Genomic DNA, 72,089 nt, shown 5'->3' on the forward strand with positions numbered 1-72,089 from the left:
GATATGTTCTGTGCTGGTCGGGTGGTCGATCAAGATCTCAAGCGTACCATGCAGGCATGTGGTGGCGCCATCCAAACATCCATACATAGCCTGACCGATGATGTCCTCGGAACGTGCGAGCAGTTTGAAGAGAATCAGGTTGGAGGAGAAAGGTAAGACTTTCATTTGAAGTTTGTAATGTAAGATAGATAATAATTTTCTTTGATGATGTTCAAATTTGTGAAACTACTGGCCACATTAAAGTCAGCTGAGGAGATTGATACCTGTATCTCTCTTGGTGTTTCTAATGTGGGATATGAAACAGATCAATCTTCTACCAAGGCTTGCAGTAGACTGTTCTAGTCTCTGCTATCTTGGACCAGATATTGGTCAAACAGTCTCTTGAGAGTTGACCTTCGACCCTTCTAATGGCTAAATGTCCATGGTCATAGTTTTAGAGACTGACATTTAATGTTTAAGGACATGCTGTTATTAAAAAATGATCAATTCTGCCATTGTAAACTGTTCAAATCACTTTTCATCATCACCATCACAAACTTTTACATCATCACCATTATCATCTTTTTAACATAATTGCCTCCGTCACCATCACCCTTGCGGCTATCATCGCCATTGACATCATCAACATCGTCTTTGTCATCACCAATGCTACCATTATAACGAATAACTCTGAATGCATTAAATTCTCCCTCTTTTTCTGCAGGTATAACTTCTTTACAGGTTGTCCCAAGGCCAAGACATGTACTCTCATCCTCCGCGGTGGTGCTGAACAGTTCATTGAGGAGACGGAGCGTTCCCTTCACGATGCTATCATGATCGTTAGGAGAGCTATTAAGAATGATTCTGTGGTTGCAGGTAAGGAGGTTGCAATCTCTTAATTACTATTCAAAGTCTGGCCAATGTATCATGATCGATGTGAGAATTATCAAGAACGATTCTGTAGTTGTCAGGAGATTGCCCATTTGGATTCACTCTTCAGAGGTATCCCATTTTCAGGTCACGTGGGTGGAGTAGATTATCAATCGCTGACCCAAGGATTGTGACGGAACTGGAAAAATGAATATTATACGTAACTGTTTTGATCAGCATACGGAGGTTGCAATCTCTTAATTACTATTTGAAGTCATGCCAATGTAGCATGATTGATATGAAATTTATCAAGAATGATTCTGGAATTGTCAGTGAGGCGATTGTCAATTGGGATTCACTCTTCAGAGGTATCCTATTTCCAGCTCACATGAGAAGAGTAGATTATCAATCGCTGATCCAAGGATTGTGACGGAACTGGAAATCACTAATACGTTACTGTCATGATCAGCACAGGGGCAATTTCTTGCAATATGTACATCCAGCACCTTACTCATGGGAGCTTTCCTAAATAGTTTCTCTTGCCCCAGGCACAGTCTGCCTTTACCCTGCAATTATCGCTTTACCTTATGAGGCAATTTTCATTACAAAATATTTATCATACAATTCTTTTCATGTTTTCTAATGGAAAAACATGTTGAATAACATTTAGCAAGATTTTCTAATATTTTTTAATTTATTCATATGTACAGTGTTCTTTATACAGGGCAGCCCTTTCAATAACAATTATTCTACAAAGGGGCCATGTCTTTACGGATAAAAACTTTGAAATGCGTGGTAAAATGCTGTAAATTTATCCGAATGTAATACAAGATATAGAGTACAAAACAATTTTTTTTAAGTAGACTTCTAATTCAATTTCCTTTGCAACACATACAGCTGTATTACTAGAATCTTGTCCATTCAGACCACTTAGTGTAGTAGGTTTCACGGTGCACCATGTATCTTTCTCGGGCAAATATTGGTCCTAAAAAAGACCAACCAAATTCGACATTTGCCCAAGAGAGATGGTATACATGGTGTACCGTAAACCTACTACACTATCCTTCTTTGCCATGGAAACCTTCAAAAGTTCAGACCACCTAAGGGCCCGTTGCATAAAACTTTTTTTTAACTGAGAAAACTGAGGTTGTTTTTACCAGAGTTTTTGCCCTGTGTTAAAGTCAAAGGCAGAATTCAGACTAAGCTATAGTTCTTAGTTTTTACCAGAGTATTCACAGGTAAGAAGTTTAATGCAACAGGTCCTAGAGTCGTCGAGACCACTTGTCTCCCTTGGATGGTCTTTATTATACAGGTTTTGCTGTAATAATGCAATAGTCGTTCATCTGGTTTCCATCAGTAATAGTATGCAGCGCTTAGAAACTATGTATAAAAGTGCTACGTAAATGTTGCATATTATTATTATTAGTAGTAGTAAAACACATTGATCAATTTTCTTCTGTAGGTGGAGGTGCCATTGAGATGGAGCTTAGTAAGTTCTTGAGGGATCATTCCCGAACCATAGCTGGCAAGCAGCAGATTCTCATAGGTGCATATGCTAAGGCATTGGAAATCATACCCAGGCAGCTTTGTGATAACGCTGGCTTTGATGCCACCAATGTACTCAACAAACTCAGACAGAAGCACGCACAAGGTAAAAGTTATTTAGTTTAGTTTGTTTTGTGAAGTCATGAACAAAAGACAATTTGTGAAGATTCAGAGCTGTAAGTGCACTGCATACAATGTGGATGTTGTTTGTTGAAAATCAGGCTTTAGACTCAAGTTATATCAAAAGCAAATGAACAGGATTTTCTCTATTAAAAGTTATGAATGTGCTGGTGTGAACTTGACTTTTAAGAATATGGTGATTAATCTCCTTCACTGTTGCACTAAAGGAATAATTCCCATTTTAATTGAAAAATTAAACACCTAAATTACACCACCCTATTCCACCCCCCCCCCCCCCGAGTTTTACCAGGAAATGACCTATTTACCATTCGCTACAACTTTGTTTGGGACTGCTACTCAAAAACTCACATTTGTTGCAGATTGTTACACAGAATTGTACAGAACTTAGTAGAGAGCTTTTCTTTTATGACCAAAATTGCTAATCAAATTTGACGAGCCAAATTACTCTCTGCTTTATACAGTAACAGAGGATGTTCCAGTATAGTATGTTATGTCGCATATTTCATGAAATCATGTTTTTGCCTGATTCCAAAAATGGAGAAATTAATCAGTGCTATATTTCTCCCTCCTAATCCTGTAGGTGGTACTTGGTTCGGAGTGGACATCTACAGTGAAGATGTAGCGGACAACTTTGAGGCTTGCGTGTGGGAGCCCTCTATAGTCAAGATAAACGCCCTGACGGCCGCCTCCGAGGCTGCCTGCTTGATCCTCTCCGTCGACGAGACCATCAAGAACCCCAAATCATCAGCACCTTCGGACGATAGACCGTACAAACCCATGGGCAGAGGCAGAGGACGGCCACGCTAACGTAACTTAACTTTCTAGATGATTATTCAGTTTTGTCGTCGTTAGTAAATGTGATCAATGTTGCGCTCCTCAAAAATAAACAGTGATAGATATGTGAACAATTCATTTCCAGCCAGATGTATGTGGGACCTTTCTGATATTTTTTTGTCTCTGCTTTCTCATTCATTGAAATTTTGTATTATGCTAGCCTGATCAGTTCGTGAACTGTGGAGAAAAAAAAAGGGGGTCAGAAATCTGAAATGTTTATTATTTTCAGGAATTGCACCTATGTCATTGTTCATGTATAAGTATGGAGCTGTTTGCTTTATACTCATATGCGAATGGTCAGAGGAGAAGATTGATTTTCCTCGTATACGAGCATGAGGCTATTTGGAATAAACATAAACATAAATTAATATGATGCAATATGAGTACTCTTCAGGGATTGGGTCATGTACACGGCCCTGTTCACATTACAAACAAATTGACGGCTTAGGTAAGGAAAATGATTAGAAACATGCTTTCAAGCAGTTTTGAAATGATTTTAAAGCTGTTTTTAGTTGAAATAACTTTGTGTTAACAGAATCGCTATCCATTCTCAGGATTCGATCACAATTTTCCATTTAGAAAGTGCACTTTCAACTCAGTTATGGAGCATTGCGGTCAGTCACTTTTTTCCTTGGCATTTAATTTGTGAACCTGATTTCATTCATATTTCAACATGTTTGCCTGTCGAATGCTAGTTTGTGAGCATTCATTATTCCACTCTTCAGTGTTGAGTAATGCAATTGGTATAAAATTAACAAAAGAGGGTTGCATTCAAAGAGAGCTTGGGCCCATTTAAAAAAAAAAGTTGAATTTAAACACCACTCAAAACAAATCAAGCACAAATCCTTAATATGCATCTTTCATTACTAGAGGAAGGAGAAGAAGAATTGGTTGAAAATCAAGTTGCGATTGATTTTTTGAGTTGCGTTTGATTTTTTGAGTTGCGTTTGATTGCAACTCTTTGTGCAACTGTCCCCAGGACCCACAACACTAAGCTCTATGCTTGATTGGAGGGCTCATTTCATTACATTGATCATTATGTGCAATCGATCATACAAACCAACCATACGATCAATCATTAAGTTTTGTGCTACATGCCCCTAGAGTGTGAAGAATTTATTCACTTTGATATTGATCTATTTTGCTTTTCATGGGCCAGTATTTGGAAAGTGGAATCTCTTTTATCTCTTATTTCATCTTTGCTCTTTCAAATGTAAAAAAAAATGGAAGAAAAGGCTCAATCATGATATATACAGTATATGGAATTTAGAAACTTGCACCTCTTGACCAACACACAAATCATAAATGCATGGTTTTTACCCAATTGCCAAACCAATTTCTGATTGCATTGACAAAACAAAATTTTCAGAGATCGCCTTGGTGATTGATTCAATGGTGAACAGGGGGAGGGGATTCATGTAGCATCTTGTTTATAGTTACCGTTACTGACCGCTGTTATAAGCTACTGAAATCCTTACATCTGATTTGCTGGAAGCAAGTTTGTCAGTAAAAATCACCGACAAGCTGCTCCGTTAAATGCTTTCCAGCAGGTTACAGATTGTTTAAACTAAAAAAAAGAATTAAACTTAATACATGTATGATCGACACATGTGGTCATTTGAAGAGATATGCAATGTATAGATGTTGGCACTAGTACACTTATTTTGTTTGAGTTTCCATGTTAATGCACATTCTCACAAGGTCACCGTGGAGATCACGAAAGATATTTATTTTTTGTAACGTAAATTATTCCTCTGTGAGGTTAAAATCTAAATGAACTTGAGAAAGCTGTTGTAAGTTTGACCAACTTGTGTTTCATAAACCATGAAGTTGCACATCAGGTCTTTAGGGAAATAGGGTAAAAGATGACACACATGTAACTTGATACAGAGTCTCCGAGAAGCCAGTGCGATTGCAAAAGTTATGGGGTCTTCATCGCCGGGCAGCAGACTTGGGCCTCCTGTTCAGATTGAAATGTGGTTTCCTGATTATCCAGAAACACACCAACGCCAAGAAGTTGATGTTTTTACAGTCTTATGGTGAAACATCACCAATATTAATCCTGACCTGGGGCCCGTAACACAAAGCTTAGCAATGATCGTAGAACATTTTTCTACGATTGATTCCATTGACTACAATGTAAAAGCAATCGTGAAATCAAGCGTGCGATAAATCGCTAACCTTTGTGTTATGGGACCCAGATGTGCTCTGAACTGTCAGTGTTGATTTGCTGAAATGGGATAAGGGTAGTATTAACCTAATCAAGGGCCGGTAAGATAAACAAAGTTTAGAGATTGATCATGTGACTGACTTTTACAATTGATTGTACACAGTAATTAGTGCAATCAATCGTGGACATCAGCTCCACAATTATTCTCTAAGCTTAAGGTTACAGAAAAAGATAGCCTAGGGCCAGTAACACAAATGTCAGCGATTAATACCTGAAATGGCCTATCAAGATCATCGTTGCGTATACATTTTGCTCCATAGACTGACCGGGAGCCAATCACAATTGTTCTTTCAAAAGAGTGATTAATCGTTAATCCTTGTGTTGGAGGAGACTCTAGACTTCAATTCCCAAGGGGGTCGTAAGAAGTCTGTTAAGGAACAACAAGTTCCATTGAAAAGGACTAGATTGTTTGCGAGTTTAGTTTAGCATTCATACTTGTGCTGAACTGTTTCCTCCAAGCAGTGATGCAGTAAGGGATCATACTCCCACATGAATATGAACTACAGTCCGACCTCCCCTTATCCGGATCTCTCTATTATCCGGACGCACACTTGCCGAGATTTTTTTTTTTTTAAATCTAGTACAGGTACGTGAGGAAATGAGATTTCAATCTAAACTCAATCCTATACATAAACTCACTTTGATTACATATATTTCCCAACATAGTCACCCTACACCAAACATATTTTTCATGAAAATATCTCGCCCAAATCACCAAAAGAACTTTAGGAATGATAATTTCCAGTAAATCAGGGTGCAGCGCAAACAATTCATCACGTTTCTCTTTTTGCTTCGCGGGAAAAACAACACATGTCTTGCTAGCTAACTTTAGGCCTCAATACGGACAGTGCCATCTATCATGTTTGAGCCTACAGTCAGTGGAACAATGGCTGACATTGCGAAGCTGCGATACCTGCCGCGATGATTTTTAAAACTTGGTTTCATCGAGTCATTCACTTTCTTTCGAGGTATGCTTGATGTATACCTCAGTCATTTTAGCAGGTAAATTATCCAAGAGTTTTGGCCATCGATCGATTTCATTTCAATGAAAAACACTGCCTATAATTTGCACTGACTCTGCAGTGAATAATACCGTACGCCCACTACAATAGTGCAGTGTAGCTACTGCCGGTGGCCTGCATGGGAGGCAGCCGGCAGCGCAGCTGCGTGTATTTAATATTGGGTCTCCCAGATCCGGATAAATCCCTTATCCGGATTGTTGCTGGTCCCAACGTGTCCGGATAAGAGAGGTCGGACTGTACATGGTTCCATCCAATATGCTAAAAAAGTGGTTTCAGTTGTACCATGGTAAAAAATTGTGGACTGCATACAGATTTCTTGTATTATCACGCATGAATTGAGTGCCCTTTACCCAAAATCTGCATTCATGATGAGATTTATCTTACTGTGCGCTATAAAAATAAGCGTAATTATGTTAACAAATTGAAACCTCTCTTGCGAATACAGGCCTCTGTGTCTCTCTGATAAAAGGCACAGTAATGATCAATGATATATTGAAGGGATTGGGTATGCACTATGCAAGTATATCATCCAAACTCATGTTGAATCATAACATGTTACTAGTAATGGCATTGGTAAGCGCACCCAAGAGTGATTTGCAATTGTTATTTGTCCACATTTCTCAGTATGAGCTATAAACCAAACAATTTAATGTGCTGATGACACAGCAAAATATCCACACCCCCTTCGCCCACTTGGGCCTTTCGGGAGCTCTTCTTGCTTGTTGTGCTTTGGGAATGGGTAATCTGTTCGAAGGAGATATGCTGTTAATACTTGATTAGTTTAGGATTAGCATCACTTGCCCTTTCAATAAAGTGATCGCTATCTACCCATGTTATCATGCTAAATGTTGGGGAGACTCGTCAATTCTCAGAAGTCAAATCTTTTTTCTCTCATCTAATTCAGCATGTTAAGTCAGACGATGTAAAGGATGAAGGAACATGTCTTTTGTCCTGCTTTGTACTTAAAACCCTCATGCAATGCCCTCAAAAGTGCTGATTAAGTGAAAAATCTAGGTGGGTGTCGTTCGGTGTCTCCTTGCTCAGGCTTCTTCCTTCCATTAATCACTGCACTACTCCATGTGGTTTGCGTTTGGCAAGAAGTGCACTTGACGGGCCCGATTAAGGCAGTTTTGACATGTGCCTCTTTCTGTTACTCCCGATTAGGCTGAGCCGCCTCAAGCCGACGATGAATTGGCACATTAGGCGTTGTGACTGTCCTGTTGTCAGTGGAGGCCCATTAGTCCTGGCACTTGCAGGAAATTGAATCAAAGTGCAACCGCCCAGTTGGATACTCGCGAAGATTAAACAGGCTGAGAATTAGCCCCTACCATGCGTCTCTGCTCAGTGCTGGCTTGTTAGGGGCTGAGCAATCAGCTGCATGGAGGGGGACTTCGAAAAGAACATGATCCACTGAGGGCTGAATTTAATTTAGGGACTGGTGCGGTGGGCACTTAGAGACCTAGAACCATTTAACAGGGAGTATTAGACCTAGAGGAATAGTGATTAATTTGGTAAAGTCTGCACCGTCACGTTGTCTAGGTTTATGACCAAGGACGTTTTTCCTCCCGTTTTCTGCATGTCTTTTTGTTTGTAATGTCATGTAAGATATAATCATTTCAGAGTTATGTTCTGTGCATTGTTTATTTATTTGAAGGTGTTGATCAGGCAGGGAGAGAGAGAGATTTGTCCAGGAAACCTAGATCATCGTTACCTTTCAAGGTCACTCTTCGGTCATGGGTGGATATTTGCTGTATCGGACTAAAAAAAAAATAGTCTATATTGCAGACTTCACTGGTTTTTAGATTGTCCTAAGACTTCCCCCAAATATATGAAATGCTTCCACGTTCAGCTTTAGATGAAAATAGTTTGAAATTGGAAAGGTTCTTTTTGGCTCCTAGCCCATAGTTTTTCTTCGAAAGGGAGTAACATACGTGACATAATATAAATCTTGTGACATAATATAAATCTTGTATAAACATTTCCCCCCCCCATAAAATGTATTTAATTGGTCACTGCAACAAATTGAGTCATTGTACAAGAGTTCAATAATTTGATTATGACAAATATATATATGTGTGTAATAAGTAATTTATGTCACTTAAGAAAAAAAAACTGTCGCTCTGTACTATGGAGTTCACAGAACATGTGCAAATTTTCCTTTTATATTTCATTTTTTTTGTATTTACATTAGAATGCCCAAATGTATGAATTGCGGTGACCTTTGTACAGTTGCGTGATTGTGTCTGTGACTGATGCATTTAATCAATTAAATGTGGCCATTACATTGTGTGTAATGCCGTGAAAGAATATAATTTCTTATTGCTTTTATTTTTACTGAGAATGTTTACTCCATGCTAGGAGGTTGCTCCAAAGGGTAAAGAGCTGAAGTAATTTCATCATCATAAGATCATCATCACTACCACCACCACCATCATCACAACCTCCACCACCACCATCGTCATCATCCTCAACCATCATTATCCTCACCACCACTGTCAAAATCATTTTCCTCTAATCACTCCATTCTTCATTTCCATCTTTTAGTACTCTTAAAGAGACGATCTTTAACATAATAGCTCACACACCTTCAAAATTAGTCTTGATATGTAATTCACCATTGAATTTATTCATCATTATAACACCAAGACATAAAGACACATACAAGTATGCAAAGTGAGAAGCGAGGTTTACATTTCTCTCCTTCCCTCCTTTCAAAAAAAATCATAATTATCAAAGACAGCCATTTTTACAAGCATGATCATAATTTTTTTTTTGTTAAGTAATTAATTCACAATACTTCTCATATAAAAGATTTGGGGAAAAAGGTGCAGAAAAGAAGCACTAAATTTTCTCTACTTAGCCAGCCCCGTAATTGACAAACCAAGGAGAGAGAGAGAGAGTGTGTTATATAAAAAAAAACACCTATATACATTACAGTTAAACAGAGTAATCTAAAAGGAAAACTGAATAGTTCTTGACATATTATATAACTACTTGTCAAACTCACAGAACTTGCCTACTGTATGTGAACAGGTCGAGGTATCCTTACGGTGCTCTAATACATCATACAGTATACTACAGACTAATGGCTGCCTACATGCGTTCACATATGGAAGATGAATTAACTGGCACTGACTTTATAAAATTTGAAAATGAAAGTGTCAGTATATGAAACAATTCACCATCCCATATTGTAACATAATAAAGATGGCTTGATGCATCATTTTTTAACTAACAAAGTACCCTGTGTTAATATTATAGACATCAAAATGTGGAGAAAAAAAGAGAGATATATCCTCACTCTCACTCTATTTCGCTTGACACCTCGCATGTTTTCGATGAAAGTAGGCGAGGTTTATAGTTTGGTGGGTTTAATCTGCTGTACAAGCATCAATATATATGACTATCTACTCATAATACATTACAATCGCGTTTGAGTCAATGCAGTATGGTGAAATACAATTTACCAAGTATATTTCAATGCACTGTTGAGAACACCAAGGGGGTTTCTTTCTTGAACAAATTGTAATTTTCAATACAAATCACAAGACAAATAAAAATCAGAGAAAAACAAGCAAATGACCCTTGCTGCCTATCTTTTTTAAATTTTGTATTGTCATGCCACAAATTCTAAGAATGTACAAGTTTTGATGATTTTTTTTTCAAATATTACCACGGGAACCAGGCATTGCCATGGTAACATAACATTGGCCCTGAGCATGGAATTCAATAGATTTGTATTTCATCGAAACATTCATCTTACTATAAACGAGCAAAAGCACTCTCGTTTGAATATCTTCTTTTAAAAAAAAAATGACAACATACATTCATTTTAATACATATAAGAACATGTTTTTCCATTCCACAAGAATGGACCTTAATACTGAAATTTGTCTGCATTTTATTTTGTACATGAACATTTGATATATGTTTTCACGAAACTTAGCAAAAAATGGCAATAAAATGGTTGACATTACAGATACAATACCAGCAGTCCAGGGGCCATAACACAAAGGTTTCTAATACATTTCTAAATGTTATTGGCCAATCAAAATCATTTCTGTAAGCAAATTTTGTTTGTAACTCACATGGAACCAAGCCGAATTGTTGTATTTCGAATACTTTGTAAACCTTTGTGCTATAGGACCAAGTGCTGATGACAAATAAATAAAAATATACTCTCGATTAGAAATAATTGAATCTTTATCTCTTGGTGCAGTGATATTACAAAAAAAAGGATTTTAAAGAATGATGATAAACAACATTAATTCAATACAAAGGTCATGTAATATCCTATTAGCAACAACAAGATCTTGAATAATTGGAATAAAGAATAGTTAAGGAGTTGTTGAGTGCATGGGTTTTACTTGTGTAGTGAAAAAATACAATTGCTTGAAACAATGACATTACACTTACATGTACTTTCATGCATATCATTACCTAAGTGGAATGGTTTTATCTGGTCAATGAGAGAGGAAAAATTAATCCCTTTTATATTCTCATATGAATATATGGGGTATGAATTGCAAAGTGTATATTTGGCAGAGAACAATATATGTAAAAAGTCAAAATTAGATCTTGAGAATACAATAACCAAAGGTTTAAAGGGGTACTCTGCAATGATTATAATCACATGTATATCTTAATAGATAAAGTAAATTCAACAGAGCATAAATGCTGAAAATTTCATCAAAATCTGATATCAAATACGGAAGTTATTGAATTTTAAAGTTTTGTAATACTTTGTGAATACAGACATATGCACATCATGAATATTCATTAGGTGGGCTGATTATGTCATACCCCACTTTCCCTTTTCTCATGTCATTACAGGAAATCACAATTTATTTCATATTTTCATACATGTGTGTATGTCTCTCTCATGAAATAAGTTGCAGTAATGAATATCTAATGAATTAAATCAGTTGTCGATCCAATTGTTTTGTTTGTAAAACATAATTCCATACAATAAAATACAAAGAACAAGTGGGGATGTGACATCAATTTGCTCATTGAATAATCATGAAGACATGCACAAAACTGTTTTACTGAAATAATGCAAATCTTTAAAGCCATGGCCTTGTTTATATTCCTTGTTCGATTTTTGATCAAACTTTCACTTACTTGTTTCATTTTTCTTTACCTGTTCAAATCATTTTTAATATTATCAAACGAGAGTACCCCTTTAACGAATGCAGATTTTGTAAAATACAATTAAATAGCCTGCATTGAAATGGTCAACTCCGTATGAATACATTTAGTTCTTTTTTTCATATTTCCCAATTTCACAAAGGGATATCAAGATGAATGAATACTTTGAGTTGAATACAGATTATTTGGAATATTATTCAATACTTATAGTGTTAGGATTATTCCTAACCAGTTGGTTTCTTATCATTTTGCAGTGTATATGGTAATACTACAATCTGATTGTCCAATTTGAGCAACAACAAAAAAAGGAAGGGTATTACAAAAATGGATTCAACCAACCCAATTATAAATGTTACCTGGGTCAAGAAGTTGCAAGAGAGAAGTATGATAATAGAATGGCATTTGGAAAATGAAATACCAGACTTGCTGAAAAAACAACACACAGAGACACATATCTGTGTGTTTTCTTTTCTTCAAACAATACTTTGAGTTGGTTTACATCATATCGATCAGCAGTGTACAATGAATGGGGCCAGTAAGGAGTCACTCAGGCCGTTATTCGAATGGCTTGTGGTGTATGTGTCTATTTGGCAGGTACACATGTTAACAATAAAAATTAATGAAAACACATAAAATGCAGCACTTGGCATCAATTTGTGAGGTTCAATCAAAATACAAATACGGAATGGACTTATGTTACTTTTTAACACAAGAAAACTGATGTTTAGAAAAAGACATTATAAAATCGAACAAGATCTAGATATTACAGGTTGACGATGGACAGGTAGACATTTATAAATCTCGACAGGTTACGAAAGCAAAATAACAGGATTAAACCAACTCGATATATAGAATATATATAAATATAAATATATACAGTGATTTTGGTGTGTCTTTCTCCTGCACAGTGCTATGAATACAGATATTCTTTCTAAAAAAAAAAAACGACTTACTGTGTACAAGGACAACACCTAAATCCCATCTACATGGTCATATAACTACACAGATATAATCATCGTTACAATTCACAAATTTATTTAGTTTCCATGGTAACTACAAGATAAAATTTTTCTTTGTACATACAGGGACAACATTGGGCTGGCAGGAAATGCAGCCTATCGTCTATCATTATTTATCAAAAGCATCTGCTACAAAGCTCTCGTCCTCTCTCGCACTCTCGTTCGCATTTCTTGCTTATCATCGTCACGCTTAGTCTCCTATTTACAAACGTTACTTTACGAGTATAAATACCAGTTTTGTACATTTTGGCAAGCACCAGTTTTTATGTTTTTTTTTCTCCATCTGTCTATCTTTTCCCTTCTTGTGGGGAAGGATCAATAACATAATAAATAATACACATGCATATTTGAAGGTAGAACTATTTTGGTCTTTCCTTTTTGAGTTGCCTCTCGTCATCATCTAACCATTTTGCTGCATTGGACTCTTTCATACTTTGGTCACATGACTAATCAATCCCATTCCCACACAGGTAATATAGTCCAATGGAAATGAGAAAATCAGGTAATTAGAGAACTAAAACAGGAAAAAAACTTCATAATTGTATCATTTCAGTGTGTAGAATATTTTGACAATGACACCATTTTGTGACCACAAGCTGACCCTACAGAACCCTGCCATGATTACCATCGCCTCAGAAAATACTCGTCAATTTGGAACTTCCAAACTGGCCATCACATGAAGCTGGTAATCAGCATGGTTTGAGGGAGAAGGGTGCGGTCATACCCCCCTATTACCCCTTGGGACCCCCCTTCATCGCCCTTGTTAAGCTCATAAAACCTTGCCCTAATGAGTAAACTCCAGTCTCACGGCTCAAACCAAATTTCTTCAAAGAACATCGGAGGGCACACGCTTGTGTCCCTTCACCAGACTTGTTTACACAATGAAGAATTTAGTAGAACATTCATGACTATATTTCATGAAGGAGAAGCTGGATGGAAGGGAGTTGATTCTTATTTGAGGGTCCAGGGTGTCTTCTTACCATCTTTTTACTTCCTAGGTAATGATTCCATTTTCATTTTTTATCAAAGAACCAACAAAGACAGCTTTAAATATAAAGAAGCCATGTTCATTTCTTTATCATAAATCACTTGAAGAGGTATAGGTATTTATGGCGAGAATACCGTTCACTTCCATTTACATGTAAGTATGAAAAGGATGCTCTCCGCTTCATACCAAGCTATTAAAATCATGTCCTGGATGGTCCGTCAATCTCTAAAGAGTCCCAACTTTGTCGTTCGCAAACACGGCGGAAAATGTCAACAAAGGTCCTCGTTTTCTCCCCTGATAAGTTTCAATGTTTCTGTCATTCAGCCTTGCTTAGGTTCGTCTCCAGTTTGGCTCTCATTTGCCTGGACTATCGATGTGACTGCTGTATGCTGACGCGCTGCAGGTCGGCAGAGCGAAGGGTCCTCCTACGCTGCAGAAGGATGGTGGCGACATCATTGCAGCATTTCCTAAAGCAAAATCAAGAAGAAAAAAAAGGAGATATTGGTGAGCGGGTTATCATACAACAGAGAATGTAAGAGGCTAGCAGATAATATTTCAGCAATCCACCGAGTTTCATTTATGGACATGAGGACTGAAAGTCTGAACCATAATTTCATTTGAAATAACACAGAAATAGCACAGAGCTCGGTATTCCAAAATATGCAGACAGAGCATTTGCACAAAAATACTGATTCGATTAAAACTGTCAATGACCACTAAACTATACAGAATTGTCATTGCTTACATATGACCTCAAGACAATTTAAACTTTCAAGAGTTGAATAAAGAATATGAATTAAATTTCATATGGAATAATAAACTAATAATGCAATGATGAAGTGAGGCAATCCCATTACGAAAATGGAAATAAGAGTCGATGGATATGAATGGTTAGTGCTTCTCGCGATGAATGGATTAGATAGAAATAAAAGCAAAAAGAGAGAGTGAGATAGAGAACAAGAAAAACAGTACAGGAAGGCTATAATGGCAAATGTTTCTATTCACTGCTTGATAAGTAAATGCATTTGCTATTATAATGAAATGGACATGACATAATGATTTGCTTTTTTGACACAAACTTTTGTTAAAAAAAGTGAAGGTGCATATTAAGAAAGTGTTTTCAGGAAGAGATTTTTTTCAGATATGAAGAGAGAGTGGAAGGGGGAAGAAATGAAATGAGTAATCTCAAGTCAGTGTTTATAACACCAAACATCAGCCACAACACAAAACTGGAGATCAAGCTGGTGCTGGGACTGGCGTCACTGGGTGTTGAGCTACTTATAACGTGAGAGGTCAATCTTGTAAACCGTTACTCAATTTTGGAGCTCAGTGGTTTATTTAGCATGGACGACGATGTTGAAATGAAGCTGGCGTAAGAACTGACACCACTTGATAGTGTTGGATAGGTGTCAATCGCCTACATCCTTTATTTAGGTATTGGTGCTGGATTATTCAGCTTGAGCAAAACATCGAACTTGAAATCGCCCAATGTGTCCAAAAAACCAAGAGAAAGTCTTGCTAATGATTTGATGATTATGTTGATGATGAAGATAATGTGATGATGATGATGATGATAAGAATGATTATGATGAAGACAACAAATGACTCTCAGACCAAGAAAGAGGCAGAAATAGAAAGGGAACGTTATCTATATGATATATAAAGTATTAATTCTCCTAGTTAGCTAAATAAAATGTTAGTAGCACCATATGTACCACAGAGACAAATAAATCTCTTGAAATGTACATTGTGACATATATGATATTTTAGGAACAATGTATAGATAGTCTCTGAATTTGTTAATTCTTATTCCACTTACAGACAAAAAAAATAATATTCAATAATTTTGCATTTCGCATCTCAGAAAATTTTTGAATGCAATATGAAATTTTTATGCTTTAATTTGATGAAACAAATGATCACCCACCCGTTGCAGAAAGAGTTGCGACCAAACGCAACTCAAAAAATCTTGCGCAACTTGATTTTTCAGTCGATGAAGCACCCGTATTCGGGACTTGGGCTTGATATTTTGACTTGCATTTAAACGCAACTCATTCTGCAACAGGCACCACACACCATATCTAAATACACATTTAGGTTAGTAATGATCTACAAGTATGTTACTGCAGCTAAATGAAAAGGATGGCATTGCACGAACCTTGCAATGAATTACAAATCACTTGTAAGTCCCCAAATCAATTATGAATATTACAATTAACTGCAAACTTTCAATACAGCAGTGAAAGTGAATTGGCAGCAAAATACTGATTAATTTGCAAGAGATAAAACAGCTGGGCCCCATCTTACAAGAGTACAATCAATCGTAACTCTATGGAAATCCATCATTGTCATAATTTTTTCTACAGGAAATTTGCAAAATGTCCTTTGTAAACAAAGGAGAACGCACCAAATTGTCAAGAAATCAATTAATACATTCATTTAATATACATTCATATGTAGATAAACTTTTGAGCAAACATGCATTTTATATGTTGACTTTGCGGGCTTTCCATAATTGCAACTGATCAGATCAATCACAATTCTTTTTAAGACCTATCAATCACAAGTCTACAATAGAATTTTGTGATCAATTGCAATTAGGTTTCTTGCAATACCTCCTATGTGTCTAGGTGAAAAGAGCCCTTCGTGACGGGTGTCAAAATAAAACTACCATGGTTCACCAAATGATGGGGGGGGGATAACCTAGGTGACATAAGCTAAAAAAATACTCCATGAATATACCGATGTGACCTTGATTATTGAATTTGATCGAAAGAGAGGTTGGGAAAAAGATTACTTTTTTCTTTGACATCTTCATCGTGATAAAACCAAGCACAGTAGTGTTCTGGGAAAAAGAAGAGAGAACAATTGAAAATAGGACAAGAACCTTTCTTTCTTCTCCGTTGAGTGATTATAATATATCCCTCTTGGATAGCTTTAATTGATGGCACTAGGACAGAGTTAAAAGCAGGCATGCAAAGTATGGCATTGCTACAGAGTAATAAAGAAATAAGAGCATTCCCACTTGAAGATGTAAATGTCTGATGAATGAAAATATACATATATCTTTTCTTTACTTTTAAGTTCTATTACAAGCCAAGTGTTTATGAAAAAGTAGAAAAAGGTAGAAAATACATAACCAAGTCATCCTAAATATATGGAATAATATTGAATTCTAGATTTCAAAGGGGTAGTGGGTTACAAAAAAGGTTGTTTTTTTTTGGGGGGGTGTCATCATATAGCTACCATCAGCAGTACACATACCTTGGTTGATAGTGGGCCCCGCCCCTCCTCCACCGCCCCCACCCCCTACCACGCCACTGGCGGAGGGGCTTGAGGGGGAACGGACTACGGGGGCAAAGGCACTCCTCTGCTTAACGGCAGTGATCATGTTGGCGGGAGAGAAGGAGAGGGGGCCAGAGGCCGAGCCCTGGTTGCCCCCTGCCGCGGTACTGGTGGGGTGGTGGGGGGTCGGGAGGGGCGGGGAAGCGTTGATAATGGACACTGGAGCTAAAGGGTGTGGAATGTACATGAACAGGCAAAGAGGCGAGGTGATAGAGGTGCAGCACATAGGGGAATCGGAAGTGAAAAAATAAAGATGAAGAAAATAGCGAATTTGAAGATGGAGACAATCAGGAGGTACATTTATTTATTTTAGCAATGACAAATGTAGTGAAAAGGTGAAAAGAAGTGTGATGTTGTGATTAATTACAAAGAGTGATAATGAAAAGAGATGTTACATGGATTATGTATGTTATAAGATCAATAAGGGTGTCAGAAGAGCCAAAGTTGAAGCGATGAAGAAAAAATGTACATATATCATCAGAAAGAATAATAATAAAAAGGAATGGATGCATTGAAAGTGATGTGAGTTAGAAATGGATGAATTATTATTAAGATTGAAAATCATAGGAAAAAGGGAGATATGATTCAATGGTTAGTTTGATATTTAATTGCAAAATGAGAGGGAGAAGGATAAATATTTCAAGAGGGAAGCAAAGAAAAACAAACAGAAAAGAGCATTAAGCTTTTTGGTGAGAAAAAAATAATGAAGCCTCAAAAGAACCAAACATCAATCACAGATAGTGTGCTGCTTGAAACAAGTGCAAAGTTTTTGAACTTAAAGAAGTATTTAGGAGTTGTTAATCTTTGAAGTCATACCATTTCACCAATGACAAGTAATAGATGCACAAGTTTTTTTTACTATAAAATATATGAATTATTAATCTTTGAAATCAAACCTTTCAACATATACAAGAAGGTAGGTAAAAAGTGTGAATATGACAGATAATTACTATGGAAATGTAGTTGTGAAAGAGTTTGAAAATATGATTGAACTGAAGCACCAAATGTACCAATAGCAAGAAGGAGTTTCACAATTCTAGATTGAAAAGAACGGATACATTATTTTATTTAACTCTTTTTTTTAGTATTGAATTAACACATGACCTGAGGAAAAATTGTGTTTCTATGTCTTAATATCTTATCTAAAGGAAACGATCTAGATAATCAGTTTCCAGGGGAATGATTAGAAGTGTGAACGTTTGATTCTCATCTGCAGCTGGCACTAATTCAACGGCATAAAGAGACGGACTCTTAATTTGGCGGGAGCTGTTCCAACTATTGGCATTGACACACGGGGGATGTGAATCAGCTCATATTAAACCTCACCAGGGGGATTCCAAAAGATTTGTATCACGTTAGCAAAAGGGCAAACAGTATAAGAAGTTTGAATTACAACGATTCTTCGATCACTTAAAATTCGGCAGGAAAGGTGGAAACAAGATTGCCTTCGGCCCGCCGTGGATGTAATTGATACAAAGTATAAAAAAATGGAAACTAAAAAGAAATCACGGACGCCAAATTAGGAGGGATAGGACAAGCATATAGGGGAATGAATAAAATCATAGATTAAGAGGTACATATGGAAGTGTGAAAATCTTAGATTGATTGGAGAGATAAATTCACCTTTGACACGAAAGGAGAGAAACAGGAAGTGGGACTGATGGGAAAACACGACCATGAGGATGTACATGTACGAAATGTCTGGCGGGGGCAACACCAGCTCTATCCGATCAGATTTATCCTTTCCATGAACCATACACAAGTTCAAACAGTCCAAAAACTTATTACCTCCAGATTGTCAGGAGGTGGCTTTATTCTTTTTTACAGTTATATGGTAGTTTTTTTTTTTTTTTTTTTAATGTGGTAGACTCCATACTCATTAATTGTTGATTCGATCATTGGAACAGCGGTATTACAGGTTGTGTATGTCCAGTAGAGACACACATTTTTTTTAGATTACAGGAGATAATCTATGAGACCTACCCCCATCCTCTCTCCCTCGTTCCCTTTTCCCCATCCCCTCCCGCCTTCCCTCATTACCGGAGCTTATGTAATGGCAGCATTTGTAGAGAAAGTGTGAAGCTATTTCATGTGCTATCATCCCTTGTTATCGCTTAATCTAATTTATACTACCAGGGCAATGATATGAAATTTGGCCTATCCATTCAAAGAGTTATAGATCATATTTTTATGGCACATTTGCCAGAATTGCACGATCGATCGGAAGTTAATCCTCGCCCCCAAGAATCAATCAAAGGTCTTGTAATTAACTGCAACTTTTCAATAGATTTTCTGGTCTGCTTTTTGCTACAGAAAGCATGAAATATTCTGCTTTTGATAAAAATTCTTTTTCAATTACAAATTTTAATTGATTATTGTAATGCAATCGATTGCAAACTCTCATCGTATTGAGACTTGACAGTCCTCCTTTCCTATTATATTTTGTTCAACTTTCACCAACCCCTTTTAGTTGGATTTCTCAGTCATTCTGTGACCCGTCTCCTCCCCGTCTCCCAGGAGACATGGTTCAACTATTAAAACAAATCTAGCTCTGCATCCTGCTTGGTAATGGTGTGTCACACACTGAGTAAGCCTTATTGGGATTGTCATTGTTTTGGATGCTTTTATGTCCAAGATTCAAGAATGCCAATATAAATGTGAAAATCATCAAGAATGATTTATTCCATACACAAAAATGTGTTTCTATGGCCTGAAGTTAGGTGGATGAAGTCTGAATTGAGACCCTAGTCTGAAAAGCAGTGGCACCCCTGTAGAGTGTGTCTATTAGAATACTCAGGAAGATTGTGGCTCGCTGCTTCATCAAAATCCTCCTAGTCAGACATCCCTAATAATTGAAACAATTCAACCCATTTTGTACTGGTCCAACCTGTCTCCAACTTCCACTAAAATCTTTATTACTTTCTTACAGTGGACTCACCTATCCCTTAATTCTGAATCTTATATTTCATAATAATTCATATTTTAGTTAGCAGTAATGAGGTTCAAGGATTTAACAATTGTTACCATCTTTTATAAAAAATAAAGTGAGAGAAATTTACATTTCACCCGATGCGAAGGAAGTCAAGTTTTATGAAGAATTTGCAGAATTCATCTAAAGGGAATTTTGAGGACTGCCAATATAAGGGTTGTGGGGGATAGCACTTTCTGACAGGTAGCTGCTAACCAAGTGCCAAAGTTGTGACTTTGTCTCGGTGGTAATTCCTTGCACACTTGAACCATACTACCTACAGGAAACAGTTAATCTCTCTATGAAACCTTTGGGAATCAGAGAATCAAGTGTTAACCTGTTGGTTACTGAATTATCCCATTTCTATTTACTCTGTACTGAGATCACTTGGTTCCAACGGGCAATGGGTTAACCTGTTGACTACCTGAATTCTGCCACTCTAGATAGGCTTTGTACTCAGATTACCCAAGTCCAGTAGGCAATGGGTTGACCAGTTGACTACCTGGATTCTTCAATTCTCATAGGCTTTGTACAGGGATCGCCCAGTTCTAGCTGGGAAAGGGTGAACCTGATGACTGCCCACTTCTGAACTTCCCATAGGCTTTGTAGAGAGAACACCCAGTTCAAGTAGGTAACTGGTAGAGGAGGGGACTATCGACTGTTTAGAGCGAGAAGGGTGTTCACCTATATTTTTCACAAGAATGATATTCCAGCTCCTTACAGAGGATTTTCCCAGCTTTCTGTTCCGACTTCGTCCATTTGCATAAGATTTTTCGGTACCATGGCATTTGCTCCGGCGACAATGGCTCCTATTGAAAATCTGCACGTTAAGCCAAACATAAAATCTATCCTCCAAAACTAAACTAACCCTCATCATTATCTTTACATTATTATGAACCAAAAACTCTATTACAATCAATCCCTCCTCGAATCCTATGCCCTCTGTGATATCAAGACCGGGGTAAATGTCGCAGTCCAGAGAAAATATCACAGGAGGAAATGTCGCGTCACCGACTTTTCAGATGAATTAACCTAGCAAAGATGATCACTAGGTAGTGAAGGTGGGGCAGTTAGGGCCTGTGACTTACTTGCAGCGCCGTTGAAGATACTCGAGGAGGATGGGACGCCCATGTTGGCGGTGCCGGGGTACCCGTTGAGTGCTGACGATCCGGAGTAGGAACTCGGGCTTCCGCCGCTACTGTGTGGCGTGGAGAGACCGGAGGAGTAACCTCTCGGTGAAAGCGTGCTGCTCGGCTGCACTCTTGAGAAACCTAAGAGATGGGGTGTTAAATAATAATTATAGGCATTAATATAGCACCATCTATCTACAAATGTTCGATTCGGAGGCACACAAGAAAAAAATGGAAAGAACAGAAGAGCTTGGATGAGTATAATAGTACCAAGAACTAATAATGATAGAAAAGAAAGAACTTCAATTTGGATTTTGAAATCTCTTACAGTATAAAATTTCTTAATTTTCAATGGCAATTTATTTAGATGAGTTGGTGGTGCAGTAGAGAAAGCCCATTCACCATAGGCTACTCATGTTTTGGAGGATTCTGGTGTGATGATCTCGGGCTATGAGATGGTGTAAAGGCAAGGAGAGGACTTGTAAATATTTTGGCACCGATTCATCAAGAGCTTTATAAGTAAAAATATTAATTTGATATTTTATATGCTTGTGACTTGGTAGAATGATGGGAGACACAGAAATTGGAATTACTCTGGGTTTGGGGATTTATTTTATGAGATCTGTCAGGTCTTTGAAAGAAAAACATTGTACAATTCAATGTGTTTTGATCAATCAATGCAAAGTGGTTTGGATCCATTCCATTTATCATTTCCCGAAGGGTGTCATCTGACGAGGAAGGTGGATGAGAAGAAACATAGATAAACCAGGTAAACACTGACATAAATGTTTCTACTTGTTTGCAAAGTTGACAGAGGGGCTCCAGCTAAATCAAACCCGACTGAAAGAAAATGATTATTGAGCCTCAGATCAACAAATCATGACAATACAGATCTGAAAGTGTGACTGAATCTGAAAGCAGAGAGAAAAGTAAAAGGGACGAGGGGAAGGGGAAAGGGGGAGGGGGTTAGGAGACGGCGATCAAGTTTAAGGGTAGAGAGGAGAGAGAGGAAAGGAATGGGGGCCCCCAACAAAATGGCTGGAATAATACAATGGCAAATCCCAGCGGAACGGTGTGACAAGCACCAGAGTTGGGGTTTTTATACAGGTATCTTGACTCACTTCCCCCTCAAATTAAATCTGGGGCTATTATGTTCCTAGTAACACTGGTTTCGCATCTTGCGGGCCAAAGCGATGACAAATTTGTTCAAACATGAGTTCTGGTAATGGAACTTGGCAAGGCTGGCCAGATGGAGGTTGCGACAAGAGCAAGCCGAAAATTACAAACACGTTTTTCTCCCACCGATGCGTAAAGCGAGAGGAGAAGAGTGGCTTCTTGAGGAGTCTCTTGGAAAGGAGCGAGGGGGATTAAAGCTTACTTGAGCCACCAGGAAATCTTACAGCTTTAAGCCCTTCACGCGGGGAAACAGACCTTTCATCGGTTATTCTTTCCAAAGCAACAACAGCGTGAGTCGCGCTGGCAAAGGCTGAACTGAAGACACGAAACCCATCACTCTCCTGTTTAGTAATATCAGTTCCTGTCTTTTAATTGATTCCTGTACCCATCTCAAGACCAGGCCAATCTGTTTCATATAATATTCTACATCTCAATCATATCAGCATGAGGTCATCGAAAGTATAATGGATTAGCAATTATCATTTTGACTCCCGAATCCTCAATCACAACCTGTGATCTCCCTTCCATCCACAAGGGTAATAAATTAAGCTGGATCATTCATTCATGTACCAACTGGACTCCCAGGAAAGCAAAGTTCATCAAACTTGTCCAGATTCTATCTCTCCCATTCTCTCTCCAGGGACAATTAATTTGTCAACAATTGCTACCTGTACCTATTGTCCTTTCCCTGTCTGTCATGTCATGTCAAAAAGCCATGACCTGACCCAGAAATATCAGAACACCTGTTACAAAACAGATGAGGAGATTAGTCCAAAGAATTTAAACCTAAGTAAATTGTCAATGATATATTTGCATCAGATAATAAGGTCTTTATTATGAAAATGCATACAAAGTGAATTAATCTATCTTTGAAAGTAGCTCTACCTCTGCAATGATTCTGTGATCATTTCATCAAGTTGCCTGACATATCCATTCTTTATTCTCTTTAAAATCCATTCATTTCTCACCTGAGTCTTTGGTCATTCTCCAAGGGGGTATACCAGACATATAAACTCATTATCCTCTTTACAGTCCCTTCTTCCATTCTCTGAGGGTTTGCCTGACATATCAACTCAATACATTCTCTACAACCCCTTCACTGATTCTATGGAAATTCTGAGTTTACCTGATGTATAAACTCCCTATCTTCTCAACAATGCCTTCATTTCTCACCTGAATGTTGGTCGCCGTCGTGTTCTAGCTGGCTACCGAAAGAGTTCATGGGTACTAGACTACCGGAGCTGTTGTTGAGGGCCGGCGATCGAGGCGGGCCAATGGGGAGTTGATTCCTTGGCATGCTGTAGAGGGCCTCAGCCAGGTCTGCGGCTCGTTTCAGTATGATTTCCTGCAGGCGGGAGGAAACCCAGAAACAATCCACTATCTGGTTCTCATTCAAACGGGTCCCTAACACTAATTTGGTAGTCACTTTGGATAAATCCTAGAGGCCTATTCGAGTCAGAAGCGATTCCACTCAGTCCAAGATCTGAACCATAGATTTCGGATTTGGCATTCAACAATAATTTCCGGATAAACTGGAAATCCGGGGTATTTTCTTCTTAGAAAGAAAGTTCAACCGCTTTCATCCTCTTGATTCAAAGTCGAATTCAAACAGTTTTACCGATACTGAATGATTTTCCTTTTGAGAATTCATGCCATTCCCATTAGAACAATTTTGGAAAAAAAAGATAGCATTTGATAACACCGTTTGATATTCATATTGAAGATGCTCTTCTGATTCTTTCATTTTCAATTTTTTTCCCCCAAAACAGTATGAATTTTTCCCCCAACTTTTTTCCTACCTGCATAAAAGGACTTTTCAAAACTTCTAATTGTAAAATGATGGTAACTTTATACTTTTGAAAAAAAAAGTGTTTTCGTTAAGTAGGACAATTGCGCACATGGGTGACTTTCCTGAAATGATACCACTCTGCTCTGTGCTTCATATGAAAAGGTGCAATGCTCTTAAATTATTATGAGGAGATTGAAAATTGACCTAAATGGTGATTGCACATACAAATCCTATGGAATTGCCTCAGAAAAACCTGCATTTATTTCATTTAATAAAGATTTAATCATTGTCCTACCTTTGGTAGTCTGTCTGGGTCGCCGGGATGCCGCGGAACAAGTTTGCTTAGCCTTTGGAACCCGTAATCTATCGTCGGTTCCGTCAGCGAGACGTAGACGAACCTGCCCGGAGCTCCCTTGCAGAACTGCTTGGACTTATACGACAACGTGACCTCTACCACCCCAGGGATGTGTCTGGGCGGGGTTTGGACCCTGATTGCATGCGGTGTGATGAGCTAAGAGAGAGAAAATTGAAAGAAAACACCGATAAAACTTATGAAATATCGAACAATTTATTGAATTCTAGAGATGAAATACAGAGTCAGTCCTAGTACACGATGTGTCTTTTCTACTTCTGAATAAGCAACAACAAATTTTTTTTTTTCCGTAATGAAAGGTATTCATCATCAACAAACCCAGGTGAAGTTTGAATCAAAATTCAAAAGCAAATTAAAACACACAACGATCAGTCAATGGCCCCTGATTAATGACACTGCCTAAAAATAGCACTGATTTTTTTTTTGTACAATCAGCTATTTGAAGTATCAATATTGCGCTCATTACGGTACACAACAAAGACATCCCATACAATGAGGTCATGCAATTCTCAAATGCCTTCTGGGGTATCACCTTCTTCAAGGGTTAAGGAAATTTCACAAATTAGCTGGATAATTATGAGGTGGAACCCATCTCCTAAACAAGATATTTTAACAGGATAAATGACATATCACCTATCCCCGATACCCGAGCCGGGTGGCTAGGGGTCGGTTGCATCCTATGGTTGGTGAGCGTGATTAACAAGGGAGGAAAAAGGTACAAGACTCAACGAGGTCACCCTCTCTTCCACAAAACCACAATATCGCTACTGAGAACATCCTGACAGTTCATCTTGGGAGCCGTTATCAGTAAGCAAGCTATTAATGGCATAAAATTTGTGTAGTTTCTGCTGTTTTTCACAATTGCTAGCCATTTTTCTGCAACATCGCTTTGTCCGTACTGTTGTTCTAAGAATTGTATTGTTTGGGTAGGATTGCGGGTCTCCCTCTTCCTGAGGATATCCAAAGTCCTCCAAAGACACTTCAATGAGGGTCCGGTCCATCCCCTTAAAACTTTCAATCCCTACTTCAGAAGATTGCAAAAACAACTGAACACTAAATGCTTGATAACATTTTGGAATTATTTATTCAATGGTAAAGAAATATACAATTTATATAAACACATTATAATAAAGATTTACTAGAATTTAAAAAAAAATGGTGAAAGAGATAGGAATCATTTTGGTAAACTAGGATTTGTTTGTGTTTGTTTTTCACAGTTAAACTTTGGTGTGGGACAAGTTCTAAAAGACAATGCCGTTTCAATTGCTTTATTCTCTCTCTCTCTTTATAACCCTGGTTTCATTTTTTAAGGTTCAATTAAAATGAGATAGTTACAGAGGTAGGTATACACAAATAGATAGGTAGATAAATAGATAGATGGTGGAATGGATGGATTTATATATAGATAGGGAAATGATAATTAGATAGATAGATAGGACCGACCTACAGACAGACAGACAAACAGATAGATAGATAGGACAGACAGACAGACCGACAGACAGACAGACAAACAGATAGATAGATAGATAGATACTTACATACATACATACATACATACATACATACATACATACATACATACATACATACATACATAGATAATAGATAAATAGAGAGATGTAAGATCTATAGAGCAAGCAATATAATAATCAGAAGATATTGACAGAAAAGCAGATAGTGCAGATAGGAATTTACTATATCACAACAGACAGATGAAGTAATTAAAAAAAAAGATTGATAGAAAGATAAATATGGGTCTACAGATTAAAAAATATGACATTCATAGAAGAAGAAAATACAAATGATAAATCCTATATGATTAACCTACAAAAGAAAGAAGCACACATGAGTCACAAGCAACTGGATGAATGATGTATATGTACATATACTGTATATAGACAGACAAACATTTACATAAGTGAAGATAAAACTTTAGACACCCGGAGATATATCTTATATTTAAAGTCTCTTTAAAATTTTGTCCTTTCACATAAAGACTGCTCTGAAAAAAAAAAACTTTCTTCTCTTTCATTATCAAATTTTCCCTCTCCCTTCTGACTAATAAACTCTCCATTTCCTAAACTATCAGACACCCAGAGACAAATCTCCGCCCAATAGTTATCTCTCTCTCTCCCTCACTCTCTTTCCTTCTCTCCCCCTCTCTCTTTCTGTCTCCTGTCTGTCTCCATCTCTCTGTCATCCTCAGACTTGGTCTTGATCTCGTTAATCACTTATCTCACTCCTCTTGCAAGCAACCTGTCTTCTGGTCCTCATTTTCCCCCTCCCCTTCTCTCTCCCCATATTTCTTCCTCTAATTTCATCTTTTATGAGTGGCATTTCTGACCTTGCCAGACATACTAACTGTCAGGAACAATTACCACAATGTGAACGGCTATGATTGTATTAAAGAGCCGAGTCACTGAGGGCAATGTACTGGTCCAATGGCACTGGGGTTTTCTTTTCACACATCACTTTATGTACACTTTGAAGTCCGATCAATGATGGATCATCAAAGTAGTGTTCATACAATCAGATAATAAGTGATAATACTCAAACTTAATACAATCACAGAGAACACCACTAATTAGTCTAGAGTCTCTATGCATATTAATATCTATGTTGAGAAAAAGAAAACAAAAGTATAACTTTCTGATGAACAGAAAAAAAAGGTTGCAATTTTGTGGTTGAATTTCTTTTACATTAAAACATTATCAAAATTTGGCATTATTATTGTTTTGTACCCAAACAGGTAGTGGGAGGAATGCTTCAAAGTAAAAATGAAAACAAAACAAAGAAAAGGTATCTAAACCTGACAAGTATTCCTCTTACTTCCATTCCTAAAATTTGAACAAAATATACTCAATGTTCTTTGAATACTGGGAGAAAGCCCTGAGATTGAAAGCGCAATAATTGAGAAAGATTAGGACAAAAAAGCCATCAAATTATTGGAATTCTAGCAAAAGAAAGGGAGCCCAAATTCATCAAATCCATCCCACAATCCTCCTCACCTCACTCCAGACGATCATGCTGCCGAAGACGACCTGGAGCCCGTCAAAGAAGTTGTCGCCGACGATGATAACAGTGGCGCCCCCTGTTGTCCATCCTTCGCTCGGGCTGATGGCCTTGATGCACGGCGTAGCTGTGGGGTACGCACAGTTCCAGAGAGGGTAATGGGAGGTACCTGTTATATGTGTTTACACAACGTACGCCATGCTCTAAAAAGTCTTTTCATGCAAAAATCATAACAATGGTCTGGTTTATGTGTTTGATGGGGGGGGGGTGTTAGTGTTAGTCCGAAGGCTCTAGTTGCCATAATTACTTGTTAGCAGTGAAGGGGTTAATCAAACTAATGGAGTTAGAAACCATCCGATGACATTTGAAGAGGAGTTATCTCTGCCTTAACTCATAGATTACTGAAAGTGTGATTCAATCATGGCAGAAAAAAAACAGTCAACAGTTCAATGACAGAATTATTATAGCCTCTTCAAAACACTAAAAATTAATTTTAAAAAATGTTTGTCAGGTCAAGGGTGGCTATAAGGACCAAACCAATCACTAAATTTTCACCCCAAGAATGTAAAAGGAAAATGAAACATAACCTCAAAAATATCTTGTTATGTTAGTACTGGAAAATATATATTTTCAATACATCAAATGAAATTATTACGCATATAGCATGTTACGCTTTAAGTGATTCATTTAGTAGTATGAAAAGCTTGGATGAAAGTCAGTGAACTTGTATTCAAGAATTTTATTGAGAAGATATATATTTTTTCAGTTTTCTACAGTAATGGGATGATGGTGTTAAAAGTAAATTAAGCATGCAAAAAGTAGGAAGGAATACAAGCACTTTGACAACATGCATTGAACATTATCACTGACACATAAGATTATTTTACTGAAAACATATATATATTTATGCCAAATACAATAAGCATGGTTACTGATATTTAACTCGTAAGACATTGTATTCTAATGGAGACCAACTTAGAGCTACATATTCCATGATATGAGTATTTGTTTCATTCTTTTTTATTTTCATTGATGTGCTCTCAATCGATTGTACACTAGGATGCCTAAATTGAAATTAAATAATGCAATTTTATTTCTTTAAGAAAAGAACCAATTACTGATAATTAAATCATTAAAAAAGGAATTTTATGCCAATAGCTTTTTCTAGTTTATTAATATCTTTTTCAGATATAAAGATAATGTAGTCTGAATCTTTAAAATAATTTTGGAACAAGGAATTTGAAATTGATAACAAAAATTTAGATGATCACATTTCTTGTCCCTAACAATTTTATAAGTTTTAGATAACAAGAAAGGTCAATAATGTTTATCATTGTTTCCATAATGATCACAAAGTCACTTTTCATACTGGGCTTAAAGAAAGAGTAGCGGCCTACAAGAATAGTTTGTTATGGTAGCAGAAGAGAAAAGATGGTAAACAAATCTAAGAATAAATTTACAGTTTTTGAAGAGACAAGAAAATGAGCTCACCATAGGTGTAATAAAGACAAAACTTATAGAAATGTAAATATATCAGATTTTAGTAAATATACACAATGTATTTTTAAAATCCAAATGAAGAAATGATTAAGAAACAAGTGATCGGCGATCCTTAACTTCCATAGACTATAACATTTCCTTAAAATGAAATAGTTTGTTTTTCTTTACTCCTCATTTTTATTCTCCAATACTCAATAGACTTTCCCTTACAAAATCCCATTTTCTTTCCTCCTGTTATTTGTTACCAAAATTTTCTTGAAAAATAAGATCTTAAAATGAAAAACAAATTTTTCTTTTAATTTTTTTTTTTAACAAAGAGATGTTCATGATATAAAAACATTTTTTGTTTGTTTTATGACTGCTGAGGTGGCAATCTTATCAAATTATTAAGAAGTTGAATATCTTTCATTGAAGCTACTTAAATATTCCTTTGGCTAAGGCCTTGATTTACAAAACGACTGACTTCATGCCTCAAATTCTCTAAATCGCATCAATAAAAATCTGCAATTTGTAAAAGTTTCTGCCTTTGGGAAGGATGTTTCTTCTCGACATCGATAATATAATACATACCTCCTTCAGACGGATCAAGTCTTCTCGCTCTCCGGCCGTGTTTTGAGTTGTTGTGTACAAACATGTTATCAGACATGGCCAGAACATGGCCGTCCACGTTTGGAGTTGTAGATATAACCACCTGGATATGTAGAATCATTCACGAGAAAAGAATATCGGATGAATGAAGGAGGAACAAGAAAGGAAAGTAAATGTGAAAGAGGAAAGAAATAAGGGCATAAGTAGAAACCAGGATATAACGAGAGAAGAGGGGAACAATAACATGATCACAAAAATGGATATAAAAACTCTTTTTTAAATGTAAATACCTAATCTTTCACTTGTAGAGGGGGTTCTTTTTAATATGACCACTTTTTTATATCTCACTGAACTGAAATACTACATTGTACCTGACCTGGTTTCAAAGATGACTGTTTTCTATATTTCTTATTTTAACTTCTCAGTCTCTGTGGAGCGTTGTGGCTCAGTGGATTAGTCTTCAGACTTTGAAACAGAGGGTCGTGGGTTCGAATCCCAGCCATGGCATAATTTCCTTCAGCAAGAAACTGATCCACAGTGTGCTGCACTCAACCCAGGTGAGGTAAATGAGTACCGGTAGGAAGTAATTCCTTAAAAAGCTGTGTGCGCTATGAACGCCTAGCTTAGCCGGGTAATAAAGGAGCGCCTTGAGCACCTAACAAGGTGGATATGTGCGCAATATAAATACCCTATATTAAAATTGCTGGGCAAACATCAGTAAAACAATTTTTTGGGGGTCTTTGTATTATGCACTGCGCTTGGAAAATTGTCAAGAAGTACACCGTCCTTTCTTACCTGAAATCGGCGCATATCTCTTGGATTCCCTGCATTTTTCAAGCAGTTCTGGTTGCACTTGAGGAAGAACTTGAGGAAAAATCTGCATACGAAAATGAAATAAAAAGAACAAAGAAAGACAAATTTAGTTTCAGTGATCTAAACTCAGTTGAAAAAATAGTTACACAACTGCAGGAATCACCACAGTCTATATACATGACCAAAGAACGTGTGATATGAAGTCAATGTATGTTTCTGAGGGATATGTCAATGAACATAGGACTAATTCTGGTCCCATGAAACAGGGTCCTTTCATAGGCAGACATACATGGGCCATCACACCCGTACAATTTCACCAGTGTATCTTAATATGTGACAAGTTGTTTTATCACTGAATCATATTTTTCATATCAAGAAATGTCATTTGCCTATAAAATGATTTTGTTGATATCAAAAGGAAGGATTGGTAGATAAAATAGTTTGCCGTAGATACACACACGTCTGAATAATCCAGGTGTCACAGTCGCTTTATATTCTTTATCACATGCATGACAATGACTGAACACCATACACCGACAGGATGTCGAATGATAGGGACTAAAGAAAACGAGAGCTCCCCTTGTCTATTCAACAAATCCTCCTCTTGACACTCCAAACACAGGGGGATGATCTTGCATTGTTTTCCACACACGGACAAAAAAAAAAATGGCGAGTCATCCCCCGAAAAATTGACGGACGGTCTCGATATATCTTGCTCCTCCTCCTCCCACAAAGATGATCATGATTTTCTGCTTTCCATGAGAAGATACGATGATGGATATGACCTTTTGGATGATGAAGCTCCCAGGAGAAAGTTAGCTCAAACAACTGAATCATCTTTGCTTGGATTCAATTATCTATCCAATGGGATCTATTATTAAAACTCTGACACTCCCGGGCCCTGTCCTACAAAGAGCTGCGATTGATCCGATCGAACACAACTATGGAAAGCCAGCGACGGGAACATCTAAAACGCTTGTTTGTTCAAAATGTTTTCTAGATAAGACAGGATGCATATTCATACATTCGTTGTTGTCTTGCCAATTCAGTCTGCTCCTCTTTGCTTGCAAATCTACATTATGCAAATTTCCTGTAGGAAATATTATGACATTGATGAATTTCCATGTAGTTGAGGTTGATCAAATCAATTGCAACTTTTTGTATTAAAGACGGAAGCCCTGGACATGAGATTGGGGTGCGTGGAAGAGAAGTTTAGAGTAGGGAGGGGGAGGAGGGGTAACCGGTGTGATGATAATGACTTGTGAAATATTGGTTGGGATTGGAGGAGAAGCCAAGATGGTGGATTGATTAGAAACAGGACTTCTTAAATATCGGGGAGTGGGTTTCGATAATTTATGTTGTAAGAGTTCCGGGACAAAAGTTTTACTTTAAGCAGCGGTTGCATTGCATACTCACTGAAAATTCCTGTTCACCATGAATTTGTTGGTTTTGTGTTTAGTCTGATTTATATTATACTCTATGGATTATTTTTTTCAATAATATCATTACAGTCTATTGATTATTGACAGTTTATAATAATATAAATCAATATGAAATCATAAATTCAGAAAGACAGAAAGGTGTAGGCCTACTGTAAATCCAGATTTATAGCATACACTTGGTAGAACTTAAGCATTAGTTAGTTTTATTTTCTAATCAGAGCAACATTGTAATTGCTTCATTAATAAGATAATCCATTCTGCTGATACGAAACAGAACAAAAATGTGTTAAAAAGAGGTATGAGTATAGTAGTTATATATAACATCCACTCTGCCACAACTTATCTTTATTTTATTTCCATAATACATTATCACAATAAACATTTGTAATTGTCTAATTACAAGATTAAATTTTTATCCTGATATAAGATGACACAGAAAAGGGAAGGTATAAATATAGTAGTTACACTACACCCACACGCCCCCGCAATTCTTTCTCACTTTCTCATTATACATTATCATTATCAGGATCATACATGAATCAAGCAACTGAGGACGTGAAGAAAAAAAAAATGGAAGACATCATACTAGGAGACAATATCTATCTTTATCGCATTTTTTTCCCTTCTTCTTCCTCTGGAAGAAGTGCTGAAAGGTAACCTATTTTGTGGCGTTATTCCTGCCCCTATTCCCCCGCCGCCCAAAGTTTTCCAAGCGTGCGAAAGTGGGAAATTATCTTTATCTCCCCGATGAGCCCCTATTGACATTGTACGTGGAGGGTGGTGACATTTGAGCTGGGGGAAGGGGGCATCCTGTCTTATGGGAGGGGTAGGGGAGGAAGTTGGGGGAGGGGAAGGGGAAATGTTCCACGGTCCCACAAAGAAGAGTATTTTAATAATCGATACTGCAATTTGTTTGCCCACTGAAAAAAAGGTGAATAAACGAATGAAATTTTGTAGCTTACTGTACTTGCTTATTAAGACGGATTCAAGTTCATTCTTTACCTTTGTATTTTAATTATTTACAATGCTGAATAGCACCATTATGTCAGAGTTTAATTAAAGTTCAAATGATCAAGGTTGAGGTATATACTTATGCATTTATTTTCTGTTTAGGCCTATCTCCCTCCATTTCACTATGCACCCAATTCTGCTGGCATTATTAAACTAATTGGAACATAACCTTTTAAGATAAACGTTCCATTAACCCCCTCATTACAAAATTCTGTGATTCCAATAGACTTTCTACAGGGACCAGCCGACTCCAGAAGGCCATGGGTTAACTTTTGCCTCAAATTCATGATTGAAATCGATGTGGCATATTTTCTGACAAAAAACTGACCTTGTTCTATTCATCTCATACATCCGTAATCAATTGTTCTTCTCTCATCTTTTCCCCCCATTTTCCTTCTTCTTATCACCAAATCTCTTTACTCCAATCCCGCTCTTATTCATTTCATATTCTTGTCATATCTTTATTTCACCCTCTTACTTCGACAACACCTCCACCTCTATCCGCTTCCATCCACCTCTATTATATTCTCTCTACGCTGCTTCAGTATTAGCCCCAGGCCTGCACTGATCTGCATTGTATCTGTTTACGCCGCCATTACTGAAAATTAATGAGATTTTCTACTCTATTCTCTGATTTCTCTCGTTATATCATCGGCCCAGTCAGATCAAAATCTCATCTAAATTTCATGGCAAATGAAAGTCTACCCCACTCAAGAAAAAAAAAATGAATAGGGAATGGGAGAGTGATAAGGAAAGGCACAAGTGCTTTTTCTCAATGCATATCATCTGAAATGTATGCATCTAGGTGGTTCAAGGGGATGCTCTCGTACAGAGATTCTCAGAAAATCTTTCACTATTACCGACAGGAGAATGAATTGTCAGAAAAACTATATGGCCATCCGAAAGTTCGTAATAATGACATGGAAGTAAACCACCCTCCAAGCAGAAAAATCGAGATGACACAAAAGATATTGTTATAATTTGACTTCATTTCCATCCATCTGCCTTTCTCGAAATCCGGACTTAGAACACAAGTAGTAGAGCCAGGGGCATGAATATTTTAGGTAAAGGGCTCCAAGCAAGACATGAAATCTGATATGTGGGACTACTAATAGAGGGGGCAGAGAGGAAACGACTAGAATAGTCAAAGAAAGAGAGGCATGCTTTCTAAAATACACACTGCAATGATGCTTGCAAATGAGTTTCCCATAGCAACGATGGATTTTAGAAGGATTTTCACACCAGTAGAATTCCATTATTGAAGACACTTGGCTGATTCTCTGCTGATGTGATTTTAATGAGCTCCAATTCTGCTCCAAGCCTTGGAACTTAAAAATAAGGCTAGAGCAATCAGTCATTCCAATCTCAGGAGTTGCTGAAGAGAATAGTCAACTTCAAAAGTTGAATAAAATTAGCCATATCTACATGATCAGGGCTCAACTTGGAATACAACATTTGTGCTAAGATGTTTAAATAAATACATAGGTATGAGAAATGAGAGTAAGACCTATCTTTCATTCAACACTTTTAAAAATATGGTGATATTATCAACATTCCTTTCATTATGTTAAGAATCCATCCTTTTAATAAAGAGCTATCTAATCGTTACTTTGATTATCTACAATAAACTTATTGAAATAATCAACCTTTCTGATAATCAGTTACTATTTATTCACTATTATAACAGTAATATGTCTATTTATATAGCGCATTTACTATGCATATACACTCAACATGTTGCAAGTACGATCTTATATGTTAGGTCCTAATTATTAATTCAAAACTTTAATGCACATTATTCTGCTTGAGCTTAAAAGACAATGGTGGTGTTAAAAGCCATTGGTTGAAAATGGAGCTTTTATTATTTATACTGGCAGTTAAGTGTTCAAAACTGTGATTATCTGAACTTTAAGTGGAAAAAAATAAACTAAGTGATTTTTATAACAAAGAACAACCAACCAATGGAATCAATAAATGTTTTAAGACTGCCACTTCAATTGAAATTGTATATATGCAGCCCAAAGACGGGGGATGGGGGATCGGTTACGTTGCTTTTGACAATCTGTCAGAGTTGATTTATGTTTTGCTAAGATAATTCGACCTGCTGATGTGTAATGGTGTTAACTGGATACACTCATCTCCGCTGGAATCACCATCATCATCATCCTCATCATCATACCATATGCATTTAACTCAGGGTTTCCCCTCCTCCCCTTATCATAAACAAGCTAACCCATCCAAGAGTTCAGCCAGCATTAAACTTGATACTTTAATGGTTAATGTAGCGGCCATTACTATCCAGATTTTATATCCATCTGTCTTCATAGAGCCCGTTAGGTGGCGACCACTTCCAGTTCGGAGCTATCATCATAAACCAGACGAGACCTACCAATTTTGTATACGAACTTGTCAAAAATGGTTCGCCTTCTAACCAGGTCCTTACTGAAATGTTATCAGGTAGGGAAGGGTCGTTCGTGGATGCAGCGTGCCAGCCACGGTTTTAACGGAGCAGGCTACATCGAGCGTATCATAAGCGAAACAGGACGGACAATTTTTGTGCATTATTTGCTTCCTGACAGTGGTGTAAGGTGTGAGATTTATGGAAATTGCCAGAGATAAAAAGGACAGAGAAAGACAATAAATGGAGAAAAAGGGGGGAGCAAAGTGGAGTGCCGCGGTGAGAGAGTGGCGTACTTATGCACAAGTACCGCCAACATCTGATGAATTTTGAATGAGGCATGATGGGTAGTCAGGCTTCGTTTATTATCGAATTACGGGGAAAAGAAAAATGAGAAGAGAAAGAAAGGCTATGGATTCTGAGGTTTCAACATCTCTCCTAATTCACTACTTTCATACTTCATAAATCATTCTGTAAAAAAAAATAGAGAAGAGAAGGATTATAGAACCATATAGATGGCTTAAAGCACTTGAGGTCAATGGGCTCTTCGCACTGAACACTTAATCAGGTTCCTCTTTTGATGGATTGCCATGGCAATGGCTAAAATGACAATGAATCTGACAAGAAGGTATGTTCGGCGAAAGCTGTAGTGATACATTGTGCACATTCAAATTCAAAGGAAAGAAAGCGGATGTCGTCGACTGAAGTGACTTGACAGAAACACTTAATGTAGAAAACACACAAACAGATTGGAATTCACTGAGGCATGGAGGATGAGAAGAGGGCGTGAGGAGGGGGTTCGCCTGATTTCATCCAGATATGAATTTCATCACGCCCCAACGACCAGGGGGGCAGAGGAAGCAAAATCAACCTCTTACCAGCGCACCGTCCTCCTCCTCAAAGCTCTGTGAAATTAAAAATAAACAGATTTACTGCCGGCCACACACCTGAGAGCTACAATAAGTGTAAAATGTCAGCAATTTCATCCTATTATTTTACCATCACATGGTAGAAATCATAAGAAAATAGCTTTATGAGATGATATAGCTGCTTCATCTCTACTACCTTCCAGTCACGGGCAAACACATCTGGAATAGTTTTTTTTTCATCCTCAAAATCATAATCTTATCCATATTAAGGTTAAAGGGCTTCAAATAACCAGTGTGGTCTTAAAAACAACCTGGTTTAAAGTTCCAAGAACATTTTCCAATTTTCTACTGTTTCTCAAAAAGAAATTGAGGGAACATTAGTTTCATAGCATAGACATATGAAAGCCAAATTATTTAAGTAAAAAAACAATGCCCATTCAATGTGAATTTATGTGGCAAAAAACTTTCAACCTGAATTGATAAAAAAAATGTGGATATCTAGTAAAAACAATTGGTGAATTAATGGATCTAACAACAAATGTACATACATTCATATGATTATCAATTCTCATGGCAACATTGCCGCATGCATATGTTTAACCTTTAAACGAGAAGTGGGGCATCCAAAAAAATTGGAAATGGACCTCAGACCCGATATCAAGCATGGCTGTTTGTAACAATATACACCCTCACACAGGCAACCGAAATGGAGAACAGATGGTCTGAATTTGGGGGGATCCAAATCCCCACTTAGGGTTGCGTCACGCATCACTGGTTGGCAATTCGACAAAGTCAGAGCTCACTCAGTTCAGATATTGGGGGCTCAAATAATCAGAGACGTGACGCGAGTTTGTGAGTGGTTATGCTGCTCTGAAACGATAGAGGCATTTCGTTCTTTATAGCTTGCGATGTGTTGCCTAGACTAGTACACAAGGCTTTAAGAGATGATTTTCTCGCAGTTAAGTCAATTAACCTATCTCTCAATTCAGTCAATTAACTTCATTCCATTTGATTCCTTTCATTAATGTTGTATTTCAAGAACATGAAAGGAAGCTAAATTTGAGACTTATATGAAGTCTATCTTGTCAATTTATTTTGATAATTTTAAATGAAGGATCAATGTAAGAGTAGAGGACAGGGAAAAAACAACGAGCAATTACAAGAAAAAAATATATCAAAAAGCAACCTTTCCTTTCCTTCATCCAATTGCATCTTGTCAAAATTTCAACTTTTCAAAATCTTGAATTCAACAGACAACTAACCTTTTCCTCTCTCAAACACAATGATCTTAATGGTACAAAAGAGGGAGCATTGAAGCAGTGATCTATTTTCAGACAATTGTTTTTTAATATTTAAAAAAAACTGAAGACTAATGATCTGTAAAAAGATATTAAGTATTAAAAAAAGTGTAAATATTTCCCTGAAGTCATATGGGTATGACACAGAGTAAACTCTAAGGCAGAGTATATATTCTTGTTAAAAACATTACTGTTAATCATTTAATGAAAAAAAAACATTTAGAATGAATGTCATTGAAAAGGACGCCTGGTCATAAGCTTTAATTTACTGACCAGGGGACTGTAACACAAAACTAAGCAATGGTCATAGAACATTTTTCTACGATTGATTCCATAGACTACAATGTACAATCAATCATAAAGATCTAAGTGGCTAATATTAGCTTTTATATAGCTCAATGCATCCATCATTTCATTAGCTATCTCTCAATATCCATACCCACATATTTTTTCTATGTATACATGTAGTGTGCCTACACTACATTGTTTTTGTGGCGGTACAATTTCTGAATGGCAGGATGCGAGGTGTGGATATGAATGAGATGGAGGCATCCTTTCAGGCCAGGGAAAGTCATCCGAAGTAGTGTCTCTTCCGTCCCCCAAGACACGGCAGAAATGCCATGTTTGCAAACAGAACCCTAACCCTTATGAATCCCTCCACGGAAGAAGGACCCAGTAGGTTTAACCTGAGAACACCCTTCCAGCTAAGTTTGGAGAGGACGATTAGTCGCCCATGACAGATATGCTAACTCGTCCTCAACATCTATTTTTTCATGCTTTCTGGGTAGAAGATAGGGATGTTAATGGATTTTAAAAGTGAAGGAGGGGGGGGGGTGTTGGTTGGGGAAGAGGAGATGCGGTTCTTTCGTTTGTATTCAAGGAAGTGTGCATGGAGTGCACTGCATATATGGAGTTAAAATTGACTTGAAGACTGATCAAATTTTGATGAGGTGCGGCGACAGATTGATATCATAGACTATTGGCAGGTCATCACCACCACGATGTGAGGGCGATGTTACAGTCTCTGGAGAACATTATATTTCATTTCTGGGCAAGTAGCGGGGAAACCCGAGCAGAAATCTGACCACTCGGAATGGTTATAGAGTGCTCTTTGATTTGGAGGACGTTTGAGAGATAGAGAGAGTGGAGAGACTGGATGAGGGAAAGGATTTAGATTGGTCGGTTTAAAGAGCCTCGACTATTGATCTCCCTATTAGAGATTAGGGTTTAGACTTGACCCTCTCTTACCCCAGCACACACACCATCTCCTCTACTATGCACTGGCAGGGACGAGAAGAGGTATATATGCTGCTCACGGAATCAGTCTTAATTTGAAAGTGTTCCGGGCTAAATACTTTTCAAGTGGCCAATCCTCCAGCATTACTTGCTGGTATTCGATGTAAAATAGGTCTGTTGATGAATATAATACGAGCATCAGCATCCGGAGCTCTATCCGTGGTAGCCTCCTCATGGGGGTCTTCCCCACGTGCCAGAGTGTTAATGCATAACCTCCCTGTCATGCAGGTCTACACCAAATCTATGACTGTGCAAATATTATGTCACAGCCACAACGCAACCCACCAGGGTCTAAACACATCATCACCACACTTGCCTCAAAGACACTACTCCAAAATTCCTTGCCACGCACACACGCAGTCCAATCCACAGTGGACCCGAAAAACAGATTACAATTACATCCACCAAGGTAAGTTGTAAACCATAAACACGTCAGAGAATTCCCCTGGTTAAACGCAAAACGCGCCCATACATGGCGAGGCAGTTAAGAAGGCTGCACCGTCTAAGGGCAAAATCTGCCCTAGATGCAGTTTATCCGCCAATCCAAATTGTCCAATTTGGGTACTTTCCAGTGATGATGACAGTTAACATCAGGAAGCGTGGAAAAGGTGACAGACATTAAAACATTGGGAGAGGAAGACAAGGGGAAGGACTGCCATTGATTACAAGAAGTTGGTGGCAGAATTGATCTTGCCATTACCATGAGAAACTTGTTAAGAAGACAGAGATTGAATGTAAGCGATAGAATGATGCATGCTTCAAACCCAACAACCCTTATCCTCTTCTCTCACCCCCCTTCTCGCCACCCAAGAGACCTCACAAATGACTAGTTACTCCTTAAATCCAGCTAAGTAGATCAGTTTGAGGGCAATCAGTGAGCAAAAGCTGACCACCAATGGCAGGCTACAAGAGATCCACTGCCCGCCAGGATCAATCTTTTAATTTCTATGCCATTAGCGTTAATTTCCACTTTCAATCAGGAGCACACCTTTTCAGCTGTCAGCCTTTGTGCCGATCATCCCCCGCAAGTTTGCCTCGGTACGCCAACAGTCAAGACGACCGTGTACAAAGGCATGTAGGCAGTGCATTGACTCACTGCTACATTACATCCCCACAAATCCATTTTAATGTTGGTTGTACCACCTTTTCCTCAACCAGCACCCACTTCTCGTACTTCCTTTCGCTCCTGCATTTAATTTGATTACAGGTATTGCTCTATTGTTCGACCGTCCAACTGATCTTGCGTTTTTCATGTACTTGAGTTGGCAATAAAGTAATGACTTTAATTTGATAACATGAATTGGTGGAAGTCTGTGGTTTCTGCTCATTCATCAGTCTTAATTGAGCAAGTATGCACTTTTTACTCTTTACAAACGATGCAGTCAATCGCACGCTTGAACAACAGCATACAATATGTATTAAGAATGTAATTCATTAATATTCTTCAATTGGACAAAAGGAAAGTCATTTCAATAATATATGTTCTCAATATATCATACATATCAAACCTTTCCTGATATTGAAGTAAATAAAGAAATCCTTTAAAAAACTTTTCAATGAAATCATACACACTTAAAATATCAAAACAATTCTTTCATGATTTCATAAAAGAATTCTGTCAAAAATGATTTTAAAATAAGCTCAACATCCTTCCCACTGTCAGGGCTTTACTGCTAGAATTCTAATAGAAAATTCTTTATTCTTTTTGAAATATCATTGTAAAATAAGACAAATCAATCAAAATCAGAGCATTATGCCACACCAGGCCATCAAGAACCAACAAATTCATTTTGGAACAAGCAAACCCCACCAGATGAAATTATATTGAATAACTGAAAATCATGCATTACCTATGTGAGGATGAATAAATCTGATGCATTCAAAACAAAGTCAGGGTTCCCAACTGTCAGGAAGGCATAGTTTGATTGAAATACATTCATAGGATTAGAATTCTTTTCCCATTGTTCTCCTGTATTGGTCTAAATTTGACCACAAAAACCTCACCAATTATGGGGAACTTGACCCCCTTTCCTCAGCACTGTCTCACTATTGTTCCTATTCCATTAGAGGAAGAAATTGGAGAACTCTTACCCCAAAATGTGGGGGAAAAACTTAAAGGGGCTTTTGAAAAATCGATGAACCAAAATATTTGGCTTATTTATCAAAACTTTCATAATGCTATATAGTGTGTAATATTTCATTTCATTTCAAGAATTATTGTTTTATCAATATGACTGTGTATATTATGATTCTATCTTTTAGAATGAAATACATAAAATACATGTTAATGAATCACTGAACAGGAAGTATGAAATAATTGTTAATTTCACTTCAGCATAATTATACCATTATATCACTCAATTACTGAAATATGAATTCTTAATTCCTTAAAATAACTACATTGTGCTGCTTTCATTTCAATGATATCGAGATGTAAAATGAACAAACAAATGTGCACAAGCGTGAGAGAGATGGGTGGAGGACGGGGGAGAACGAGAGACAAAAGCATAGAAAATCTGTGTAGTTTCATTTTTTATGTGAAAGTATTAAAAACCTTGAATTTCGAAAAGTAAAGAAAAAAATTACCCACACAGCTTTTCTGATATACTTTATTGTTCCTCTGGATGGCCTATTACTATTAGGATGATGGAGGGATGGGGTTCGTCTGTGGCCGATAATGCGAGATGCCAATCAAATTCAGGAGTGATCCTCCCTCTCTACTCTGGTTTCATAATCCATATTGACACTTTCGATTGAAAAGGGCTGAAAAAATCAAAGACCTAACCACTCCAGAAGATGGACAGCCATCGGTTCCCAGTGATGGGTAGTCGTCATCGATAGGAGGCGCTCTTCAAGAAGAGATAATCTCCATTGTAAATTGAAATACGTTTGAGCCTGACATAGTTTATGTATTGCCACAATATGCTTCAGAGTACTTAATGTAATATATTAATTATCAAAATGTCATGGAAGATTCATGATATCCCTTTGGAGCATTTCATAAAGCATAATCATCAGCATTCTCATTGATAATTGTTATAAGCTACTGTAATCCTTGCATTTGATTGGCTGAAAGCGATTTAGTCAGTGAAAAACACGGGCATGGGGCTTCGTGAAATGCCGCCCGGTTATCTAAGGAAGATGTTAAGAAACTTTTGAAAGTGGATTTAATGGCAAGAACAACTGGTCAAGATTGAATACCAATTATTCTTTCAGCTTTATTTTTTTAAACAAGTTTTCTGACATTTTCTGATGAGAGAATCTGGGCTGACATGTTTCCATGTGATACGCACAACAAAATCATGACAATGTACCAATGCAGTATCTTGGTCTGTAGGTGAAGATCCTTGCACTTTGCCACTATGCGTTGCGCACTCGAAATAATTAAGTATAATTTTTATTTAGTGTGATACACAACACTGTCCGTTTACTATGGTAGAACAATAATTTATCCCAGATTTGATGGGATGGTTTCGAACCCATGTCAAACCTCAGTGAGATAACGCCTTTTGACGCTAAGCCAACACATTTCTTTACATAAGAATCACCAATATGAGAATAAGCACACACGGAAAAGTGTGCTACTTACACATACATCAGTTGTGAAATGATTGCAGGGTTTTATACGTGACCTAGAAAACAAGATGATGTGTACTCCAAGAAAACAAGGAAAAAACCAACATAGAATGCTGACCTTTCTTTTGAAGATAGGATTCCTATGAAGACAAAAAAACCACAAGAAAGGGGGGTAAAAGGAAAGAGGTACTTGGGGTTTGGAGGTGAGGGGATGGCCGTGTTACCTCCGTGAGGTGCTGGTGGCAAACATACACGATTAAAGCACAAATATTGATCTGGCTCCACAATGGAAAGCGGCGCGTCCTTTTGTAGGACGGAAAGTCAAATGGACGATATGGCACGCAGTGAAACAATCATACTCGCGGCTATGGTGTGCTTAACGCTACTTGAACACTCTTGCTATAAGGAGAAGAGAAAGGGGGAATGTCAGGTTGAAACACAAAAGGAATGTTTTTCAGAGTGTCCAAAACTAAATTTCAACATTTCCAGAGTTGAGTGTTGTGGAAGGTAGCCCTCGAGGAACTAAGGGGGGTATTCCTTTGAAAAAAAAGCTTAATAAAAAAACATTCAAGTGACCTGGGTATGAATCTTTAAGGTCAGAGGTTAAAGGTCAGATACAATGGGGCTAAAATGGAGAGATGTGCATCGTTTGTTGGCTATAAAAGCGAAAGCTTTTAACCTATATCAATACAAGATTCTATAGTAATTGTGCAGCTAGTAAGTAAGAATAACACCAAGGGTTGAATCAGCCCGGCTCACAGACCGGGCCGAGAATGGAAGAGAGAGAGAGTGAGAGAGTAGAGGGAACGGGGTACCAAACCACGATGCTGGAGTCTTCTGTGTGCCTTCAGATCAAAGCCTGAACAAATACAGCCGTGATGGGTTTATACAGTCCACCAACCGTACACTTCTTCATCGCGTCAATCATACGAACCGACCGGCCGGCCGGGAGCAAAGGGTGTGAGCCCCCAAGTTCAATCTACTTTTGGTTGTACGGGAGTGAACCCTCAAGCCATTAATGCTTGTCTGTTGCCCCAGGCTACATCCAGATGAATGAATGTATGGATGGATGGATAGGTGGATGAATCGGTAAATAAAAGAAAAGCTAAAAAAAAGAGAAGTTACAGAAATAATTGATATTTTTGGGGTAGAAATAATAAAGAATATTCAGCAGTTAGGCCTGCATTCAGGTCCTGTTATACCAGACTTCAGTGGTATAAATGGATGGATGAATAAAGAAACAAAGGAAAGAAGAAAGGAATGAAGGAAGGAAAGAAAGAATGAAGGACAGAATGAAAGAAGATTGATAGAGGGATGAATGAATGATAAATGAATAACAATGGTTCGCTGAGAAGGAAATTTGATAAATTCTAGAGATTAAATATTTTGTTTTATAGAAAAAATAATATTCAGCTATAATTGTCAGTCTGTTGTCCTAGGCTACACAGAGATGAATGAAAAGATAAATGAATAAATGAATGAAATGGTGGATACACCAGATAAATGGATGAAAAGACAGCTGAAATGGAGAGGGGGCAATAGGATAGCACAAACATCATAATGATAAAATCAAATGAGCAAACACAGATGTATACAGGCACATTATGTGTATCTCTTTTCTTTTTAAGATAATGAAAACAAAAGAAGATCTACTGCAGGAATCCTGATAAACAAGTGAGACAGAGTGATGTAAACAGAAATTGGATTTGAAGAAACGCTGACATTTAAACAATTAGCAAAATGACAAATAAAACCTCAAATATCACAACAATGGCTCAAAGAATGAAACAAACAAATCATGTCAGAAGGCTTAAAGGTCACCTTTGCTGTCTCTGTCCTTTCTTGAAGATTACAAAAAACAAAAACATTCAGTTCTATAAGTTTTTATTCAGTCTATAAATTTTTATAAGATCTGTTACAAATTCAATGTGACCAAAATGGGAAAACATTAGCATGAATATCCGCAAGTAGGCCTACTTATAAACAAAAATATTGTCTATATGCATTTAATATTGATCATGAATTCTACACCCTGAATGAAAAATACAGCACAAAAATTCATAAAATTCAACAGAGTTTTCACATGGTGCTATAAGATATCTCGAACACTATCAACAGACAGACATCGGCTCTAGCTTGTTGCTGTCCCAAGTAACTGATACACCCATAAAGGCATACATAACTGCCTCGGATCTCTGTGGAATTATGGGAATAGAAGTAAAAAGGTCGTGAACTCTGGATGATTTCTTTCTTAGTGTCCCGGGTCATTACCCTAGAAAACCGGAGATAAATGATGTTTATTTCTGCTAGTGATGGTATCGCCTCCCACTTCCAGTACCACAAAACAAAAAACTGAATTGAGTATGACTTAAAGATGGCAGCCCCCTCATCCTCCATGGGGGAGAAAGTCTTTGATAATCAATGATCCAGCAAGATTCCTTCAAGATCTTTTCTACGGCAAATCTGTGCAAATCAATATCAAACTCAGTGTCCAAACTTCTTTTCAGCCTGAAATTATCTCAAACTATTAAGCCTGATATTTTTTTATTCCTTATTTATTTATTCATTTATTTCCACAAAGATTTGTATTCATAATTGCAACTCCAAAAATCAATCATTGCACACTTCTGATTGGGTAAAGTTATAAGATTGTGATAGATTGCAAATTTCAAACAACAGTTCTGATATGGCTAATAATAAAATAATAATAATCTTGATCAGTGATTGTCATTTTGAGATTGATTACACACCGTTGTTTAACAGGGTTCAGCACAGACACAAGTATACTTGAAAAGTTAAAAAGGGTTTAAAATATTCATGCTTGCCTTTTTTATCTTTTTAAAATATTTTTCAAAAGTAAGAGGAACTAATCCTCGACATGAGTAAGCATTTAGAATATGAATATCGGAAAATAATCAAATCAAATCTAACCAGACAACCAATGATGTTTTCTTCAAACTACTTCTGACCTCCCCCAAATCACCCGATCTGGCAGCTCAGCAAAACTAGATGCCCGGGAAAATATACTTCAAAGATTTTTAAGTGAAAAAATTTGAATAAAGATTGGGTGATATAAATAGTTCTAACATTGGAAACAAATCATAATCATTTTTAGAAATATTAGACTGCAAAATCTCAACAGCTTACTATTCTTAGACTTGAATTGAGATACAATCAACAGCTTCGCTAGAATGATATATCAGAAATTGGCTCATTTGCTTATCTCTGAATGTGGCATATATATGTTACCTTTAAAGAAAATTGCCAAAGCCGCTGCCAAATGCATTGCTACTCCGCCCAGCTCTCAATACAGGATATGATCTCAAAGAGACGCAAGGAAATTGAACTTTCCTATCCCTGCCAAAGAAATTATCCTCAAAGTAACGTGTCAGGATCGATAGCTGCGATAATGAGCCGTGCTCGACGAGGACCATGGGCTAGGTAATGGCCCTATTATCACCTCTTTAAACAAGCAAGCAAGCAAAAATGTTCTGTATTTTGTTTGAACACTTTTTATTCTGATTAAAAAAACCCATCTAATTATATCATCACCTATTCAGACAAGCAAGCAAGAAAAAGGGTTTCGTATTTGGTATCTTTATTTTCATTTTTAACTATTGATTTCAACAAAAATCTCATTAATGTAAAAAAAGGAGACATAATTTTCATTTTTAATTTGCACTTTGAACTCTGTATAATTTTGTATTTTTTTAAGCTTCATTTATTTATTTCAAAGGATCCAAATGGTAATTTACTATAAAGATATTATATTTACAATACGTGATACATTTACAAGTACAAGAAAACATTTTAAAATAAATATCAAAGCAAAATGTTCTACTTCTCACTTCTCAATTCAGTTTTTAAGGACTTCCATAATTATAAATAATATGAATAATAGATTATAATGAATAATTATAATCCAACGATAGATGAGTTGCTATAGGCTTTAAATATGGATTGTACAATTTTGCCAGAAGGCAATGGATTAGATTAGGATCCAAGGAGTCATTAAAGACCCAAAAGCTGGAACAGCCGATGTCAATGTTCTAACAGTAAGAGGGACTACAACATCAAATAAATAGTTATTTGAAGGTATCAAATGATTGGAATACGTAGCCATGACTCTGAATTATAGGCCCATCAAGCTTTTGCCGTCACATCAAAGCGGGCTGGTGACTCAGAAAATACCCCTTCGTCTCTGACCCTTATCAAGAAGAGAGAAGAACTGGATTGCCCTCCGAAAATCTAAACCATCTTGAGGTTACCATTGAGGACGCCATAGAAGAATGAAAGTCAGGATGTGTAAGACGAAGAGAGGCAGACAAGACCAATGGGGGCTGTCAATATAGGGGCGTATCTATGGAAATCAGCGTCAGGGTGCTGGAACTGTGCCCCTCTTCCAGCATCCTACCCCCACCACTCACCTTATTATCTGTTTGTTCATCCATTACAAACTTCTAAGTTGGGGGGGGGGGCACTCCCGACACCAATGTGAGGGGGAGAGGATCTCTCTTGCCCCTTTTAATATTGCTTTAATTCACTTTTGTGTCATTGTCTGGCTTCTCATTCATGGAGCAGATAAAGACAAAGATGGGGTATGAATAAAGAAGTGGACCTACCTCTTAAAACTTATACAAAAATTAACAAATAATTTTCAATAAATAGAATATGTTCAAAAGAAAAATTCATGAAAATATAATTTTTCTCTCAATGTGATATTGTGCAGGCAGTAGCAAACCCATTAAATATTCAAATATCTCTTTGTTGCTTTCAAGCTCTTACATGATAGAATGTGATATATCTCACATATTTTTCTTGTTAACCCCCAAAATATTTCAATGAATATTGGCTAACTTGGGTTTTTTTAATACTTTTGAAATTTAAACATTTAAAAAGTTGATTTGCTCTAAATATAATGTATATCTATATATCTATATATATATATATATATATATATACCGGGTAATTTGCTCATATTGAGGAGGGGCAATTCCCCTGTATTTTTTTTTCTATTTTGAAAGTCCTGAAAGAAAAGAAGTACAAGGGTCAGTCAACCCCCTTATGAAATGCAGATATGATTATGCTCCATCTGTGGTTGTCAAAGGGTTAGACAAACACCAGTGATGAATGATAACTTTTATGGAGACCGGAGAAAATCACTTCATGCACAAGATTTTATAGAACGAGAAAGAGATGGAGAAATTCTTCTTGTTGTTGTTTGGAACGGAGGAGGGTCGGGGTTGGGTACGAACTTCATCGATGGACCAATTAGATATTGAGGTAGAGGAACCTAAGACTTACTTGAGACGGGGGTGATTAATTGCATGGCTGGGAGAAATGGACCAGTAGAACAGAGCAAGATAGATGGTTCTTTGACGGAGGATGGGGTTAGGGGGTGGGGTGGGGCGAGGAGGGCGGCACAATCCCTTTGATGTCTACCCCCAAAATTAAAGTCTTGCTCTCTCCCTAACCAACCAACAACAAAACGTTTCAAATTCAATTCCGATTTGGAGCAAAGATACTCCAGAAGCTGGCATACCAGCGGCTGGGCTGAAGGGTCTGCATAACTTAGTGCCGCTGACAGATGAAGCTTGAAGGGGGAGCAGTCCCGGCCTCTAAACCATGCACTCCTGGCCCACGAGGATCTATTTCCTATGCGTCACTCATCAATGGCAAACTTTTACGGCCAGAACGAGGGGAGAGAGACATAGAAAGAGGCCGAAGAAGAGAAAAAGTCAAGTGCAAATCCCTGGCAATGGAGCCCAATTGCCTGCTGGTGACTGGGGCTGGAGAATCGTCGGCAGGCGAAGAATTCCGCATTCATTGAAACGACTATGGAAAGAGCCGGCCGACTCCACACTTGATGGGCCAATGACTCTGGACCCAGTCTTTTTCTCTCTTCCCAGGCGAAGATAAAACCCTCTCTCCCTGCATCACTGAGGTTCTTTGAATTGTTACAAGCCATTTGCCTCACGGCCAAGTTGGTGGGTTCAAGAACATTTAGGCTTGGGTTTGGGTTGTCCTCTGGCAACCTTGTTGAAGTCAGATACACCTGTTATAGACTCAATTTATGTGTCTCTCCTGTGGACTGCTTTCTTAACCCCTTCTCTTCAACCTCCTGGCTATCAACCCCAACATCCAATATTACACTGACCCATTTATCACTTCATCTTCTGTCATGCACTCCCTTTCTCCCCCCCCCCCCTCTCTCTCTCTCATTCACATCTCCCCATTTTTCTCACTCCTTTTTCTCTTTCTTTCCAGCTTTTCCTCTCTTTCTTGGATTTGAATAAATTTGTACCTCCATTTTTGCCTCCATCTTCTCCAAAAAGCATGCTCTCTCATTACCTTTCCTTCTCACTCATGTTTTTATTACAATGAATACCTGAATTGATTTAGATCACTGTCTCTTGATGTTACACTTACAGTGGCATTGCACAAAAGGTTTAACAAATTTTAAGTTAATTCTAAACTTTTGGCCAAAAATCATCCCAAAGCGTTGCAACTATCAAATGATAAATTTAGTAATTTATAATTGATTGCTAGTCTGCTTCTTAACATTGGAAGAATGAATAGATTCCACGTAGTTGAATTATTAACTTGTAAATAAATGTGCTATCGATTCTACAAATAGTCATTGTATCGACCCCTTTTGGGGACGGACTTTCCATTCACTTTCCATTATTTTTATTTTAAAAAACATCTCTTTTCTTTTAAATTAGGGAATTTCAGTGTGATTATTGCGATAGAATTCAAGTTCACGTTCAATCAAAAAGCTGGAAATTTAAGGAAAATGGGGGATGCAAAATCCACTTTGTCATGAGCTCAATGTATAAAAATGCATCAAAATGTTAGACAATAATGCATTGAAGTTACATTACTTGACATGAAAAAAAAAATCTCTAATGCCCCCCCCCCCGGCCCTTCTCCTTTTTCCTTAACCACTAAGGATCATTTTACACAAGGCTCCCCATGCCAAATCAAAAGTAATCAAGGAATACAAGCATTGACCTGCTCACATTAATTACAAGAATATATTTGCAATCAAATCTCAATGCGCTAAACTATTGGTTTCTTTCTCTTGACAAGCAAGATTCACAGAGGGAAATCAGAAATGCAAGGACTGGGAATTCACATCCCTCTTTCAATTATTGTCTCTGATTGCAGAAAAGTGCAAAATCACTCCGCAGCTCAAAACAAAACAGAAGATATTATAAAATCTAATGATACAAAAACACTTTTTTAAAAAGAATACAAGGGCAAGAGCCAGTGAAGGTACAGGTATCAAAAATATGATGAATACATAGGCCAAAGAGGTGATTTACAGGTTTGTGCGTCTCAATGGGATTCAATTGTTGTTAGTTTTTGATGTACTGACAACCAAAATGACAAATCAGAAATGAAAGAAGGGAGAGACAAGGGAAGAAAGAGGTAGACGCAGAAGAGAAAGCATTCTGGGACAGTACAGAAGGGGATTCTAACGGTGATTCTGCGAAAATCTGCACCTCTGCATGAACAGAGGTGGCAGAAAGCCCGAGGCTCATCCAGCCGAAGATGAGTGTGAAAAAGAAAGATACAGGCAGATAGAAGATGGAAGTGAACAGGCAGACAAAAGGGCAAAAGAATAAAACAGATAATGGAGTGTAAGATAGAGAATGGGACAGTAATAGAGAAAACAGAGGAGAGTGAAACAGAGAACAAAAGAGTAAAAGAAAGAATGGGGGAGTGAGAGAGAGAGAATGGGAGAGCAAGGAATAAAACAGGAGTATGAGAAAGAATGGAAGAGTAAGAGAGAGAATGGGTGAGTGACGGAGAGAACTTGAGAGTAAGAGAGAGAATGAAGGAGTAAAACAAAGTACCAGGAAAGCAAAAAGAGAGAAAAGAAATACGAGAGAAAATGGAAGAATAAAAGAGAGAATGGGGAATAAAACAAAGAATGAGAGAGTAAAAGATCAGGAGAAGAAAGAACAGAAATGTGAAACAGAGATAGGGATACCAAGAGAGAGAGAGAAAGATTAAAAACAGAACAGGTGAGTAGGAGAGTGAACGAGAGAATGAATAGAGGACAAGAGTGGATAAAGCCGAGATAGATGGATAGATGAAAATATGGGGAAAACTAGCCGGAGACAATTTGCAATGAATCTTTCTTGCATCGCTGCTCTCTGGCTGCGCTTATCATGTCGTCCAAATCAGTACAAAGTACAGGAACAGGAAGGTATCATTCGTACCAGGATCGGGAGGGGGTGGTAGATGGACATGAATTGGTAGATAACATCATAAATAAGCTGTTAGCAGGCATAGAAAGTGCATCTTTCGAATGGAATATACAGGTTTTTGCACTTTACTTGAGATATATCCTCATCCTTTCCATGTTATATTTTTATTTTTATACGGGAGGTTTTGGGCAAAGGTATGGATGCGCATGGCCACACTCATAAAAGTTTTAAACTCTCTTTTTTTCTTATCTTGTGCATCTCATTCAATTAATAAGTGACTGTTCTTCCAAGCACCAATGACAGAGAAAATGACCACTAGTCTTATCAAAAATGGGGGGAGGGGAATAGAGGGATGATATAGTTCATTTTAGGGACATCCTTAAACATGTTCTATGTATTTCAGAAACTAGTTCTACGCCAATTTTGTGACGATAGATTGAAACTTTAAACTCAAAGAGCAGAGATTCTTCTGAGAAAAAAAATGGGCCAGTTCAATGACTTTGAAGTGTAATTAAAAACATAATACCATCTTCTGATCATTAATGCTATTAATCATGAATGATCATAATGGATTATAAATTACAACCTTCACACAACAATAACTTTCCAGATATTTTTAAAGATTCAAAATATACACTTTGAATACCTTCCATTATTACGTATGAATTATTTACAGCTGCACTAGAAAATGGAGTGGCCTGATTGCGAAGGCAAATGCATCCTCGATAAATGGTGATAGAATGTCATTAGTTTTCTAATTATCTTGCAATCTCGTCCTAAACACATCATCCAAACGTGATTGTAAACTTGAGGAGGGCAGTGTTCCGTCGTTGAAGGCGACAGGCCACTGTACCTGCAGGCCCAAAGAAAACCCAGAAACTGTATAGTTTTCATTTAATTGATTAAAAATTGCCATGCAATTGATAAGTTTGGATGTAAATCACTTATCCTTGGGCTATACTTGCGGGAGTAAAGATGCAGCTTTTGTAGAGCACACGCGCACGCGCACCCCCGTTGGCAAAAGGAAAACAAGTTTAGTGGTGGATTCTCTATGCATGAGTGGAGTGCCTCACACCTATGGTGTATGAAAGAGAAGGGGAAGGAGAGGACAAGGATGGAGAATGGAATGATTTTGTGATGGGATGAGAGCAGTTCATCCATCTCATCTCTTACCCAGCTCTTTTAGAATGCAATTTGCCATATCGCAATAGGCTGTTTGCGTAATGCATCACCACTGAGCTCACCCTCAACCCCTCCAATAATCCCCCTTCATCGTATCAACAACCGATCTGCTCCGTGACCGGGGCAACAGCCAGATGCGTAATTAAAAAGATAAGACGGGAGAAGAAATAATTGCGGAAAAATGTATTTGGGCTTATACATACGACGGTAAAGGTGAGGAAGCGAGCAACATGAACTCGTATAAACCTGCGAACTTGTATCCGTAGGGGGTTAGGTGTACTTTTAGGCTGGGCAGGCGCGTTAGTTACTTTGACACTTTGCAGAGTGGCGATCAGACTTTTTTCAGCCTTTATTTTCGGCATGAATGGACACCTAATTGCATTATGGGTAAAGCGGTTGCCATTTGCCGATCGCCCCGGCACAGTCATCACAGGCTTGGGAAGAAAGGGGAAAAAATAAGAAAATTGGAACAGCACTGATTTGGCTTTGGAAATTTTTCTAGGCCGAAGTGAATGGCACTGTCATAGACTGCGAACCTCGGTAAACAGTCACAGGCACCAGTATCTCCAATGCCGGATAAAAAGAGAAATTCTGCTTTCTTGCTTGTACCATACAGCTGGCGCGTACTGCAAACTTGGGTCTTGTAGACTTTTACTAAATGAACGGTTTACTTTGGAAACACAGAATGCATACAGAGCAGTCATCTTCTCCCCCAGTCTTGCTCAATCTCCAAGTTTTCGGTAAACTTTTTAAGCGAGAGACAGGTAGGCAGCATTAGAAAACCTGGGGTGTGGATGGAGAGAAAAAAACAGTTAGCTGGATAAAAGCTGGTTGCCTGTCGGAGTTTGCTTGCTGGCTGGCTGGCAGGCAGGCTGGAATAAAGTGACACAATAAGTTCAATGGCCGTCTTGCCAACACATACACCCAGCCATCGCTCTCGAGGAATTGTGTAAGAATTGCTGCAAAATTTGAGCCAACAAAGGCGGGAGGGAGAGAACGAGAGAGAAGGGATGAGGATCGTGGGAGATGGAGAGAGAGTGAGGGGAGAGACGACTGCGAGTGGGGAGAAAAGTTTGCCTTCCAGAGACGATCCCCAAAGCCTCTCAAAAGCTCACATAAAAAGCCCCCCAAAACCAACAGCCCCCAGGAGGTAATCCAATCCGTAGGATCGACGGCCAGACCCCGGCTATGAATGCCAGCCAGAGAGAGAGGCAGGAGGTTGCTCCAACCGATGCCACTATTGACACCACCTAAATACCCCCTTGTCAAGTTTGTGGGCATTAGGGTTACCCCAATACAAAGCCCAAATCTCAAGCAATTTGTAGCTTTTTGAAAAGCAACACGAATACCACTTTATCACAATTGTTCGCAGGCTGGCACACGGTTTTCTCCCGGGCACAAAGCGCTGCATTCAACCGCATAAATGCCAATAATTATATTCCAAAATGAGGGTACGTAACTTGCAAACATTGGCGATACCATTATTCCCCACATCTTGCCAAAGTTTTATTCCACGGGTGTAAGTCAGGTTGGAAGGGTGGTGGGGGGGGGAGACATTCCCCTTTCTGGTGATGGTGACAGCTCAATTGGGTACAGCGCTACCATCATTTGAAAAAAGGGTCTATGCAAGTGTATAGACTGTCTGTTTGACTCCCATTATGTACATAACCTGTTTTTCGCTGTTCTCACACTCTGCCTCACTTCTTTTCTCTCGACTGCTCGGTGGCGATTCTTTTTTTTTTTTTCAATCAGTACCAGCTGAAAAACTTTCTGAAAGTACAAAATGTTCCATGACTGAGGAGGGGTCCGACCATTCTACAAGAGTGTGTTGGTGTTGAGTTAAGTTTCACATTGTTTTTATATTGAAAAGGACAGGCAGTTAAAAATATCGAAACAAAAGGAAGACACGTATGAATGAAAAAAATCAGTCATGTCAGTGTGATCATGTTCTTCTCGATTGATTGATGGATGGATGGATTTGTTCTCAATATTCAATATTGAAACAGACAGACAGGCTAATAGCAATCCAAAATGACAAGGAAAACTGTGCTTGCGAATGTAAATTTAGATTTCAACCATGCTTAAATGCACGACAAAGAAACCCCCCGCCCCCATGGCGTCAAATAAATTTGCTTTAAAGATATACAGAATATCAATCAATCCCAGAAAAACTTGAGGATTAAATAAATCTTAAAAATGAATTTCTTTAATTAAAAAAACCCCCACTTTTTAATCTGATTAGGAGATTAATCCTCTTCTTCAATCGCTCTTCCTACATGACCCTTTCTATTTGAACATCATCAATGGGTCAGTGATTTAACGTAGGGTCTAAATCATTTCAAAGATTATCTTTATTGATCGCAAATTATAAGGGCAGGCTTCAATATCGGTCTTTTATTGTGATATAATTGATCACTATGAAGGCAGAGAAATAGAAGATTTTGATAGATTAAACCAGTACATATGGTAACCAAGTGAAGTGGTACCTGTACAACATCTATGGGAGTTAAATAATTCATTCGCCAACGGGTTAACCCAATGCCTACTGGAGCCAAGTGGTGTCTGTACACAGTCTATGGGAATTGGAAGAATCTGTATTCAATGGGTGAATGCGAGAGAAAGTGACTAGAGTAACGCTGCTCATTCTTTCTCCAGGAATTTGGCAAATGATGGAACAAAGTTTTCAATGGAACATTCCCAGTATAAGAATTCCTACTAAACTGCATTAATGATAATTATCAAAATAGACATAACCTGTAATGCAAAAAACAAAAGCCACTGGAGCTGCAGGGTTCTCAAGACTTGATAAAAGAATGTTGAGAAATTCAAGAAGTACGCTTGAAGTGCAAGCGGTACATTAGTGTTTATCGGCGATTTCATCAATTTCAAACATGAATTGATCGAAGCAGGATGCGAGATGAAAATGAAATACCTGTCCATCAATGATGGGGAGCTTTTGCGAGAACAACGACTGCTCTTGCATAGTCAAGAGTGCCTGCTACTATGATCTTAAGTGACTAAAATCAGATAGACACTGAGATTATATCTTCTGTCATGGAAGCGTGTCTCCAATTCCTTAGGAAAAGAGTCAAGAGAGAGAGAGACGGTAAAGAAAAATCAGGATAAAGTACACAGAACCCAGACGTGGAAAAGTACGAAAGCACATACGTTCTAACCCAGACATAGGCAAAACAGGACACAATCTTGTATCTCTTTCGTTACTGAAATCCAAAAGCAATATGGCACCTTCTGTATCTAAGACCCTCACAACCGTCAAACTAGAATAGAATTTGAAAAACAAAACCCACAATATTGCAGGCACTCAGCCATTCTCAAAGAGGACCCTTTTTGCAGAATGTTGTTATGAAATGAGGATATAGCACCTAAGTACATATGCATTCAAATTACTTGAGAGTATCATTTAGAATGAAGTCCATGAAGTAAATATTTTTTTTCAAAATAATTACATTAACCACACAAGCCATCTAATAAAACAAAAATGTATTTTTAAATTGGAGTGTAAAGTATATAAATCCACAATGGTAGAATTGAAATGAAAGCCACAATAAGCTCAAGGGAACCTTGTTTAGCAGAAATGATTTGATAAAAAATATTAATGAAATATTGCTCTTCCACAGAATGAATACAACCATTATGCCATTAACAAATATAACAAAATCAAAATTTTTAACATCTCTTCAATACTTTCAACATCATGAAATAATATTGCAATTATACCATTATAGGAATTATTTTCAGAACGCAGAATGTGTTTTTGGAAGCTTATAAGTATGAATTTCTTGAGGAAAGTAAAAAACAAAAAATAAAAAAAAGCTAGCTCACCCCCCCAGAATAAAAAAAAACCCCTCCTTATTCAATCAATCTGTTTCGTAGAAATCATTTGCTCAGATAATCAGAAAATAACAAAATGAATGAAAAATCTTTTTATAGTTAATTCCATTCATCATGAGAAACAAATTTAATAGAGTTAAGGCCTGCATTAATTCTGGAGAACATAATTTATGTTTCTTACAAGCCAAAATGAAAATATCAAAATAACCCTTTCTTTCAGAGGCTAGAAAACTATAAATATATCAAGAAAATCATTAATACTCCATAAAAATAGGAATAACCATACATTTGGCTCCATAACTGGGAGCATTTCATCATTTATCCTGTTAGAGATTTTTCACCGACAAATTAGCTCTGAGCCAATCAAATGCCAGGATTTTGGTAGCTTTTAACAACTATTCATTGTCAGCCACTGACTAGTTACTTCAAGAAATGCCCCCCTCTCCATGTCATTGCCCTTTGAGAGGGAATGCCAGGGAAAAAATATCACCAAAATATGGTTCTGGATCATAAAAATTCTTTTCTTGCAGCCTGTCTGTCTGAGTGCATGCATGAAACAAAAGGATCATAGTTATGATTTTACTTTCGAGAGGAAAGGGAAGGGAAAAGCCTTCCTTTATTATATTTTCCCTTTGCTCTTGCAAAGTCATCATTCTGACTCTCGAGAGAGATTCGCTACCGTCTTCCTCCTCACATACTCCCCTCGAGCCTAACATAGAGAGGAGCGAGATAGAAGGGCCACGCCCAAACTAACTTCAATTAAGTTTCTTCATTTCAAGAGAAGTCAAGGTAGATCTATAGTGTTGAAAGAGACTCTAATAGGCCTTCTATGACTGAATTCAAAACATTCTCTTTTGTTTCATAACTTTGCCCCCAAATAATTTTATACATTCACAAATGTACCGATAAAACATTGCATTGTATTCATGCTCAAAGTCATGGTCGCTCCCCTTCCCCCTCACATCATCTTTTCCTGTTACTCCCTCCATCAATAATTATGTTTTTTAAATTTCATCTATCTATCTATCTATTTATCTATTATCATTTTTATATCTATTTTATATATTTTATACTTTTTTATATTTATAAGTATTCTATCTTATCTTTATTTTGTTTAATTATTATTAGTATTTTGGGGGGAGGGGAGGGGTTCAGTCCTGCTCCCTTTCTCTACCATTTTACTTTTTTTCACTGTGAAGGTCATCCCTAGAAGTCATGCATATAAAATAGGTCTATGATAGACACATATCACAATTCCTCTGACTGCTATATCATTTGAGCCCCCTACCCCCCCCCCCATGCATGCCCCATTATCCCCTTCCATGCCTCAAACTAGAACATATCTACCATAATAGACGTATATCTTGGCGTATGACCACAATGAAGTTTCCCAGAGGAATAAACCCTATTTATATCTTCCATGCGAAATTTCAAAACATAACATGACAAATATTGTCTAGACGTACACCAGAGATAAAATAACAATCAATAAATAGAATCCACTTATCAACAGGGGGGAAAAAGTCCCTTGTATAAAGTAAATTTCTCCCAATCATGTGCACTTGTGCAACACTATTTGAGAATTCATAACCTCATCTCTTACTTCATTATTCATTTGAATTTGCAATTTCTATTATAGATTTTTGTTTCCATAAAGAAAATATGCTGATTATATAAACGATGGAAGGCAAGACAAAAAATAAAATAAGATTTTTTCATTCTATCTAAAAATAAAATTCATGCCAATGTGGAAAAAAAGCAAAATATGGCAGCTTTCAAATTGTCAGGAACTAAGAAAAAAAATGATGAAACAATATTTGAAGTAGTAATAAGAGAGCATTGTCAGAGACAAAATGTGAAAAATAACAATACTGAGATTGCAATAGGCACAAAGGCCAAATGATGAATAAAGTCAATGTCATGGGTATTTAAAAGAAAATATTGAGCAAGTACACAAATAATGTAATTAATAGTTCTTGAATAGCGCCTTGAGCACTACAGAGAGTGGATTTGGTGCGATATACATGTAAGTCAAATATTTAATTATCATTATTAAAGTCTAAACTGCTACTATCTAGCCGCAGATGCCGCAAAACTTTGAGAAATATGATTCACAATTCACAGAAGCCAATTACATCAGATAATATCACATCAAAGATACGTTTGATTGCCAGAATTGATTTCTGATTTCTTATCAGTATGATGACAGACGAAAAATAAATCACATCATTCTGGGTTGAAAAAATGTAATGCATAAATGGTTGAATAAACAAGAAGAAAATATTCTTGGAAGAAATTATAGTAGGTGTAAAGACTGGAGGAGAGAGACGAAATATCTTGGCTGTGAGCAGTACCACGAACAAAAAAATGAGAGAGATTTGGAGGTGTATTGGAGGTCAAGCTGGTGGTAGTTGTGAGATTTATTGAGTATTTCTGTTGCCTATTTTATGGGGCTTGCCTTGGCTTGAAATGGGCCCAACAGATGCCGAACCCTGGCAGTCAGGCTCCAATCAGACGGCATGTGATACCCTTAACCATCAAAGGCGGCCTGTACACAACACTGAGTGATGAGCCACAATTTTTCTTTTCCTCCATGTTTTCTCGCTCATATTTTCCATTTTTCCAACTCATTTTTTTTGCGTTAAACTTCCATGTTTATGCCCCGATTTGATGTGACGTGATGTTCATGGTGGTGGTAGACATAGAGAAAAAGAAGATGGAAATTCTTCCGCCCCTGAACTTGCCGGAATATGAATGCAGACAAAGCTGCAAACGACAGTTTGAATGTTAGTAATAACATATTACTGGCTCCACTTGGAGTGACACTTCTTAACGAGGTGATATTTCAGATTTGATATATCTTTTCTGCGTGAAAAATATCACTTGTTAGTGAGTTTGTTCACCAATACTTTGTCTTCCGTAGGATAATGGTAATATCTGAGAATGACTATATTGTTAAATAAAACACTGTGAACTCGTAATCACAGCACATCTTGACACTTCATAGTGTTAGGGTGTGGATATATCCCCATGTTAAACTATCTTTTCAAAACTCCATCCAATGTAACTAATTGAGGAACGATTGAGAGACGTCACTACGAATCCATAGCTCATGCATATGCCAGATTAATATCCTAAGCCAATATACCATTAGGTGGGATATTTCTCACCCCGATTCACACATGCGAACAGCCTAAGATTTGCATGGATATTTCCAAGCAACTTAAAAATAGATCATTGCTTTTGAACTTCATATCTTATTTATCTTGCTGATTACATCACACTCTAGACCATTCCCAAGGTGGTTGTCTAAACAAGAAACACAGGTGTCCAATTCTCCCTGCGGCTCTTCTCCCCTTCCTCAACGGCCTTTCAAAATGTCTTTCCCTTACCCTGTATCCTTCTTTTCCCCCTTGTCTTTCCTTTTTCTTGTTTGTTTGTTAAACACATCTTAAGATTTTGAACTGGAGTGTCAAATTGCATTATGTGTTGATGACTTTTGCAGTGCAAATTATTAGCTCCCTTCTGAATTATAGATACAAGGCCACTTTACAACTGCATTGGAATTTAAGCACAGTTACTTAGCAGAATGACTAACTTTAATGGAGTTCAGTCTCTGTATATTAGTTGATATACTGCCCTCTGTTGGGCTGTATTGTTGTTATACTACCAACAGATTTATCTGCTTTCCCCTTGAGTCTTTTTGTGTAAATATCAATACTACCACAAAAAGACCCCCCTTGTGACTCTGTCCAAAAAGTGAGAATTAAACCCAATATTAATTTGAAAATGAACTGGAGATAATTGAATTTAATTCATAAAGGTTTATTCTAGTAAAAACTAAAAAAGAAAAAAGAACATCCATAGAGTGAATTTAAATCTAGTCAGTGGCTAGCAATTAGGCATGCAAAATAATTATTTTTCAAAGTAGCCCAAACAGTATAAACTAATAACAATAAAGGGTGAGCAAACAGTAAAATGACATCACACTAATATATTATGTAAATTGGTAAAAATCATGAATAATACAAAACAAGTTTAATTTGAAGATTATGATTAATTTTCATTTATAATGCACATTTGCTGCCCAAGGGGTTTGAGGTTTCTTGGATAAAAAAAAATAATACAAAGAAGTAAAACATGCTGAAAGAAAAAACAACAGAAACTACCAAAAAGGAAGTGTGTCGGCCATAAATAGGAAGAATTCCAAATTCGTCAAAGGCAGTTTAAGTACCACGTACAACAAACCCCCACTCTTCTCTGTTTATTTTCATGTCCAAGTTTGAAGTACCTATTACCCATGATATCATCCTGCTTTACTTTATCTCTAACCCTCCTCCCTAACCTTCGACCTGCGGAAAAAAGAACAGTTTGGTCATCAGAGGCATTCCACAGTGGAAACTGGAAAGTGTCAGAGTTTTTTAGGGAGAGACAGAAAAAATATTTATGGTCTTGCCAAGTCCATAGGGCATGGGCTCTTTAGGAAAATGTAAACAGTGCATAAAGTAGAAGTACACTGGAGATTTGGTAAGTGATGATCAGTAGTTGAAGTCATAAGGGAGTCATACTTCAAGATAACTACACAGATTTGAGAGGCAACATCCTAAAAATTGATGATTGAAATTACAATATGAATGCTGCCATGATGTCTGCTTTATGGCAGGAGTACAATTTAAAAAAAAATATTCATCTTGCATGGCAAGGTATTACAGAAAGATATTTAATCTTAAACGATTTTTCATTTCATTTTATATAAATACTCGAGATATCATCTACAGTATGGTCATAAAATATGATAAACATTTCAAAATTGATTTAAGACATGATGCGCATACCATTGCCATTGTTCTTATTGCTTTTCCTACACTGTAAAAACTGCGGTGTTAAAACTGACACCAATTGGTGTTAATAGAGGACCAAACCCTGAGGTGTTAAAATTACAACCTAGAGATTAAACATAACACTAAAGAGTGTAAATGTAACAACAAAAGGTGTTGTAATAACACCTATAGGTGTAAAACTAACACCACCAATTTAAAACCGGTGTAAAAGAACTGGTGTTGTCCTCTATGTACACCGGTTAACACCACAGTTTTTGCTGTGTACTAAATAATTATCATAATCTACTATCTCAAGCCAAGACCAGTAAAATAATTCTAGCCCATTTCTCTCAATATCAACATCCCAAATTAAATACCCTTTTTTGCCTTTCTCCTCCCTATTTTCACGTTTTCGCTGCTGACTATCCAACTATCCCCCCCCCCCACTATCTTCATCTTATTCCAACCACTGCTACAATATGAAGTAGTTAAACACAAATCACCCATCCTGACATTAATTACTGTAAATGACTAGATCCTATTAAAACCATCCATTTAGTTTGATCGAAGACAGTTCTCCGATGCTTTCAGGCCTGGAATAAAGAAAAAACTACAAAGCATGCCGATTAAACAGAGTCAATTGACATGATGGCCGCAACCTTCTTTTGTAACTTTTCACCTGGTTAAAGAAAACATTCATGCTTGTAAGACTTTCTATTATTTTTTTAAATATTCTACCTCATCATAAGTAATTTTTATTCATTCATCCCCAAATACATGTATAAAAATTTGACACATTTCAACTTGTCATCAATGAAAGATTACAAAAAGAAAATAATTTCTTGTCATGGGCTGCTTGAAATTGAATCTATTGATATTGTCATGTGTTTCTGCATTTTATTTATAAATCAATAATAAATTAACATTTTCACAAGATTGACAAAGATATAAATTGATATAATAATTGTCACAGTTCAAATGTTACTATTGGAGAGAAAGATAATACTGAAAAAAATACAGGGGCTGGCTATTATAATGAAAAGCACAATATCATTGTAAAACAAAATAATTTTTGAAAGATATTATTTCAGTTATAATATATGAAATTCTAATTGCACCATTTCTGTTGAGATCAAAGGTTCATTGTGCATTGAGAGGAGGAATGGTGGATGAGAAAAAGAATATTCAAAAGTAAACTGAAACATGCTCCACTAAAATTTTGCAAAACTTTCCAGATTTTAAGATCTTTAGATTTACATGCTGATTTTGTTCATACTATATTTTACATTTATCACATCAAAATGACAAGGTAGTAGTTAAACATGAGACATAAGAGCTAATCAAACAGTAGTTTAACAAGACAAAAAACACACATTTTTATAGCAAGACAGGAACATGATACCAGGCCTATCAGCTTTAATATCAAGCACATTTGCTCCATGAAATGAACACATTATGGATGCGCCCTTTAATCATTATTAAGAGTATTTCAAGGAATATATTAAGAATTGAAAGTGAAAAGAATTCAAGCAGGCAGTAAATATCAACAGAAAGGATGGCAAAGGAAAAAAAAGAGGGAAAACTGGAAGAAAGGGAGATATATATACCACAGGAAAGAGATGTATGTTGTCCCTTCATCCTCTTACTTAAAAAGTCTATTATATCGAGAGGTTGGTAATTGGGGAGCAATGATAGCGGCACTTGTTTGAATCGAGTGCAAATTCTGAAGAGAAAAGCCCCGGCCGGGGAATTAAGGCAAAGCAACGGATTCCATCCCCAGATTGAGCGCAATTACATAGAGCTACATGTTTCTCTCCTCCGCATTGAGCCCATAATTACAGGTAGGCAAAGAATGGCAAAACCCACAAATAAACTCTCCAATGTAAGTGATATAGATAACGATGAGGGACTTTCTACCCTTTCATCTTTATCTCCAAGCCCCCTCTCTTTTCTCTCCTTCCCTTTCAATTCAATCCCTGCCCCCCATTCCCTGTGCCAATCTGTTATCAAGCCTGGCTGATCCGTAAATGGCGAGCTTTTGTCCATTAAATTTGCCTTTGTTGCGGGCAATCAGGGGAGACTTCTCGGGCCTGTGGAACGGAAGCCCTATAGTTTTCATTCTGCTAACTGTTAGTGAATGGGTCTGCCCACTCATTAACATGCTGATAAGGTCATCTGTTACGCCTGCTGTCATGTCTTTATAACGATGCCTTCCCCTCTTCATATCACTGGACTCTAGAGGACCAACCTCTCCAGCCAAAAGTGTTATTCTCAAGCCTATTCACACACTGTCGGCTCACTATCCAATTCAATGCCTTATAAACGGTATATCGCTGTGCAATCTATAACAACATCTTAAGGTTATAAACGCCCATAATATAACCGTCTAAACACTCCCTCTGGGATATTAATGATGATTTGAACCATTTTCTCTTTATTTTACCCCAAAAATCAATCTCAGCTATAACCTTCACTTTATCCTCCGATTCTATCTTAGATTCCGTCTTTCTTTCTTGTCTTGTATTTCAAGATCGTCAAAGAATAAAGGTGTGGAGGGGGTTTCTAAACAATAATTCTTTACCAAGACAGTTTTAGATGGTTGTTGATAATTACATGTCAATGAGAATTAATGATGTAATGTTCTATAATAGCAAATGGTCGGTGAAAATCAGTGCAATTCCAATTCAATAAACAATAGGTAGAAGTCTGGTTACATGTTCCACTTGATCTAAAATGAGATGTGAAATTTATATGCTAATCAATATCACTTGAATTTATTGATCATATAAACAATATATGACCTATTTGTGCCATTTTAATGAAGTGTGCAGATAAGTATTTCACATTTTAATCCCCCCCCAAAAAAAAAAGAGACAGAGAAAATAAATCAATAAACAGAACAAAAAATAAACATTTTTAAAAAACATTTGGCAAGGTAATGGAATCATGTTGACAGAAATGTGCAGATATTTCTTGATTTCACAAAAAAACACAATTTAATCACTTCTCTAACATTCACTACAATAATATCACCCTTTTAACCTCCAAAATATCAAAATAACAACAGCAGGCAGCAAAAGTCTTTACATCCTAAATATGCTTAGCAAAAAAGACTTAACTCCCCAAAAAGAAAAAAAAAGAGTTTAATCTCATCAGAACAAGCTGATGTTTATTGGGGCTAGGGCTATAATCCCCCTATAGTCTAGTTATACCCTTCATCTCTTCAAGTGTTACATAAAAGAAGTTTCCTTGACTTCCTCTGGAGAATTACAAAGGCGTCGCCTCCTTTCAGACCCCCCAAATGATGCAGAAAAGGGGGATAATGGTCGCCCCCTACAATGGGGACTCACTTAACCGAGTTATAGCTTCTTGGGTCTGGCAAAGATAATTAGTTATTGATTCTGACCACAATGCAGGCCTCCTTTCTGGCCGCAAAACTGAGCAGCATAAATTGAAAAGTCATGAGAATCACAAAAAAGTAAAATAGTTTAAAGGAGTTAGATCGTCAAGTAGGGGGTGTGGAAGACGTCCTCATAATATTTGACCAGCGTAGTAAATACATGAGGGTGACAGGTGATTCTGCCCTCATGACTGGCAAAAACGGCCACTTAAACTTGCAAAATGGGGGGGGTGCCCATCTTTCCTAAAGTTGCCCCAGTATTGCCATAAACAATATTAAAGAACATTTCGGTAAAATATTCTGGATACAACGTAATCATGGGATATGCTTTTACAGCACAATTACTTGTTGAACACAAAAAGGAGCCCTTGAAGTGAAAGAAATAGCCCCCCCCAAAAAAAATCACCACAAATGTAGCACACTAAAAAGCCCCTAAAAATAAAAGATTTATTTACTATCCTGTTTTTAAATGTGTCTTGTGTATATATTGTGAAAATAAAAACTAAATAAACACATAGGCTTACATGTGGATATGCTAGCCTCAATGGAGGTCAGGACATGTAAGAGATAATTAACACAACAGAGGAAGTAACGGCAATGTCCTTCAAGAATATGTTTCACGGTGGATAATTAACAAATTATTGAATTAAATGTTTGCCCATCCACATTCCATGGTTCAGCTAAAACTAAAGTAGCTTTAATAATTTCCTGTATGTAGCTACACGAAGGCTTACATGAACGTTATATTAAGGTCAATAATGATGATACATTCTCTCGAAAGGGTTGAAGAGGGTCAAAAAAGACAAAGATAAAAATATCAATTAAAATCCTTTAACTGCTATGAATTTAACAGTTTGTTTTGGGAGGTGAAAAGATCAAAAGCCTCCAAAACTCTCCATGGAGCTAGGAGACACTGGATTGACACACAGCAGAAGAAGCAGCAGCAGCCGAGCTCAGCCAGGCGAGTCAACCTTTCTCATGGGGATGCTTAGGCATCCGTTGCCCGTCACCTCCCATGGAAGCCATGGTATGATTGACTCTCTCCTGTGTGTGCATATCCATAGCCTTCTTTCGAGCACTGAAGGAAGGGGGGGGTAGCAAGATTTTTATAAACAGCATTTAGAGGTCAGGGAGTAGGGAGGGGGCAGGGTTTTTTTTTATCTGGCCACCAATCATGGACTACTAGTATTTTCACCATCATAAACATTCTTCATTTTTTCCTTTTCTTTTTTTTTGTCAAATTTTTTTTAATGCTTCTGTTGATTTTTTCTTTTCTAAAGTAGATCAATGGTTTAAAGGGATAAATCATGACCTGCAAAATTTCTTCAATCAATGTTATGACAGTAATGCTTTTATTTTATATTCTGAAAATTTGGGTAAGGCAGATTTATTGCATATTTTCTTGACATCAAATAAATAATGATGAATCTACTAGTGGCAAGCAAGTGGATATCAATAAAACATAACACCCCATCATACATTACAAGCCATACCAAATTAACATTTCTTTTAAGCAGAAATTGATTTATAAACTGAAGAAAAGATCCTTACATATCAACTTTTGAAATGAACATAGCTAAGTATACAGTTGTAGTCCTATTTCACACTCTCCAATATAGATGCATTTCATAATTTCCAAATAATAAATGTGAAGGTAACCCTATAACAATTCAGCCAGTCACTAATGATCTTAAATACTTGCTCATCATGAAATAAATGAGGTGATATCATCTATAAATTACACTGGATCCATTACATAAATTGCAGGATAATTACTAGCTTTTAATGTGTAAATCTACTTGCATTTCTTCACAGAGAGCAGCTAACTGCATGTATTGAATGCAGAGCTTATCCCACATGACGGGTACCAATATTGAAACATTCTTATTGCAAGAAATCAATGAGATTTATATGCCAAAATGGACTAGCAGTAGTATATCGAGGTAGGCGTATATCTAGGTTTTATACCCCTAAAAATACAGTATTCCACATGCAATGTGCTCTTGTATAATTACATTTCTAAACATGATAATCAGCTTCCATTATTTGTTATATTACAGAAGTGTGAACCACTCTCAGTTATGACCTCATCAGCACAGTTCGCTATAATGGCAGATACTCCGGTCTGTTAACACTGCATATAATAACAACATTGATATTGATGCACTTCTTATCAACACATTTCAGCAAGTTATTCAATTCACATTGCATTATTTAAGTATACCAAACAAAATAATCAAAATAATTCCTTAAAAATTTATATTTGTAATAGGTTACATTCACTTAAAGAAGAAATAAATAAATACATCAAAGAATTAGATCATATTTTGTTTGAGATTTAGCTGCACTCAATCACATTACAATTCTTTTCCAAACAATTTTTCTTGGTAAAACCCATACTACTTAAACTTGTTTCAAAATGGGGGCTATGCACTCTCCCTCATCCATCTCCTCCTGATGATTATATGATTGTGGAAACGCACCCAGTAATGAAATTCATGGCCATTGAAGTGCACAAAACATTACAGGAACTGCTAATGATCCTCAGGGGAAGCAACAAATTCAAATTAAAACCAATAGATCAAGCTGGTTGCTAGGACAATCGGCCATATCTATCATATTTTATTCCATTTCTATCTCCTATAACACATACAGCATCCAAATTTTCAAGGCATTTTCTTTTCATAAGCACAGAACTTCTATTGCAATACAACACACTGTTCTGGTAATTAGATATATCTACACTATCTGGTCTTTTAAACCGATTTTGTAATAGAAAATGATATATTAAATGATTTTTCATGGAATACTTTTTCACCAGTACTCTATTTTTAGGAGGAAAAAAAAACGTAATTCAACAAGGTATATAATTGCATGAACTTTAACAGATCTTTTCTGTGTTTCTATGTTGACAAAAGTTCAAGGTACGTTTGCTAATAAAGAAGCATATAGGCCTAATGATACTTATCCAACCAGCTCTTAAAATAAATTATAATTCCATTTTAATAGCATTAGTATAAACTTTATTTCAGTATGAAAATTACATCTGTAACATGCCTAGCCTAGATATACCATGTTTTCTATGCATTCATTGAACAACATGACATTTCCTCATCAATTCTTCTTCTTTATTGCACACTGGGTGTGTTATAGATGATTTTTGTCTGATTTTTTTTTCATTTTAATTCTCATCTTCAGTCGTCCCTGCCATTGCTGAGGCAGCGGGGAAGGTTCAAGGCTTAGCAATTTACATTGTGAGCGGAGCTCGGAGCCGAGAAACGCCACACATGGAAAAAGGACTGCATAATCTGCTTTGTAAAGGGTTGGTGTGAACCGTTTTTAATCGGATTCTATCCCTTTCATTCCTCATGCACTTTTGCCTCAATTAATAGCTGCTCCGTTTCAAAATCCACTCAGAACACAAGTTAATATAAGGCCCCCTGTGACTCGACTCAACTCTAAAGGAGAAGGTTAATATTCTTCCCTCGTTTTGTTTTTGTTTAGGAAGGCTGAATTCTAAGATCGTATTAAAGGATTTATTTAATTTTTTGCCACGTGATCCTTGACATGGTCTGTGCGTCGTCAAGTCGTATGAAAATTATTGTCTGACAAGCAGATCTGCATCTTCATCCCACTAATATTTGCTCTTTTCTTATCTTCATATGATGAAAATACATCAAGAGAATGTTCTACATTACACAAATATCTATATTAACTTTCAGATTACTAAAAAAAATTCTCAAGGTCTAAAAAATCTATTTATATCAGCAATTTTATTTTCTTAAAAAAAAAATATAGACTCAAATAAAAAAGATATATTTGCCCCTTTTGCAAGAAAGGCAATATCTAATCTTTTAGCCCACACTACAACTTGTCTCTCGTCAGTGTAAGTTGAATGAGAATTGACAATTCATGATCTAATGAATGCGGACAGTTTCATTAAGCTAGGGGCAAAAACAGAAAATCTTGTGAAAATTTGATCCTAGGGGTCTGAGGCGAGCAACACTCTCGAATAATTGAATGAGAAAAGTAAATGCCACTCCCTTTACACGCGGCCTGCATCGACAATGCCGTGTACACGTGTTGAATGGAGTCGATAAGCTGCTTCTTCTAGGAGTTTTGCTGCCTAATAAGCTTGGACACGCAGGAATCGCAAGCATAACTCGCCTCTTGCGGATTCAGAGAAAATCATTGCATCAATTGCCCTAACTAAAACTGTTTCTTGAAATATACCTTACAGCTATCATGCAGAGAAGATACATACCTTGAAATTTTGGGGGAGGAGGAAAAGATGCCCTACTTCAAATTAGAAACCCACACATGAGCTTTGAATGTCATAGAGTGTAAGGGACTATAAAGCAACGATTTGTCATTTATATAATACTATTTGACCTGACATGCATTCAAGTATTGATAATATTTACAATTAAATCCAAGAAAATATTTATTCATTTCATCTACATACTATGCTATTAAATACAAATTAGCTAGAGGACATTTTGCAAGATTTTTAAAGGAATTTGCTATTCCAATGTATTGTCGCTCGTAAGAAGTTATGATTATTTCTTTAACGATGTTCTCTTGTTTTTACTAACACAAATGACACCAATATTCTTTGGAAATTTACTGAGAATTCAAGGTTTATTGAATATTTGAAATATTAGATGTGATTAATACTGAAAATCATGAGTAGAAGCCATGGTGTATAGACTGATTATAATCACCTACCATTAAAACCTTTTTTTTTAAATAAAGCTGCAGGATTAAAAACCTAACAAAAGACATTACCAACAGTAAGTTGATGCTTTCCAGAATAATAAATTAAAAGAAAATGTTTCCAACCTATCAAATAAAATTATGTGAAATAAAACTGACCATCCACAAGCCAGTTAAGAGCACAAATTACAATATCAATTTCAAATGCATTTTGGTATTATTATTAAATTGTTTTACAAAAAGAGGAAGACAAACTATCGGTAATAAAGGTATATAGGATTATCAATTACATTCCATCAATTGAATTTCAAAATTACTCTAATCAAGTGTATACTTCTATATTCACCATTGCAACCTATAAATGGAAATTGGAATAATCCTCTCAATTTGAAGAGCCGCCTCTAGCCCTTTAAAGGGGGCTCACTTTCACAGGCCGGTTTGAGGCCTGCGTGAATTCCCCAGGCAAATTCTGGTCAATTTGGCTCCCAGAGCGAGTAACTGGTGGTGTAAGTACAGGCGCAGCTTGGTTCTAGACCTCGTAGCCAATTGAGTAATAAAAAGATTCACAGGAGAACATATCTGACACCGGTTTCATCCCCGTCCCACCCGTCAACAACAATTACTCCACCTGCTAGAAATACAACATTTTCATCACTTACATTCCCTTAAAAAAAATGAATCACATTTTTTCACTGTTTATATCTCAATCAAATCCTCAAATTTTCTCACTCTGCTCTTGTATATTTGATTTTTCCCCCCTCAATGTTGAGATTTAAATGAAGAGATTTTGATATTTTAAATCTCATATTAAAATGTCCAAGACTGCAGCACTAAAACCCCCCCCCAAAAAAAAATAAGCACCCACCCCCCCCCCAACTAAAAAAAAAGTTAAGTCAAAAGGTTATAAAACCTTAAAAGGAAGGGGTTGAGCTGATTGGTAAGAAATTTTAATATGCTCTTATTCTTTAAATGATACAAATTTTGATCTGAAATTTGTTTGGCAAATCAATATAGTGAATCACAGGCTTTCAGAATCTGCAAAAAAAATAAATCTTGAACATTTGACCGAACATTACAGGTTTGAGCCGGTTAGTAAAATCACTGACAATATGTTCACCACTAAAAGTTAATAATAATAGTAATAATTATATTATGACAGTGCTTGTATAGTGCATATCATTGTCGATGTGCGTCTCTCTGCGCTAAATAGGAAAATAGACAAAGAAAGAAAAGTGGATTAAAGCTACTAAGTACTAAAATTATGTATTTTATTAGATATCCCTGCTTACAACTCTTTTTATATACTGTATAGCCAATGATCACAAATTTACAGTAAGTTAATAATAATAATAGGCATTTATAAAGCGCCATCTATCTAGAAATAATCTATTCCAGGGCGCAGTGTTTATTATCAATACCCCGGCTTTAGCCCGAGCTGCCTTTCACTCAATGCATTCAAGGAATTAATTCTGCCGGATACCCATTCACCTTACCTGGGTTGAGTGCAGCACAGTGTGGATAAATTTCTTGCGGAAGGAAATTACACCGTGGCTCGGATTCAAACCCACGACCCTCTGTTTCAAAGTCAAAAGACTAATTCACTGGGCCACAACGCTCCACATGTTCCCATGTTTCAAGGGGATAACAGAGAAGAAAAAGGATAATGCCATGTTTATAATAACCAGTTCTTGCATAGCGCATATTATGTCATAATGTCCCTATGCACTTCCAAAGGACTTGGAAATTAATGTTTTGTTTGGGGTTTTTTTTTGGGGGGGAGCTGTCTGTTGTGTACCAAAATGACTGCATACAATAGCTGGCAAGACCAGAGGCCAATATCTGTTTTCCTTCATCTCAAAGAAAAATAAAACTTAAAAGAAAATAAAATAAATCAGAAAAGAGGCCTAATATTTTCATATCTAATCATGATCAAGAATACCAATTTCAAAGTCAAATACAAAAAAAAATACACATCCAAAAGTGATTCAGGCAGGTGACTGTAACTGCTTGAATAAAGATGGTGCCAATTTGTTTGAGCATATTCAAGCAGTATAAAAGACGGCATAAGATAATGTTTGGAATTGGGATTCTTGTTTGTGTCAACGAGCTCAAAAACGGCAAGAACGCGCCTCTTCAGAGGATTTGAAAAAGGTTGGTCTAATTATTCCCAAGGAAGGAGAAATGCAATGGTTTTGCAACAGAATGCCCATCCCTTTCATGCATCTAAATTAGCTGAATATAAAGTGAATTTATCGGAGGAGATTTCAGCTTGAGCTGGACACGATGATTGGCAGGATATCATTCCCTAGTACATTCTGTCAATGTTAAATTAAGAGGTCCAGTTTGACACCTATCAACCCCCCCCCCTCCTCATTCTGCATCCTCCCTCCTCACCCCTCCCACAACCCTTCCTCCACTATCTTCTGCTCTATGCATTGGATATCTATGTGTGCCTTTGGAAACCCTTCGTATCGTCTTGCGCAGCTTTCGATCGAGAACCGAATTGCGACAGCTAAACCTTCCCCTAGGCATTCTCTATGAGGATTTGGAACTCAATACTTCTCCAATTAGCGTACAGAATAATGGGAATTATTAGGATTTGCATCCATATGTTACAAATACTTCCATCAATTTTGGTCCCAATTTTTTTCCCTCTTTCTTTCCAGGAGAGGTCTCTCCTGTTTGCTTTCAACTTGAACATAATTCAAGAAGAGCAGCAAAGTAAAAGTTTAAGGAAACAAGAATGATCGACAAAGACATTATGGAAACAATGAATAGCACACGTGGAAGGTTGAAATGTACTACAAGTATAATACATCAGTTATATCTCAGTCACATTTGCTCTACGGCGGCTGTACGGCGAGTTGAAAACAGTTCTTTCATTAAATTTAATTCAAACCACCTACATGTAGCTGGTACAAAAACAAATGTTGAAACGGCCGTTTTCGACTCGCCGTACGGCCGACGTAGTGCAAATGTGACCGGGGTATTACTAAACAGTATCTATAAACTCCTATGCCCAGTAACACAAATGTTAGCAATTACCGGTAATCGCTAAATTAAATGTTCTATTAAGATCATTGCTGCATGCGCACTGCACTTAGTAGACTGACTAAGAACCAATCAGAATTATTTGTTCAAATTAGAAATTAATTGCTCACGGGCAGTGAATATGTCTGTCTGCAATGACTGAAGTTCAATATATGAATAATGACAAATACCACATAAAATAGCGGGTCATAGATGATGAATTCCAATAGTGAATATTCAGCAATCATCAAAGTTATTCTATAGCCCTTCAAGGTATTGTTTAACTTTGTGAGCAGCTGATTCAAAAAATTCTCAAACCAAGATGAAACATGTGTACAAGTGCATAACTATTAAACCCTAAAAACAACCATTATTGAGAATGAAAAGCTAAAACTACAAGGCAAACCCCGATTTTGTAAATAGGCGCCTCATAGTTGCCTAAATAGTACACATAAGTGTATGGGATGAAATTAAGATGGTGTTTCTGGTCACTTTATGTTTCAATTT

At 37.1% G+C, this 72,089-nt stretch overlaps 2 protein-coding genes across 5 annotated transcripts in view; one reads left to right on the forward strand and one right to left on the reverse strand.

Annotated features, from left to right (window-relative positions):
• The window catches only part of LOC121424824 (T-complex protein 1 subunit eta-like), a 19,487-nt gene extending 14,122 nt beyond the window's left edge, over window positions 1-5,365 (forward strand). The window contains exons 8-11 of the mRNA XM_041620622.1: window positions 1-152; window positions 704-855; window positions 2,312-2,500; window positions 3,116-5,365. The exon at window positions 1-152 is cut by the window's left edge and continues 1 nt beyond it. Coding sequence (XP_041476556.1) covers window positions 1-152; window positions 704-855; window positions 2,312-2,500; window positions 3,116-3,342 — 720 coding nt within the window. The 3' untranslated portion in view covers window positions 3,343-5,365. The remainder of the gene's footprint in view (window positions 153-703; window positions 856-2,311; window positions 2,501-3,115) is intronic.
• Window positions 5,366-12,239: 6,874 nt separating this feature from the next.
• On the reverse strand, window positions 12,240-30,548 carry LOC121425085 (transcription factor COE3-like). 4 transcript variants are annotated; one of them, XM_041621057.1, is made up of 9 exons: window positions 30,456-30,548; window positions 29,643-29,763; window positions 27,569-27,741; window positions 24,483-24,698; window positions 23,572-23,743; window positions 21,181-21,363; window positions 17,044-17,289; window positions 16,577-16,624; window positions 12,240-14,246 (listed from the first exon to the last, which is right to left on the reverse strand). In XM_041621057.1, the coding sequence occupies exons 1-9, from the start codon at window positions 30,468-30,470 to the stop codon at window positions 14,134-14,136; spliced, it is 1,287 nt and encodes a 428-aa protein (XP_041476991.1). In that variant the 5' UTR covers window positions 30,471-30,548; the 3' UTR covers window positions 12,240-14,133. The 4 variants fall into 4 exon arrangements, with proteins under 4 accessions (XP_041476991.1, XP_041476989.1, XP_041476990.1 ...); XM_041621055.1 differs by lacking the exon at window positions 17,044-17,289; XM_041621056.1 differs by lacking the exons at window positions 16,577-16,624; window positions 17,044-17,289.
• Between the last annotated feature and the right edge of the window lie 41,541 nt (window positions 30,549-72,089).

This window comes from Lytechinus variegatus, chromosome 12, assembly GCF_018143015.1.
Source record: "Lytechinus variegatus isolate NC3 chromosome 12, Lvar_3.0, whole genome shotgun sequence".
Lineage (NCBI taxonomy): Eukaryota > Metazoa > Echinodermata > Echinoidea > Temnopleuroida > Toxopneustidae > Lytechinus > Lytechinus variegatus.

Bases quoted from the DNA above. Each gene is read 5' to 3' on its own strand.
- LOC121425085 (XM_041621057.1), bottom strand. The intron at 24,699-27,568 runs GTGAGGAGGATT...TCTCTCTCTTAG, and splicing joins GCATGATCGTCTGGAGTGAG to CTCATCACACCGCATGCAAT. The intron at 21,364-23,571 runs GTGAGAAATGAA...CCCATCTCTTAG, and splicing joins CGACGGCGACCAACATTCAG to GTTTCTCAAGAGTGCAGCCG.